This window comes from Gobius niger, assembly GCF_951799975.1.
Source record: "Gobius niger genome assembly, chromosome: 19".
In the NCBI taxonomy this organism is placed as follows: Eukaryota; Metazoa; Chordata; class Actinopteri; order Gobiiformes; family Gobiidae; genus Gobius; species Gobius niger.
The window spans coordinates 25,484,189-25,555,338 of NC_136870.1; the positions used below are offsets into that span (position 1 = coordinate 25,484,189).

General features: G+C 41.5%; 4 protein-coding genes across 4 annotated transcripts in view; 2 read left to right on the forward strand and 2 right to left on the reverse strand.

Moving 5' to 3' along the window:
* The first annotated feature begins 12,093 nt into the window (after nt 1-12,093).
* Nucleotides 12,094-19,506, forward strand: LOC306978560 (protein NLRC3-like). The gene is made up of 6 exons (XM_079577188.1): nt 12,094-12,166; nt 12,668-12,820; nt 12,935-12,946; nt 15,569-15,685; nt 17,670-17,791; nt 17,920-19,506. The coding sequence occupies exons 2-6, from the start codon at nt 12,768-12,770 to the stop codon at nt 19,380-19,382; spliced, it is 1,767 nt and encodes a 588-aa protein (XP_079433314.1). The 5' UTR covers nt 12,094-12,166; nt 12,668-12,767; the 3' UTR covers nt 19,383-19,506.
* Nucleotides 19,507-22,505: 2,999 nt separating this feature from the next.
* On the reverse strand, nt 22,506-38,854 carry oat (ornithine aminotransferase). The gene is made up of 10 exons (XM_079577557.1): nt 38,748-38,854; nt 31,072-31,269; nt 29,503-29,727; nt 29,328-29,423; nt 26,806-26,933; nt 26,617-26,739; nt 24,648-24,776; nt 24,393-24,506; nt 24,165-24,309; nt 22,506-22,750 (listed from the first exon to the last, which is right to left on the reverse strand). The coding sequence occupies exons 2-10, from the start codon at nt 31,259-31,261 to the stop codon at nt 22,590-22,592; spliced, it is 1,311 nt and encodes a 436-aa protein (XP_079433683.1). The 5' UTR covers nt 31,262-31,269; nt 38,748-38,854; the 3' UTR covers nt 22,506-22,589.
* A 6,260-nt stretch (nt 38,855-45,114) lies between these two features.
* lhpp (phospholysine phosphohistidine inorganic pyrophosphate phosphatase) lies at nt 45,115-55,281 on the forward strand. The gene is made up of 8 exons (XM_079577277.1): nt 45,115-45,265; nt 46,658-46,747; nt 46,834-46,931; nt 46,994-47,147; nt 50,361-50,424; nt 50,546-50,638; nt 52,684-52,775; nt 55,146-55,281. Exons 1-8 carry the CDS (start codon nt 45,135-45,137, stop codon nt 55,240-55,242), a joined length of 819 nt encoding a protein of 272 aa, XP_079433403.1. The 5' UTR covers nt 45,115-45,134; the 3' UTR covers nt 55,243-55,281.
* A 12,558-nt stretch (nt 55,282-67,839) lies between these two features.
* Nucleotides 67,840-71,150, reverse strand: part of fam53b (family with sequence similarity 53 member B) — a 12,774-nt gene continuing 9,463 nt past the window's right edge. Inside the window, exon 5 of the mRNA XM_079577267.1 lies at nt 67,840-68,224. Coding sequence (XP_079433393.1) covers nt 67,964-68,224 — 261 coding nt within the window. The 3' untranslated portion in view covers nt 67,840-67,963. The remainder of the gene's footprint in view (nt 68,225-71,150) is intronic.

Genomic DNA, 71,150 nt, shown 5'->3' on the forward strand with positions numbered 1-71,150 from the left:
GTCAAACTATTGAAGCATCAGCCTTGGGTCACTCACCCTGAGGTCAAACTAGTAAAGCATCAGCCTTAGGTCACTCACCCTGAGGTCAAACTAGTGAAGCATCAGCCTTAGGTCACTCACCCTGAGGTCAAACTAGTAAAGCATCAGCCTTAGGTCACTCACCCTGAGGTCAAACTAGTGAAGCATCAGCCTTCAGGTCACTCACCCTGAGGTCAAACTAGTAAAGCATCAGCCTTAGGTCACTCATCCTGAGGTCAAACTAGTAAAGCATCAGCCTTCAGGTCACTCACCCTGAGGTAAAACTAGTAAAGCATCAGCCTTAGGTCTCTCACCCTGAGGTCAAACTAGTAAAGCATCAGCCTTCAGGTCACTCACCCTGAGGTCAAACTAGTAAAGCATCAGCCTTCAGGTCACTCACCCTGAGGTCAAACTAGTGAAGCATCAGCCTTAGGTCACTCACCCTGAGGTCAAACTAGTAAAGCATCAGCCTTAGGTCACTCACCCTGAGGTCAAACTAGTAAAGCATCAGCCTCAGGTCACTCACCCTGAGGTCAAACTAGTAAAGCATCAGCCTTCAGGTCTCTCACCCTGAGGTCAAACTAGTAAAGCATCAGCCTTCAGGTCACTCACCCTGAGGTCAAACTAGTAAAGCATCAGCCTTCAGGTCTCTCACCCTGAGGTCAAACTAGTAAAGCATCAGCCTTCAGGTCACTCACCCTGAGGTCAAACTAGTAAAGCATCAGCCTTAGGTCACTCACCCTGAGGTCAAACTAGTAAAGCATCAGCCTTGGGTCACTCACCCTGAGGTCAAACTAGTAAAGCATCAGCCTTCAGGTCTCTAACCCTGAGGTCAAACTAGTAAAGCATCAGCCTTGGGTCACTCACCCTGAGGTCAAACTAGTAAAGCATCAGCCTTCAGGTCACTCACCCTGAGGTCAAACTAGTGAAGCATCAGCCTTAGGTCACTCACCCTGAGGTCAAACTAGTAAAGCATCAGCCTTCAGGTCACTCACCCTGAGGTCAAACTAGTGAAGCATCAGCCTTCAGGTCACTCACCCTGAGGTCAAACTAGTGAAGCATCAGCCTTAGGTCACTCACCCTGAGGTCAAACTAGTAAAGCATCAGCCTTCAGGTCACTCACCCTGAGGTCAAACTAGTGAAGCATCAGCCTTAGGTCACTCACCCTGAGGTCAAACTAGTAAAGCATCAGCCTTCAGGTCACTCACCCTGAGGTCAAACTAGTAAAGCATCAGCCTTCAGGTCTCTCACCCTGAGGTCAAACTAGTAAAGCATCAGCCTTAGGTCACTCATCCTGAGGTCAAACTAGTAAAGCATCAGCCGTCAGGTCACTCACCCTGAGGTCAAACTAGTAAAGCATCAGCCTTAGGTCACTCACCCTGAGGTCAAACTAGTAAAGCATCAGCCTTAGGTCACTCATTCTGAGGTCAAACTAGTAAAGCATCAGCCTTAGGTCACTCACCCTGAGGTCAAACTAGTGAAGCATCAGCCTTCAGGTCACTCACCCTGAGGTCAAACTATTGAAGCATCAGCCTTGGGTCACTCACCCTGAGGTCAAACTAGTAAAGCATCAGCCTTAGGTCACTCACCCTGAGGTCAAACTAGTGAAGCATCAGCCTTCAGGTCACTCACCCTGAGGTCAAACTATTGAAGCATCAGCCTTGGGTCACTCACCCTGAGGTCAAACTAGTAAAGCATCAGCCTTAGGTCACTCACCCTGAGGTCAAACTAGTGAAGCATCAGCCTTAGGTCACTCACCCTGAGGTCAAACTAGTAAAGCATCAGCCTTAGGTCACTCACCCTGAGGTCAAACTAGTGAAGCATCAGCCTTCAGGTCACTCACCCTGAGGTCAAACTAGTAAAGCATCAGCCTTAGGTCACTCATCCTGAGGTCAAACTAGTAAAGCATCAGCCTTCAGGTCACTCACCCTGAGGTAAAACTAGTAAAGCATCAGCCTTAGGTCTCTCACCCTGAGGTCAAACTAGTAAAGCATCAGCCTTCAGGTCACTCACCCTGAGGTCAAACTAGTAAAGCATCAGCCTTCAGGTCACTCACCCTGAGGTCAAACTAGTGAAGCATCAGCCTTAGGTCACTCACCCTGAGGTCAAACTAGTAAAGCATCAGCCTTAGGTCACTCACCCTGAGGTCAAACTAGTAAAGCATCAGCCTCAGGTCACTCACCCTGAGGTCAAACTAGTAAAGCATCAGCCTTCAGGTCTCTCACCCTGAGGTCAAACTAGTAAAGCATCAGCCTTCAGGTCACTCACCCTGAGGTCAAACTAGTAAAGCATCAGCCTTCAGGTCTCTCACCCTGAGGTCAAACTAGTAAAGCATCAGCCTTCAGGTCACTCACCCTGAGGTCAAACTAGTAAAGCATCAGCCTTAGGTCACTCACCCTGAGGTCAAACTAGTAAAGCATCAGCCTTGGGTCACTCACCCTGAGGTCAAACTAGTAAAGCATCAGCCTTCAGGTCTCTAACCCTGAGGTCAAACTAGTAAAGCATCAGCCTTGGGTCACTCACCCTGAGGTCAAACTAGTAAAGCATCAGCCTTCAGGTCACTCACCCTGAGGTCAAACTAGTGAAGCATCAGCCTTAGGTCACTCACCCTGAGGTCAAACTAGTAAAGCATCAGCCTTCAGGTCACTCACCCTGAGGTCAAACTAGTGAAGCATCAGCCTTCAGGTCACTCACCCTGAGGTCAAACTAGTGAAGCATCAGCCTTAGGTCACTCACCCTGAGGTCAAACTAGTAAAGCATCAGCCTTCAGGTCACTCACCCTGAGGTCAAACTAGTGAAGCATCAGCCTTAGGTCACTCACCCTGAGGTCAAACTAGTAAAGCATCAGCCTTCAGGTCACTCACCCTGAGGTCAAACTAGTAAAGCATCAGCCTTCAGGTCTCTCACCCTGAGGTCAAACTAGTAAAGCATCAGCCTTAGGTCACTCATCCTGAGGTCAAACTAGTAAAGCATCAGCCGTCAGGTCACTCACCCTGAGGTCAAACTAGTAAAGCATCAGCCTTAGGTCACTCACCCTGAGGTCAAACTAGTAAAGCATCAGCCTTAGGTCACTCATTCTGAGGTCAAACTAGTAAAGCATCAGCCTTCAGGTCACTCACCCTGAGGTCAAACTAGTGAAGCATCAGCCTTCAGGTCCCTCACCCTGAGGTCAAACTAGTAAAGCATCAGCCTTCAGGTCACTCACCCTGAGGTCAAACTAGTGAAGCATCAGCCTTCAGGTCACTCACCCTGAGGTCAAACTAGTAAAGCATCAGCCTTAGGTCACTCAGCTTGAGGTCAAACTAGTAAAGCATCAGCCTTCAGGTCACTCACCCTGAGGTCAAACTAGTAAAGCATCAGCCTTGGGTCACTCACCCTGAGGTCAAACTAGTAAAGCATCAGCCTTCAGGTCACTCACCCTGAGGTCAAACTAGTGAAGCATCAGCCTGGGGTCACTCACCCTGAGGTCAAACTAGTAAAGCATCAGCCTTAGGTCACTCACCCTGAGGTCAAACTAGTAAAGCATCAGCCTTAGGCCACTCACCCTGAGGTCAAACTAGTGAAGCATCAGCCTTAGGTCACTCATCCTTAGGTCAAACTAGTGAAGCATCAGCCTTCAGGTCACTCACCCTGAGGTGAAACTAGTGAAGCATCAGCCTTCAGGTCACTCACCCTGAGGTCAAACTAGTGAAGCATCTGCCTTAGGTCACTCACCCTGAGGTCAAACTAGTGAAGCATCAGCCTTAGGTCACTCATCCTGAGGTCAAACTAGTAAAGCATCAGCCTTAGGTCACTCACCCTGAGGTCAAACTAGTGAAGCATCAGCCTTAGGTCACTCACCCTGAGGTCAAACTAGTGAAGCATCAGCCTTCAGGTCACTCACCCTGAGGTCAAACTAGTGAAGCATCAGCCTTGGGTCACTCACCCTGAGGTCAAACTAGTAAAGCATCAGCCTTCAGGTCACTCACCCTGAGGTCAAACTAGTGAAGCATCAGCCTTGGGTCACTCACCCTGAGGTCAAACTAGTAAAGCATTAGCCTTGGGTCACTCACCCTGAGGTCAAACTAGTAAAGCATCAGCCTTAGGTCTCTCACCCTGAGGTCAAACTAGTAAAGCATCAGCCTTAGGTCACTCATCCTGAGGTCAAACTAGTAAAGCATCAGCCTTAGGTCACTCACCCTGAGGTCAAACTAGTGAAGCATCAGCCTTGGGTCACTCACCCTGAGGTCAAACTAGTGAAGCATCAGCCTTGGGTCACTCACCCTGAGGTCAAACTAGTAAAGCATCAGCCTTCAGGTCACTCACCCTGAGGTCAAACTAGTGAAGCATCAGCCTTGGGTCACTCACCCTGAGGTCAAACTAGTGAAGCATCAGCCTTAGGTCACTCATCCTGAGGTCAAACTAGTGAAGCATCAGCCTTAGGCCACTCACCTTGAGGTCAAACTAGTGAAGCATCAGCCTTAGGTCACTCATCCTGAGGTCAAACTAGTGAAGCATCAGCCTTCAGGTCACTCACCCTGAGGTGAAACTAGTGAAGCATCAGCCTTCAGGTCACTCACCCTGAGGTCAAACTAGTAAAGCATCAGCCTTAGGTCACTCACCCTGAGGTCAAACTAGTGAAGCATCAGCCTTAGGTCACTCATCCTGAGGTCAAACTAGTAAAGCATCAGCCTTAGGTCTCTCACCCTGAGGTCAAACTAGTGAAGCATCAGCCTTAGGTCACTCACCCTGAGGTCAAACTAGTGAAGCATCAGCCTTCAGGTCACTCACCCTGAGGTCAAACTAGTGAAGCATCAGCCTTGGGTCACTCACCCTGAGGTCAAACTAGTAAAGCATCAGCCTTCAGGTCACTCACCCTGAGGTCAAACTAGTGAAGCATCAGCCTTGGGTCACTCACCCTGAGGTCAAACTAGTAAAGCATCAGCCTTGGGTCACTCACCCTGAGGTCAAACTAGTAAAGCATCAGCCTTAGGTCACTCACCCTGAGGTCAAACTAGTGAAGCATCAGCCTTGGGTCACTCACCCTGAGGTCAAACTAGTAAAGCATCAGCCTTCAGGTCACTCACCCTGAGGTCAAACTAGTAAAGCATCAGCCTTAGGTCACTCACCCTGAGGTCAAACTAGTAAAGCATCAGCCTTCAGGTCACTCACCCTGAGGTCAAACTAGTGAAGCATCAGCCTTGGGTCACTCACCCTGAGGTCAAACTAGTAAAGCATCAGCCTTGGGTCACTCACCCTGAGGTCAAACTAGTAAAGCATCAGCCTTAGGTCACTCACCCTGAGGTCAAACTAGTGAAGCATCAGCCTTCAGGTCACTCACCCTGAGGTCAAACTAGTAAAGCATCAGCCTTGGGTCACTCACCCTGAGGTCAAACTAGTAAAGCATCAGCCTTAGGTCACTCACCCTGAGGTCAAACTAGTAAAGCATCAGCCTTCAGGTCTCTCACCCTGAGGTCAAACTAGTAAAGCATCAGCCTTAGGTCACTCACCCTGAGGTCAAACTAGTAAAGCATCAGCCTTCAGGTCACTCACCCTGAGGTCAAACTAGTAAAGCATCAGCCTTCAGGTCACTCACCCTGAGGTCAAACTAGTAAAGCATCAGCCTTAGGTCACTAACCCTGAGGTCAAACCAGGTGCAGTGTTAATTTCGTCGACTAAAATATTTAGTCATAATTTTACTTAAAGTATTTTTTTTTTTCTGACTAAAATTGGACTAAAACTAAATAAAAAGTATTTTCTGAGACTAAAACTGTGACTGAAATCCAGATATCACTAAATATGACTAATTAAAAATAAAAATTGACTAAAATCATCCAAACGTCTCATTGAATAAATTCATCTTAAATTTAATCATGTAAAACTGAAAATAATTATTTGACTAAATCTCAACTAAAACTAAATGACATTTTCTCAAAATATTAAAACTCAAACTAAATTAAAATATGTCGTCGAAATTAACACTGCTGAGGTCAAATTAATGACTCATTAGACCTCAGGTCACTCACACTGAGGTCAAACTAGTGAAGCATCAGCCTTCAGGTCACTCACACTGAGGTCAAACCAGGTCTACAGTTTGGTCATGAGGATCGATGTAATGTGTGCATCAAATCTGGAATCACTGCAGAAAAACATTTGTTGTTTTGCAAAGTCAATAAAAGATGAACTGGAGAAATGTTGAGTCTCAGTAATTTTTCAATCATTTATTTTCATGTTATTTTAAATTATTTACTTTGGTGATGTAACATTAAACATGGCAACTACAGTGTGGAACGTAAGACATTAACACATCTCCACAAACTGAAACCACATGAGATGGAACTGCAGATAATAATGTTACTATATCTTATTTTTCGGTAGCCGATACATTTGCATTTGATTATACTGTATCTATGCAAACAAGCTATATTAAAACAAATGTTAATTGGGCTAGATGCAAGTTAGCCATTTTATTCTCAATGCTGCCACCTCAGGTCTTATGTGTAACTGCAGCTTCTATATTAAGCTCGTGCATGACGACACTTCAGACCCGAAGTAACACCTTTCTGAGCGACAGTGCAGGATTTTAGAGGCAGTTGTGGTGAATATGAGCTCATTCTACACATTAGGACATGGAGGAACATGTGGGGGAGGAACATACATTATTTGAACATTTAACCTTTAACTCTTGCAAAAGCCTTGTTTTAGTTGAACAAAATCAACAATTGTAGCCTTATAGTGCAAAATGTAAAAAAAAAAACTGTATCTACAGCACCTACAGTGACTTTACCTCATTCATGTGTTAACTCAAAGAAAATGCAACACATAATTTTGAAATGTTTGTGTCAGTTCAGCATAAAGTCAATTTTTAACACGAACCTTTGGTGACATCAACAACCTTTGCAATAAAAGTTGGAAAACTGGCAAAGTTGATGCTACTGTGATAAAAACCAAGACACCACAACAGTGTTTCCTTAATATAAATATAAATATATATAAATGTCTGTGTCGATAGAATAATATTAACCATTTTGCCTTTAAAATAACTTATATTTGAGCAGCATCAGCTTCGTGGTTGTATAAGCTACGCAGCGGCGGAGTGATCTGCTAGAAAATAGTCCCTCAAAATGCGATCATTCATGTGATGCAGGTCAGTTATATTCCAGACTCTATGGAAACAGACATTTATATGGTTAGTCTGGTGTTAAGTGATTTGCCTCAGGTGCTCTGTGGAGCGGGTCAGACTGTTTTTAATGCAGGCCAGCTGATACCATAGAAATGTGCTAGCCTAGCACTAGCCTAGCACCACGCAGCTCTTCAAATATAAGAACTGCATGAATAACAAAAAAAGTATATCTCCAGAAATCAACAACACTCTGGATAACTAGGAAATGAGGCCCTAGGTCAAAAATCCTGAAATATCCCTTTAACTTTGCGAAAGTAGTGAAACAGCGCCCCCAATTTGCCGCTGGTGGCCAAAAGGTGTACTGCATCCATATTTAACATTGAGAATCAATGGAAGAGAGTTGGATGCGCAAAAGTAGGTCACCCTCTGGCGGGCCCACAGAATTGTTTCGGCGGGGGGGGGGGGGGGGGGGGGGGGGGGTGGTCTCACTTTGGGCACCCCTGCTCTAACCTCTCAAGCCGAAAATCACCAGAAAATATGACAAACAAACTTCATGATGAATCAGCTTTGACGCAGTATCACCACTAGATGTCAGTCAGTGCCCAACGACAAAAAAATGACAAAAAAATATTTAAAAAATGACAAAAAAGTTACAAAAAAAAGATGGAAAAAAATTTGATGACGTGAGGAAAAAGATCCATTTTGAGAGTTTTGTAGGTCTTAGCTTTCAAATGAGATGTTACACTGGCCTACAGTTTTTGGGTAAAGCTGAACTGGAGAAAATGCTCTCGGTTCAGGCGGGAATGAAGAGGTTTACCCCCCACCTGAACCGAGCACATTTTCTCCAGTTTGGCTTTACCCCAGTCCAAAAGCTTCTGGAAAAAAGCTGTGAAAATAGCAACAAAACTGAGACGAAAACAATGATGGAAATGTGACAAAAAAGTGACGAAAAATTGATGAAAAAGGGGCAAAAATGTCACAAAAATGTCACAAGAAATTGACAAAAATGGAAGAAAAAATGACAAAAATGTGACAAAAAAATGACAAAAATCGGACAAAAAATGACAAAAAAATGACAAAAAAATAACAAAATGTGACAAAAAAATGACAAAAAAAATGATTTAAAAAATGACAAAAAATTGGACCAAAAAATGACGAAAAAGTGACGAAAAATTGATGAAAAAGTGGCAAAAAATATCACAAAAATGTCACATGAAATTGACAAAAAATGGAAGAAAAAATGACAAAAATGTGATAAAAATGTGCCAATAAATGACAAAAAAGTTACAAAAATGAGTTGAATACCCAACAAAAAAATGATGGAAAAAAAATCTGATGACGTGAGGAAAAAGATCCTCTCGGTTATTATTTGCATAATAATAATAATAATAATAATAAATAAATAATACTGTTTCTCAAAATCATCTTGGGGGCCAGAGGTTCTGTGCTGGAGGGCCGGATTTGGCCCCCGGGCCTGACGTTGCCTACCCCTGCTTTACTGAGTAGATCCTCTTACAGAAGCAGTGCTCCGTTTGTGATGGTATGTATTGACCCAACATATGACTTTTATTATCTATTTAATACATTTGCGCAGCCCGACAGAGCCTCGGACGTGACGTCACGGCGATGCCCCTCAAAGCGAAACCGAATGCTCCCGTTCTGATGGAAGGGTAAGTGCGCAATGTGATGAAAGTTCTTTTAGTTGCTCAAAACCAAGATACACGAGGTTATTTAGAGTTAAACCACGGGAAACGTAATAGTTTAGTGCAAAAATACGGGAGTCACTTTTTTACTTTGACTTTTTTACAAATATATAGCATAATAGTGGCATACGTAACTCTAGTCGTAGCTAAATGTAACTGCGTCATTCACTACAACATGGCATTCCCTTGTTTTCTCCTCAATTTTAGCCATAATTAATGAGCAAAAATCTCATTTCGTGTTTCTATTTAGCCTTGACGATGACAAAATAGTTGTGATGTTTAAAAGTTTGCGCAGCTGAGGTGACGTTTTGTTGCACTGCAGCCATTTTAGACTTTAGCCCGACGTCCCACCTAGTTATATAATGTCACACTTTTTCAACAAAGTAACATTTATACAGAGAATGACAAATTGTGTGCCAGTGTTTCCAAGTTTCCTGAGTTATTATATTAATTGTGCTAAAATGTAGTCCTCAATAAAAGACAAAAAAATGACACAAAAAAAAAGACAAAAAAATTGACCAAAAAAAATGACAAAAAAAATGACAAAAAATGCACACAAAAAAAGACAAAAAAGGACAAAAAAATCGACCAAAAAAAATGACAAAAATGGAAATGAAATTAAAATGATTTAAAAAATGACAAAAAATTACCAAAAAATTATTAAAAAATGACAAAAATATGACCAAAAATTACCAAAAAAATGACAAAAAATGACAAAATAATGACAAAAAAATGATTAAAAAAATGATTAAAAAAATGACAAAATGAGTTGAAATTTAGTCCTTAAATGAAATAAAAACATTACAGTTGTTTAACGTGGGCGGTAAATCTACATTTCTTGATGTTTTATACCATAAATTCATTTAAAAAACAAAATAAAGTATGGTTCAAAGCACGTTCAACTGCCTGTTGATGTTTTTCAGTGTTTACTTTGTCCGTTTTACACCATTATTGTTATAACTAATTTGTCGAATATCCAAATCGTACTTGCTTCCTCGACTTTATTAATCTAATGTTTTTTTATGGCCTTAAAACAACTTTGATTTTGCTTAAAATGTACAATGACTAAACTGGGCCACCACCCAAAAGTAAAGACGCCCCCTGCAGGCCAAACTTTGACATGAGCTACACTTTATAGACATGCTTCAAAGTTTTTACGAGACAAGCCATTTTCCATTGGACGACATTATTGACATTATGTGTATATGACGTCATAATAATAGTTTTCTCCTCAGTTGTTAGTCTGTGTGAGGCAGGATGGATGGTGACAAGCCAGATAAAGAGGAGGCCTCGCGGACTCGTGAAAGCAGCTCGGACTCAGAATCAGAGCGTTCTTCAACACGGTGAGTGGACTTATGATGATCCACAATATGATATCACTCCCTCTATTACTAACACGACTGCTTCTACACGACTCTGGCCCAGAGTATGAACGTTCGAGCAGCCTGTTGTCCCACATCATGATTCCATGATAGGAAAAAAATACATAATTGACTTGAATTAAGAGATTAAATCTAAAGTTTGAGTAGATTTGGTCTGGTCTTAGACGAGACCTCAATGGAACAAACACATCTTTTTTTAAATCTGATCTTAGATTAGTTGAAACCGACTCAAATTCAACATAAAATACATTCGATAAATGTTTTTAACATGTTATTATGTAAGTGATCACTTCATACACATGTATGTAAGTCTTTAGTTTTTTCTAGAGGGTCACATGATGCCTCCCACGTGAACCCTCTAAGTCTGGGGTGCCCAAACTTTTTGTCTCCAAGGACCAAAATGAAAAAGTGCCTAAGAGTCATGGGCCAGTCAGTGTGAGACTGACTTGGTTTACATTTGCATTTAATTCTATCTATGCAAATAACATGCTACAAAAGTCAAGTTTTAGTAGAACAAAATCAATTATTGTAGCAACATAGTGCAATAACACCACCTGTACCTGCACTACCTACAGTGACTTTACATCATTCATTTCTTTAAGTCAAAGAAAATGCCACATTAGACCAATTTGAAAGTGTCAGTTCAGCATAAATTCTTTTATAAGTTATATATGTCAAGGAACTTTGCAATAAAATTTGGAAAAAGTTGGGAAGTTGATGCTGCGACGCTCTATGACGGACAAATACCAAGACACCAGAACAGTGTTTCCTTAACTTTGCGAAAGGAGTGAAACAGCGCCCCCAATTTGACGCTGGTGGCCAAAAAGTGTACTGCATCTATATTTACCATGGAGAATGAATGGGCCAACCTAACTGTTCCGGCGGGCCAATTTGGCCCGCGGGCTCCACTTTGGGCACCCCTGCTCTAAGTATTTAGCACGCCTGTGTTCATTCACAAAATTGCCCTGATGAAGACACGTTTGTTGCCGTTTTTAAGAGCCTTTGTCCATTTGACAATAAACGACTTTTAATTTTTGATGCTACGGAGTGGCTCTAATATTGTTTGACTGATTGCCACATTAAAGGAGCTAGATGCAAGTTTGCCATTTTATACTCACTACTGCCACCTCAGGTCTTACATGTAACTGCAGCTTCTATATTAAGCTCGTGCATGACGGCACTTCAGACCCGAAGTAACACCTTTCTGAGTGACAGTGCAGGATTTTAGAGGCAGTTGTGGTGAACAGGTCTGAGCTCATTCTACACATTAGGACATGGCTGGAACATGTAGGAGGAGGAAAATACTTAATTTAAACTTAATTTTTAAACTCTATATAGTCCCTTTAACATCACAAGTCAGTCACCCTTATGCTTTTCTATATTGCCGGCTTCTCGGAGGAGCACCCATTTTATATAAGTCTTTCCACACTTTTGGAACCCGCAACAATTTTCTTTCATAAAGAAAATTTATTCAAGACATTTTTATCTTAAGATTTTGGATTGGATTTTTCCAGTGTACACGCCCAGATACAATCGTAGAACAACAGCAGTCACTCTTAAAAAAAAAAATTAAATATTAAATATGTTGATTTATTTTTATTTTTATCACAATTAGTCGTCCCTGTTATAGAGGATAACATTAAATCGCTATTTATCATACTATGACAGAGATAATACGACTGTACAGCCTGACCCGGTATGATATATAGCAATTTAATGTTTTCCTCTAACAGTTACAGCCAATGCCTTTTAGTTATTCTATTAATTATACATAAGATGCACAGACATGACATGCAAAGAAAATCACCACTGCCGTCGCTGATACAGTGAGATGTTCCATTCTAGAGTTTAAGCGATTTTGTTTTAACAATGTCCTGTCTGTGGCCCAGGGGCCGCTCCAGGGGCCGGTCCAGAAGAAGCCCAAGGTCGACATCTTCTCCTGGATCACAGCCTGACTTGCAGTAAGTTCTGGACCTTAACAAAACACAAAACAAACAATAGGTTTGGGTCAGGGCAGTGTTGTGTTTGGCAGCCCTTTTAGTTTCAGTCTTAGTCTTAGTCTTTTGGATGAAAATGCTGTTAGGTTTAGTCACATTTTAGTCATTTCAAAATGTGATAGTTTTAGTCACGTTTTAGTCAGACGAAAATTAAAAAGGTTTTTGTCAAGTTTTCGTCTGTTTCATTATAAGAAGTTATAATTAATTTCGAAAAGTCTCTGGATAAACTCAAAGAAAATGAAATAATAAATGATAAATGAGGATTATAATTGGTGACAATGGGGTCGTGGAAATTTGGTTATGGTTCACGGAAAAGTCATGTAAAACCTTAAGAAGAAATCTGAACGAACCTTGAAATTGGAGGTTTAGTTTCTGTTTAGTTTTCGTTATTTTAGTTCATTTTATAGTTTTAAGTTCATCAACTCCGACCACTTTTGTGAAGAACATACTGAATGTTGTTTTCAGCCATGAGTCTACGCACAAGTCCAAGGATCAGTCCAGGGGCCGGTCCAGGGACAGACGTAGACTTGGCACTGGCAGCATTTCACCCAGAAGAGCCCGGTCCATGAGCCGCCCTCCATCCATGGAGCGCATACCCGAGTTTTCCTTTGAACCGCGGTGAGTGAAGAACCTTCTGTTTACGCAAACAAACATTTAACGTTTTGCCTAGTTCCAGATTTGCTTTCGATTAATCTCTTGACGGTAGGATTTTTTTCATTTTTTTTTTTTCAGATTCAGAAGTTTGTCTCTGGACAGGTATGGTCTTCAGTCCAGGGATGGGTCCAGGATTCGATACAGAAGGAACAGCTCTGTGCCTCACTCTCCATCCCCAAGGTATCGTTATCCATCATTCTTCAAATCACCGTGAGTGATGAAGTAAAATATGAAAAGCACCGCCAACCTCAACCACCAGCTTTAGCAGCCATTAGCTCATTCAAGCATAAGATCCCCAAAATATCGTTTGTCAAATTGTGAAGCGCTTTCGGCTTTTCGCATCGTAAATGTGCTACAGAAATAAAACTGACATGGATATTGACAAAAGGTGACCAGATGTCCCGCTTTACCCACCTGGAAGTTTTGATTAAGAGCCCTGTGTCTCCAAAATCACTATGATACAGAGGCTGTTATTGTCTGTGGGAGGGCACTAACCCCCGGCTCACATTAACTACGGTCAGGGTTCGGTCCTGATCCACTCAGTGAGTCCGGCTGACACTGTGGCTCCGCCGGAACGGCACTCGCGAGAACAGAAGTGCATGTGGGTTCACCCTCTTGGTGCGAGTACACGTGATAAGTCACGCGTGTATACTATAGGTAGTTTTTGTAAACAAAAGCCGTATTTGCCAGTACAAAGACTCCGCCCAGTGAAGTGGATGCTTTAACACACTGGTGTTGGAGAAATGTTTACATTACGATGTTACCCGCGTGTACAGGTGGTAAATGAGTCCAGATAAGTAGTGAGCAGACCGATTTTATTTTGAAATACACCGGATTAGGGCTGTCACGGTATGAAAATTTTACCTCACGGTTATTGTGACCAAAATGATCACGGTTTTCGGTATTATCGCAGTATTTTTTTTAATGTGTGTTAATATGTTCAGAAAGCATTGATAGTCCTACACAAACTGAAATAGTTTCAAAAAAGTTTAACAGTGTTTATTACATAAAAAAAAATACAGACAAAGCCTTTTCACATCAAAGTAAAGGAACTATAACAATGTGTTGTTGATGTTTCGAGGTTATTACATGTACTATTTATAGCGTCAGAAACAAAGATAAACCGTCTAAATCAGGAAAATTGTCCTCAGTTTGTTTCCTTCCGTTGAGCTTTCGCTTTGCAGATTTGGGAAATGCCTCAGACAGTGATCATTATTAAATTCATAAAACTGCGGCGAGAGTGAATCTGGGAGCCCCGTAACGCATTGTGCCATCGTGCGGAGGTATCCGGACACGGCTTATGCTGGCGGTGGCGCTGCAGCCGCACTATGGGGCGACTCGTTACATTCTCCCTCAACCCAAAGTCCCACATCAGCATTTCAGCTAAAACGCCAACGTTAGCTTCCTGCTATAGAGCTGTGATGATGATGATGAGACACTTTTTCCTGCACGTTCCACTAACAGGAAAACTGTCTCTATCAACTGTCCTTCAGCTTCTTAAAATACACAAAACATGTCCAGACTTCAGGCTCGGTCTCTGAGGCTGATCCTGCGCTGTCGTGTCGGACATGATTCCAGCTTCCAGAAAGTTTAGTTTTGGTTGTAGCTACAGAGGCGCCTGCGGCGACTTCAGCAGATGAGACGGCGCCTCATGAGGCTCACTTTGCCTAAACCACGGGCGCCGTAATCCACCACGGTAAAATATTATTTAAAAAACAAGACGGTAATTATTATTGTCAACATTTTTACCGGGGTTTACCGCTACACCGGTAACCGTGACATCCCTACACCGGATCTTTTTTTCTCACGAGACCCGACTTCCTGTTTGGCTCGTGTATTCCCGTCAGCTTGATCCGCTGGGGCTCCGGCCTCCGGCAAAAATAGACTTCTTGTGGATTCTTTCCGTTGCCGCCAGACGGCCTCGGTAACCGGACCCGGACTTCGCGGAGCAGTGCGAGTGTGCAACATTAGTTTTAATGACTCTCTAAGATCGCGGAGGCCGCACCGGACCTTAACCGGATTTAATGTGAGCTGGGCGTAAAACATCCACATCTGCATGGCAACACCCCGTCCCACGCCCTGATGGTTAAGCAAGTTCATTTGGATGCAAAGAAAGAGAGTATTCCGTCTATTTCTGTAGAGAATACAGCCAGGGCCGGCTCAGGTCTGCAATGGACACAGAGACTGCTGAATTGACAGGATTGAGGAGGTGAATAAAGATGAATACAATCAAGCAGGATTAGAAATAGACTGTTTCTGTTTTTGATCATGTTTAGAACTACAGAGCCAGTCAGAGTTGAACAATAACAAAATTCCTCTAGATTAAAGCTGTGACTAGGACAACGTCACTTATGTTAGTTCATTTTGAAGTTATAAGTTCATCAACTCCGACCACTTGTTTTTTGTGAAGAACATGCTGTATGTTGTTTTCAGCCATGAGTCTACGCACAAGTCCAAGGATCAGTCCAGGGGCCGGTCCAGGGACAGACGTAGACCTGGCACTGGCGGCATTTCACCCAGAAGAGCCCGGTCCATGAGCAACCCTCCATCCATGGAGCTCATGCCCAACTTTGAACCGCGGTGAGTGAAGAACCTTCGTTTATTAACTTGGATTTGGCGATTGCAGCTAACGGAACAAATGCAAGAGGTTTTCGGTTTGCTATCAATTAACCTCTTGACGGTAGGATTTTTTTTTTTCTGATTCAGAAGTAGGTCTCTGGACAGGTATGGTGATCGGTCCAGGGATGGGTCCAGGATTCGAACGAGAAGAAACCGCTCTGTGCCTCGTTCTCCATCACCAAGGTATCATTATTTCTCTGAACCACGTCGGTGAGTGATGAAGTAAAATATGAAAAGCACCGCCAACCTCAACCACCAGCTTTAGCAGCCATTAGCTCATTCAAGCATAAGATCCCCAAGATATCGTTTGTCAAATTGTGAAGCGCTTTCGGCTTTTCGCATCGTAAATGTGCTACAGAAATAAAACTGACATGGATATTGACAAACGGTGACCAGATGTCCCGCTTTACCCACCTGGAAGTTTTGATTAAGAGCCCTGTGTCTCCAAAATCGATCATCCACATCCGAGTACAGCCAGTTCTCACAGATCTGCACAAACCTGCATACTACCCTACATTTTTACACACACCATTTTGTGTGCATAGAAGATCAATTGAGACTGTTGACTCTGTTGTCAAAATCAAAATGTTATTATACAGCAATTGCAGAGGACTAAACAAAGAATGATAGGCTGTGGTGCTTGTATTCGTATGTGGCTATTAGCATCTAAAGCACGAGGAGCTAATGCCAGAAAACACTTTTGACTCTCAGCAGACATCTCACAGAGTCTTTATAAAGCTTCATAAAACCTGTCGTCCATGATTTAAATAAATTCCATCTCTGTCATGTTGTTCTTAAAGGAACAGGCCACCGTTTTTACATACTAAGATATGTTCTTACCTTAGCTTTGACGAGTTCTTTAGGACCTGTCTGATCTTCCCCCGTGCCTTCAGTCACGTAAACACAGTGCAGACGGCGTTAGCATTTAGCCTCTCCCTCTCTCCTCTATAGCTCCAAAACAGGTCAAGATAGAAGCTACCAAGCTCTTCCACGTTTTCCCTATTTAAATATGGTTACGTGTTCCAGTCGAAATCCGGTTACGTGTTTTTTCGAAATCCGCGCAGTAATCTTCACTTTACTGTGCGGATGCCAAACTACTCCTGGTATTATTACGCCTTACAATATAGTCCCCCCTTTTATCCGCTTAGAAAATCCACATTGTTTAATTTTGTGTAATTATACTTTGTAGTGGAACACTTCACGTAACCATATTTAAATAGGGAAAACGTGGAAGAGCTTGGTAGCTTCTATCTTGACCTGTTTTGGAGCTATAGAGGAGAGAGGGAGAGGCTAAATGCTAACGCCGTCTGCGCTGTGTTTACGTGACTGAAGGCACGGGTGAAGATCAGACAGGTCCTAAAGAACTCGTCAAAGCTCAGGTAAGAACATATCTCAGTATGTAAAAACGGTGGCCTGTTCCTTTAATATAATTTTTTGTGTGAAATTTTAAGGGAAGTCCTGCTTCCCTTTTAGTCGATGAGGAGCGGGCACTGCCTGGCACTTGGGCTGTGTCTGAAACCATCAGATTGTCGCTTCTAAGCACTAACACGAGCAAGTAACTCCTTAACCTTTCATGGGTCGACTGTTAGATCTGTGCAGTTGGTGAACTAGAGCTTCAGCAGCATTTTGAACAATCCGTCCGTCCTTAAACAGGGGAAAGGGAAGTGACATCACCAACAGCTGTTTTTCTTCTTCTTTAAAGTTATTGGTGGAGTGCAGGCCAAACAAAAGTGCATGTCGCCCCCTAGTGTCCAAACAAAGACATTTAAGGAGAACAAAAAAATTATCCTTACATTTCCCTTTAGTGTTATTTTAATTCAACAGCTGTTTCTTAAAGCTACAGCAGCAAATGATCCATGTGGCTTAAGTTTCTACTAAATGAAAACAAAAGCATTTAATCCGAGTTTACTCTTTAACACTGACATGTGACTGAGCTGTGGAGACGACAATATGGATTTTATGGATGATGAAGAGGTCCCTATGCTAAAGTGGCTATGATAGTTAGCATCGAGGCTCCTTTTCCTAACTCCTTCCTAACTGACAGCCCAATTCGGAAGCATCTTGTCATGGTGGACGCTGACGCACATCCGGTTTGGCGTAAGAGCTCTTACCAATCTGCTCGTTTCGGACGCAGCCTTAGACCATTTCACCCGTGTTTCGCTGAGTGTGTCATTGAATGTGTTTGTGTGCACAGAGAGAGTCCTGGGCCACGCTGTGCTGTGTGTGGGAAAGACTGTTTGAGGCGTCTGGACAAGCCTGGAGGGGCGCTCCACTGCCCCCAGTGTGAACAAACTCAGCAGATCTCTTCCAGTTTGAGTAAGACTACTCTTTCTGCCAGGCAAAAAATGTGGCAAATTTAAACATTTTGGGTGTTTTTGTAGTCATGGTTATTACGCTTTGTCAGTAATAAGACACTCTAAAACCAAAAATGCTTCTTTCTTTAGGTGGATATAAACGGAGCCTGGAGGAGAGAAGTGAGCGTGTGTCTGAAGGACTTGAAAAAGGAACAAAAACTCTGAAGTTGTTGTACACAGTGCTGTCAAACACACACGACCTCCGTGAAGATGATGAGACCCAACAAGAGGAGAATCACGTCCATGACTTGTTTAAACCTTCACCATTTTATCAGCGCTCCTTATATCACAAGCCCGTCAAAGTGGTGCTGACTCGCAGTGAGGCTGGAATGGGGAAGACCGTCTCAGTTCAGAAGTTCACTCAGGACTGGGCCCAGGGCTCAGAGAATCAGGACCTGGACCTGGTGCTTCCGCTGTCCTTCAGAGAGCTAAACATGGCCAGATGGGGGCGCTACAGTCTGCTGGAGCTCATACAAGAGTTACATCCATCTCTGAACGAGCTGACAACGAAGGAGCTGGCACAAAGGAAAGTCCTGTTCATCTTTGATGGTCTGGACGAGAGCCGCCTACCTCTGGACTTCAGTTGTGAGGTCATCTCTGAGGTCACTCAGAGGGCAGAAGTCGCCACGTTGTTAGTGAACCTCATTAAAGGTCACCTACTTCCTAATGCTCTTATATGGATCACCTCCCGTCCAACAGCGGCCAATCAGATCCCCGTGCAGTACGTGGACAGGTTCACAAAGATCTGCGGTTTTGCCTCTGACCAACACAAGGAGCAGTTCTTCAAGAGGAGGTTTGTGGATGAGGATCAGTGTGAGAGGGTCCTGTCCTTCATCCAAAGGTCTCCCACCCTTTGGGGCATGTGCCAGAGTCCACTCTTCTGCTGGACCATGGCCACAGTCCTGGAACAGTGGCTTCAGAGTGAGCAAGACGAACCGCCGAGTCTCACCGAGCTGTTCAGCCACTTCCTGCTGGTGCAGCTGCACATGAAGAAACGCAAGTATGAATATAGGAGTGATTTCCAGCTGACCGTGGCTGAGCATGAGCTCCTCCTGAAGCTGGGACGACTGGCCTTCCAGCTTCTGCACAGAGGAAGCACCCATTTCAACCAACAAGATCTGGAGATGCAGGAGTTAGACCCGACTGAGGCTCTGGTCTACTCGGGACTCTGCACAGAGGTTTTCAAACAACACAGTCTTATCTTCAACCAGTCACCCTACAGCTTTGTTCATCCAAGTGTGCAGGTGTTTCTGGCAGCGGTTCACATGATGCACCACTCTTCCAACAAGCCAGAAGAGGAACTGAAGAAGTTTAAACTCCTGCAAGATCACAACACACCACTGCTGCTCGAGCGCTTCCTCCAAGAGCTCAGTCTGAAGAAGAACCACAGGCTGCTGGGAGCTTTGTTGGATCCAACGCCAACTGACCCAGAGACCAAGCAAAGAGTCCTCGTCTGCCCGAAGGAGGTGAGCTCCAAAAACATACCAGCCTGGAGCATCACTACCCACTGTCTAACCAAAATGACTGTCTTGGACCTTGGCCTCTGCTCCTGAGAAGGGGTTTGCCCAAATCATCACCAAGAAGAGGGAGTCCCACAATTTTTTTGACAGATTTAATTGCTCAAAGCAGTTTAACATTAGACTTTCTTTGATCAAAATTCCAGTCCAAAGCAGTGCCAGTGCTAGCCTGGTTTTACCAGACCCGCGTACTTACGTTTCGGACAAGGGTCTGGAACTTCTCAATTGAGCTCCGTTATCAGATGGGAGGGTGAACTCCTTTGAAACGACTGGATCTGATTTTTGCTAGAGTTTGGTTGTGATGTATGTAATGCGCCCGAGTGAGTGAAGCAGCTTTTATAACTCTATCATAACGCTGTCATAACGCTGTCATAACGCTGTCATAACGCTGTCATAACGCTGTCATAACGCTGTCATAACGCTGTCATAGCCATAGCTCTGAAATTCAACCGATGTAACGCGGCCACTGAGATCAAACCCAGACGTAAATGTAGGGAAATAATAATTGACCGGAGTTTACAGAGGCTAAGGCCTGTCCACGTACACTGTGAAAAAGGAGCCAAGTCATAACTGTCTAGATCAGTGGTTCTCAACCTTTTGGAGCCGTGACCCCCATTAAAACGTAAAGGGGTTCGTGACCCCCCGCCCGGGTCACACCGTGAGAAATAGGAACATTAGCCTACATCATTCTTAAAAAACAAAGAAAAAAAGCAAATGGCTGAAATAAAATTCATGAAACTACGAACAAATAATGGCACTCTGGTACAATAGCAAACACGTGCTACAATAAAACATTAGATTATTTGCTAATGAAAATATGTATATTTTATCTAAGTGATCTGGCGACCCCACAAATTTGTCTCGCGACCCCCATGGGGGTCGGGACCCCCAGGTTGAGAACCACTGGTCTAGATCTCTACGAGCATGCGAAGAATGCAAATATATCCAGTTCTTATGTTTAAATTTTGCCTTTTTGTTCCACTTATTTGCAATATTTTTAATCCCAAAAAAAAAAAAAAACTTTTTCATTTTTTGCAAAAGCGTTCTTATAAGTGATTTGACTGTTAATACCATGTTATGTTTTAGCAACAGTAAATGAATGACAAATGACTGTATTCAAATTATGAATAGATCTAATGTAGCACATATTTGTACACTGACTTTTTTATGTTGATTAACAAATCAAAGATCAAACTGTTTGTATTCTGGTTTTGAAACAGTAATAAAGAATATACAACACTCAAGATGTGATTTTGGCCACTAGATGTCGCCGTAGACCCATATAAATCACAAACGAGCCAGAACTTTAATCCAGCTACAATAATTTATTCGAACAGTGGATTGTAACAAGTGCCTTCAGGAAAGAATTTAATTTCTTACATTTGAACTGAAGAAAAATAAAACACTGTACAGATGCCAACACTTCAAACTGAAATATTAATTACATCAACAGTAACAGCGGGTTTAAAACAAGCCTCAAACTTTTTACTTCCTTTAAAGAATTACTGTATGTACATTTGTGGGGATTTAATTGCAAACCCTGTGGTGTTTAGGGGATGTAACAAATTGAAAACTGGCGACACATTCATCCATTATTATAGATCATCTTTTAAGGCACAAAAAATTCAGAATAAATAAATAGATTTTGAAACTGCAGGTGGCTTTAAAGTGAACAAACTGCAGCTTCAGGGGCAAAAATATTAAAGTGTCCAAAGACGTAGCAGTCGTTCGCTTGTAGTGGGAACAAAGAGATTACTCAAGTTTCCTGTACTTGGTCCTAACAGTTCTCAGTACCTCCCTTTGTTTTACAGCAGCAGGTTGAGTAAAACTGTAACTGTAAGGATTCTCTGGTGGGATTTGACTTAATCGTCGTTAAAATACTGATCTCTGGACCTGGTTTGGAAGATTTGAGCCAAAGCCACGAAAACGACTCTGCACATGAGCGTTCTGTCAGTACTGGATGAAGACGACGACACTTTCAGCGCCAGAAGAAGTGCATGTTTGGTTCTGAATAAAGAATAAAGGGGGAACTTTTGCAGTGATGTCATTATTAAAAGGTGAGGTGAACAGGGAAGCTTCAATTTAAAACGTGTGCGTATAAAATCTGTCATTATTTGTGAATGTTGGAACTTCTGGGATCTCTCACCCTCAACAAAACGTCATAAGTTTTCATTTTTGAACTCTGACATGAAAACTAAGATGTTAAAGGAACAGGCCACTATTTTTCCACACTGATATGTTCTTACCTGAGCTTAGACGAGTTGATGTGTACCTGTCTGGTCTTTGGTCGTTTGCATTTGGCCTCTCCCAGTGTATTCCTACGGCTCCAAACAGGGGTGAAGTTGGAAGCTACCAAAGCACAAAGACAGCCGTGTATCAGCTCGTCTAAGCTCAGGTAAGAACATCTCTCAGTCTGTTCCTTTAAGGCGAGACGCTGCAGGCGAAGAGGGAAAAAATAAATAAAAGTAGAGTCAATATTTATGAATGAAAACCCGCTTGAAACACGGCCTTTCTACGCGGCGCAGCGGCTACTTCCGGGTCGCCCCCCGCCTCGCAGACAAAACATCATAAAATAAACATCATGCGGGTGAGTTTTGTCATTTTTATATCTGACACGAAAACTAAGATGTAAAGGGAGGAAAATAGATAAAAATCTCCACTTCGACCACTGCCTGAAAAATCAATACTTTCACCTGAAGTGTCTCGCCTTAAGGGAGAAAACTGGCTAAAACTCTCCACTTTAACCACTGCGTTAAGATCAATGTTTTCATCTGCAGCTTAAATAACGTATTATGTTTTCCACACAAGAGTTGAATCCCTGTGACTGCTCTCCCTCAAACAAAACCTGGGACAAAGTAAAAAAAAAAAAATGAGGAATAGAGTCGACAGATGGACCTAATCCTAAACAAAGTGAATTTCTTTTTTAAAAGTGCTTCAACGATCGAGTCATATCGGGATTGTCGTCCGTGTGAGATGTGGATTTCAGCACATTCTGCAGTGAAGGTATAGGCTAAAATAGTGAGATTAACTTAACATTTTGGAAGTAAAACGGATTAAAATATTACAGCTCATTGGAAAAACAGTCTTTTTGTAAGTACAATATTAATTTGATGTTTCGTTCTTCCCTTCTCATACGAAGAGCGTTTTCCTTTACACAGCAGTTTGTTCTATACAAAAATAGCTTCATTCCCCTAAAATTAAGTTAAATTAAATACGGAGGTGGCGGATCTGCTGGTGCTGAGTCTAAAAGGACATGATGGTCCTCTGGATGACGTCCACGCAGTCTCTGAGCTCGGACTCTGAGATGACGAGGGGCGGGGCGAAGCGGATGATGTCGCCGTGAGTGGGTTTGGCCAGGAGCCCGTTGTCACGGAGACGCAGACACACCTGCCACGCGTCGTAATCTGAAACGGAGACGGGAGAGGATTTAAGAGGAGGTCTGGGAGAAAACACAAGGTTTGAGACTCAGAGACCATGATACAGTAAGTGAACAGTCAGCTGCAGGAGGAGGCCGTCCCACTGCAGGGCTTTGGGTGCATGATGGGGATGTGAAGATTAACCGGTTTTACAATTACGATTATAAAAAGACGCGGTAGGTTAACTGAGCGTTTTAGAAGCTCTTGCGCAGACCTACGAGCCGCTGTACGACACAAACAGCTCGTAAACTCACCGATAGTTGACCGAGGCACGACGACGCTCTCCTCCAGAGTTACAGCATCCACAAAATGAGGGACCTCTTTAGGTATTAGATGGTCAAGCCTCGCGTCGGAAAGGTCCAATATTAAACAACATCTTCGAGATAATCCTTCTCTGCGTCTGTTTAAGTCAGGGTAACGAACTGCATACCGTAAATTCTCCGGGTTCGCGGCTGGCGGAGGCAAATTAAAGCCGGGGCTTTTATTAGAAACTATAGCAGTAGAAATATTCCCCATGTTTGGAATTTGTCTCATACTGGTGTAAATGAAAACTCACGTGCAGGAAGTAACAAACTGAACCCGGGCCGAGGGGGACGCTGCGGAGGAGCTGATCCGAGCGTAACTTTAACACAGATTTAGCCACTTTTCAAACCTCCTGTGACGATATTTGGAAACAGGGCAACAAATGTTGTGTGACCCTCCAGGGTTTTAATAAAGTCTCCATCGCGTCTTCAAAGCACGTCCAGCTGCTCCGTGTGCAGGTCAGTCCCACGCCTCAAAATAACTCCTCCCATCAGCGCGAGCGTCTCGTCTTCTCTCGGGTCAGTCTCATGATCGATCACAAACACAAACGCTCCGTCTAAACTCGCCTTTACACAAGATAACAACAAATAATCCGGTCTGCGGTAAAAACGAAACAGAAACCTGCAGTGACATTGATGTCAAAGCTCCGCTAACAGCAACGAAACACTTCCTGTTGTCCCGACAAATTAAAAGGCGTCAATGTTCCAGCCGCTGGGAGAGGGTTTGAAATGTTCATTAATAAATGAACCTAATATTTTAGGTGCAAATGGACACAAATCTCGTTTTTCTTCGTTTTCCTGGTCGTCCGTTTTGCTCAAATAGAAATAAAGGCCCGTCTCTGAGTGTGGCCTGGTTCCAATAAAGGCCTGGTCCGAGATGTCCTTGAGTAAATAAAGGCCCCGGCCTATATTAGAGCATTTACAGTAATTCCCAATAAAGTTTGTCCAAATGTTCAGAAAGAGGCTCAGGAGGCAAACATAATAAAAACGAAAAGAAAGTGACGACACGCACAAACACACACACGTTTCCTTTGTCTGTTCATCAAAACATCTGACAAATAATTAAGCCACAGAGGTAATAGCAACACGTCTTCATTTACCTTTGGTCTCCTTGATGACGATGGCGTTGAGCAGACCTTTCCCCCTCACTGTCGTCACGATGTCTTTGGGCAGTTTGCTCAGCTCCGTCCTGAGGATCTGTCCCATCCGCTCTGCGTTCTCCGCCAGACGTTCCTCCTCCAGAACCTACACGGGTCAAAACATCCACAAGCTTTAAACCAAACGTCTGTGCCCGGTCACTGAGGCCTGGTGTAGTGAGTGTGCCTCACCTCCAGGGCGGCGATGGCCACTCGACAGGCCACAGGGTTCCCTCCGTACGTGGATCCGTGCTCTCCGGGTTTGATGGTCAGCATGATCTCATCGTCACACAGCACGGCAGACACCTACAGCACAAACGAGAAACATTTACACGGTTTATACTGGCTGAAGAGAAGATCCAAGAGCTACAGATGTGATTTGAGATCCCAGAACCTGAATGTTCCCGGACGTCTGTGGGAAATGCTTGTGTTTGAGCCGTTTCTCACCGGGTAAACTCCTCCGGACAGAGCCTTTCCCAGAGTGATGATGTCGGGCCGGACGTTCTCGTGGTCCACAGCCAAACGCCGGCCGGTGCGGGCCAGGCCGGTCTGCACCTCGTCCGCGATCCACAGCACCTGAGTGAACACAAGACAGACATGAAGACCACAGTGAGGGACGATCCTGGTTCAGGCCTGGTTATGACCTGCTCCACGCCCAAAGGGGAATCTAAACTGCCCTTATCTGGGGCCACTTTTGACCGTGAGGCCTGGAGCGGTTTCTTGTTGGACCGGTTTGGGGGGGAAACACGTTATGCCCGGACAGGGAGAATGCACAGTCAAGGAATGTCCACAAGCTTTAAAGCATATTTTACATTTGTCATATTTAACCTCTTGCCTTAACCGAGCACGTTTTCTCCAGTTCGGCGTAACTACTGGCAAATCTAAAAGTTTCTCAGCTGGAGAGCTTACAGCCAATAGACCAGGGGCAACGTCAGGCCCAGGTGCCAAATCTAGCCCTCCAGCACAGAACCTCTGGCCCTCAAGATGATTTTGAGAAACATTATTACACAAATCAGAGAGAACTTTTAACATTATTAGAGTTAAATGGGAGAAAAAAGGGTAGAAATACTGTCAATACACCCAATGAGGTCATATATGATGCACAACACTGGCATTTGAAAGAACTGCACTCTCGTTTTAAGGAAGAAATGACATAAATCTACATGAATGAACAGATTAAATCTAAGGTTTGAGTAGATTTGGTCTGGTCTTCGATGAGATAGAACCTTCAGTAGTCGTTATTCTCTCAATTCAGATAATTTTGTGTCCTTTTCAAGTGAAAAACAATTATTTGTCTGATTTCAACTTTTATTCTTGTTCCATTACCGTGAACATTTGTATCTTGGATTAGTTCAAATTAGACTTGAATTCAACGTAGAACTTTAATTCAAGCAATTTTCAGTCATTTGTCTCCTTTAAGATGGTCATGTTTCCAGTGTTGTGCTTTACTTTGGGCTAATAATCAACGGCTTCAGCCCTCGGTCTCTTTACAGTAAAGAAAATCGGCCTCCGCCAAGAAAACTTGGCTACCCCTGCAAAAGACCATGGTAATGCCTCATTTGAAAGCTAAGGCTTACAAACCTGATCTATGCTCTTCCCTTGTTTTCGTTGTCACATATTTGTTCCGTTTACGTCACGTGTTTGACATATGTAAGTCACATTTTTTGTGGCTTCATCACCAGCTCAAGATGGCTGTGGCTAAAGAGAGCTCACAGCTGGAACCCTTCCGCAGGGGAAGCCTAGTCAGTCTTTGCTGCCCCACACCCCGCATGCTGACGATGCGGAAGGGTTCCAAAAAATGTGGCTGCTTCAAGGATACCATCTTAAAGTGACGACCCGCAATCATTTTCAGAGTTGTAGCTCGTGGCAAAGCATCTTTGATGTTTACTTCACCTTACAATTACATTACACTAAAAACCGAAATGCGGTCAAAACTCAACGAAAACATGGCAAGAAAGCAAAAAAAAACAGACTTAAAATTGACAAAAACTAAGAAGAAGAAGCTTGGATGAGTTTTGTAGGTTTACACTGGCCTATTCATTTAAACCAGGGGTGCCCAAAGTGATAATTACATTGGCCCGCCAGAGAGTGACCTACTTTTGCATCGGGTCTGGTTAGTACCAACTCTCTCCCATTCATTCTCAATGGTAAATAAGGATGCAGTACACTTTTTGGCCACCAGCGTCAAATTGGGGGCGCTGTTTCACTCCTTTCGCAAAGTTAAGGAAACACAGTAACTGATTTTATCTTGACTATGTCAACGGTTAGGAGAAAAGGGGCGGGCACAATTCAGACCAGGCTGTAAACTTTTAGATTAGGGTAACGAGTTGAAGTGGGAGTTAAGGGGTTATAAACTTCACCCCTCAGTGCCACCCGCTGGTCACTTTCACAGTGGTCCGTCCCGTTCTAGACTCACGTTGTGTTTGGTGCAGAGCTGTCTGACTTTGGTGAGGTATCCCGCGTCTGGAACCACGACTCCAGCCTCGCCCTGGATCGGCTCCATCATGTAGGCCGCGACGTTCGGGTCCTGCAGGGCTTTCTGACACAAAAGGGAAGTCGAGGTTAGACTCGGCGTTACAGATGAAGAAAGTGATGATCTTTGTACCTCGAGAGCCGCGATGTCGTTGTAGGGGATGAGCTCGAAGCCGGGCATGAACGGCCCGAAGCCCTCGTAGCTGCTCGGGTCCGTGGAGCTGGAGATGGCGGCCATCGTCCTGCCCCAGAAGTTTCCATCTGAAGGAGAATAATTAACTGTTACAATGTGCAGGTGTCAACCCCTTAACTCCCACCTGAACCGAGCACATTTTCTCCAGTTTGGCTTTACCCCAGTCCAAAAGCTTCTGGAAAAAAGATGTGGAAATAGCAACAAAACTATGATGGAAATGTGACAAAAAAGTGAGAAAACATTGAGAAAAAAGTGACGAAAAATTGATGAAAAAGTGGCAAAAATGTCACAAATATGTCAACAGAAATTGACAAAAAATGACAAAAATGTGGCCAAAAAATGACCAAAAAATGACAAAAATGTGACAAATAAAACACACAAAAATGACAGAAAATTGATAAAAAATTGACGAAAAAATGACAAAAAATATTACAAAAATGTGATTAAAATTTGACCAAAAAAATGGAAAAAAAATATAAACATGTGAGGAAAAAAATGACAAAAAAGTTACAAAAATGAGTTGAATACCCACAAAAAAAAAGATGGAAAAAAATCTGATGACGTGAGGAAAAAGATCCTCTCGGTTCAGGCGGGAGTTAAGAGGTTAAAGACAATGAAACTGCAGCTCACAACTTTGACCAGCAACCGGCGCCATTTTCATTTCCAAATAATACACTTCTAATGCTGCAAACACTAAAAGTCTGTTCATATTTAATTTAATTAGCAAGAATTCCATCACTTGTTCCATAAAACTAGTCGAGCAAGGTCATTATAGTTCAGGATATTTAGATATGCCAGTTGGATTCTGAGTTTATGGTTTTTAATGACATTTAACTGCAGAAATGTTGCTAACGCGTACATCCAGAGAAAGACACTACAGCTGTGTTTCAACTTCCTGAAACTTTTGGATGTTGTGGCTTTCTTTGGCGACATTTGTAGCCGATACTCGATATTTTTTCCAGTATCGGCTCAGATTTCCAATACCAGTTTGGTGCGTCCCTAATTTATAGAGACTAGATGAAAGTTGGACGTTTTATGCTCGCTACTGCCACCTCAGGTCATATGTGTAACTGCAGTCTCTATATTAAGCTTGTTCCATTGGTTCCATTGGCAAGAATAGGTTTTATCTGCTCAAAGGACAGACCAAATCTAATTCAAGTAGATTTAAGTAATTTCTTCCTTTAGATGAGAATTCTTTTAGGATTATGGCCTAAAAGGGTACTCTAAGACATTTTAAGGAATTCACAGGATTTTTCACATTCTGGAGGGCCAGAGTTTGATGGAGGGCCGGTTTTGCCTACTCCTGCATTAGGACATATACATAATCCTGAATGTCTCCAAACTCAGACAAAAGTAGGGATGCACAGATACCGATACCAGTATCGGACCGATACCACATGCTTGTACTCATACTCGTACTCATTCATGAGGTCCCGATACCAGAAACCGATACCATTTGACGTGCGGCCAGCACACCTACGAGGCGACTCTCAGCTGAGGAGAGAAGAAGCAACAAACAATAATACAATAATCCACATAGAGCTGACTTTATTACAGACTGCGCTCTCTAAACCAGAGTCTGAGCTGGATCTAACCAGAGCTTAATGTTGTAAACACTGCAGACGCTGCAGCACTAACAACATACAGGCTAACGTTGCTAACTCGCGGCTAGCAGTTTTATGCCCAGGGGTTTATTCATCTGAAAAACTAACCCAAAAAAGTCCTCAGAAAATCCAAACTAAAGACATACAGCATGTTTATATTGAGGGAAAATGAGCTGCAGCAGAACAATGAAAACGCTGTAGCTTCTCACTAAGTTACTACAAACACACGAGAAAATCTACAGGAGCTGAAGTAAAGACGAAAAGAGACCATTTAAGTAACATCTCAACACTATTGTTAAATAAAAATACATAAATAAATAAAGCTCAGGCATTGGGAGCTTTAGGACATGGGCTTTTCTGTCTATGATGGACAGAGACATAAAAATAATATTAAAAAAATATATATATTGAATGAAAATAAATAAATAAATAAATGGCATCAGCCCAATTCTAATATAACTGCTCTCAAATGTGTCGCCTACTTTACTTAAGGAAATGTACATGAGTAAATTAACTAATTACAAACCAATCTGAAAAAAGTATGAACGTTGAAGAAAATGCCTTGTACTCTTATCGGTATTCGGTATCGGCGAGTACTTAAATCAAAGTACTCGTACTCGTATTGGTTTTAGAAAAAGTGGTATCGGTGCATCCCTAGAAAAAAGGATTGGGAAGAAGCAAAACCTCCCACCCCCTTTAAGTTATAAATAAATAAATGTGCAAGGAGCCAATAGTGACAAACTGCACCACAGCGACCCTTAAAGTGAGAAAAGAATAAAGTCGTGAGGCTGAACTGTCTTTTTTTTTTCTTTGAGCATCTGACTATCACCCGTTAGCTCGACTGTATGTGGTACTGACTTGCAAAGATGATCTTGGCCTGGTTCTTGGGGACTCCTTTGACGGTGTAAGCCCATTTGCGAGCCAGTTTACAGGCCGTTTCTCCGGCTTCAACACCTGGAACAAATGATTTAAGAAAAGGCATCACAACGACAGCAGTCCCGACATGAATAACGGCTCTGACGGCAGCACTGACCGGTGTTCATGGGCAGCACTTTGTCGTATCCGAACAGCCGCGTGACGTACTCCTCGTAGGCTCCCAGCACGTCGTTGTAGAAGGCTCTGGAGGTCAGGGCGAGTCTGGAGCTCTGGGCCGTGAGGGCGGAGATGATCTTGGGGTGACAGTGGCCCTGGTTCACGGCGCTGTACGCGCTCAGGAAGTCGTAGTATCGGTTTCCCTCCACGTCCCAAACGTAGATACCTGCACGGGGAGAGAAACGAGGAGGACATAAGTGCAAAGTTAATTATAATATATGAGAGATCAGAGAGATACTGTACAATATAAAGGCCCATAAAAACATTAAAGTGCCTTGTTTAGAGTCATCACGGCTCGTGGAAAGAAACTGTTAGAGGTGATCAGTAGAACATTTGAAAGACGCATCTTAACCTCATAACTCCCGCCTGAACCGAGAGGATCTTTTTCCTCACGTCTGATTTTTTTTTCCATCATTTTTTTGTTGGGTATTCAACTCATTCGTCTTTTTTTTTTTTTGTCATTTTTGTCACACTTTTGCCATTTTTTTTGGTCAATTTTTAGAATTTTTTTGTCAATTTTTTATCACATTTTTGTAATTTTCTTGTCACATTTTATTTGGTCATTTTTTTGAATTTTTTTGTCAATTTTTTATCACATTTTTGTAATTTTCTTGTCACATTTTATTTGGTCATTTTTTTGAATTTTTTTGTCACATTTTGTTTGGTCATTTTTTGTCACATTTTTTAGTCACTTTTTGGTCACATTTTTGTAATTTTTCTGTCACACTTTTTCCATTTTTTTTTGTCAATTTTTGTAATTTTTTGATCAAATTTTTATCAAATTTTTGTAATTTTTCTGTCACATTTTTTGTCACATTTTTTGTCACATTTTTTGTCATTTTTTTGATCACATTTTGGTAAATTTTTTGTCACATTTTATTTGTCACATTTCTGTAATTTTTCTGTCACATTTTTGTCCATTTTTTGGTCACATTTTATTTGTCACATTTTTGTAATTTTTCTGTCACATTTTTGTCAATTTTTTTTGTCACCGTTTTATTGTCATTTTTTGTCATATTTTTTTTTATCTACAAGATCTGGCGACCCCAAAAAAATTGTCTCGCGACCCCAAGTTGAGAACCACTGGCTTAGACCAAAAGGTTTCCAAAAATATACAGTTTTCATACTCCACAAAAATCGAAACATGTGAACCGGACTAACGGTTGTATCTTTGCCTTTGCCGATTTTCATCAATGTTTCTCATAAAAACAGAACTTATTTTAATTGTCTTGAAAAAATATGTTGCTCATAAATGTAGAAACAGGATCATTTATCAAGACAGGTGCTAAAGAGCGAGTGCAAGATGAAGAATAAAACATGCTATTTTGTGGTCATATTGCACCTAATTTACCATTTGATTACACCTGTGTCACAGTAATAGGGTCTCAAATCTGAAGTGTAAATGGTAAAATAAGTTGTCAAAGGAAACAGACACACGATGTACATAACCATACTGTACCTAAGGGCCACAGGCATCAGTAGTAAGTAAATCCGTCAGCGTGGTACTCACCCTCTCCTCGCTCCAGCGCCACGGGCAGCGGGTGGTAGTTGTGCGCGCCGTACTTCTCCTCGCGGGCGTAGATGTCCTCGGAGGTGAGAGCGCCGCCCTGCTGTCTGAAGGCGGGGGTGGAGGAGGTGAGTTTGGAGCCGGAGTGAAGGCAGCGGCGCAGGCTGAGGCCGAGCTGAGCGATGCCCTTCATGACCAGATCTGCGAACGCAACGGGACGAGTCAGACACAAGCAATGATGATGATGATGAGGGGCTCGAACGGCACGATAGCTCACAAAACAGCTCGTCTCACAACATTTATATCACATGAATAAACCGATCACAAAAGCCTCACAAACTCAGCCTAAAACTACATAACCATAAATGTGCAAAAGTTTAAGTTCTGTGATTATTTTCCTATGTAGTTCAACGTTTGCCATGTTTTGGGCATGCTATAAAAGAAAAAAAAAAGAAAATAAATTACTCTACTTCAAATGTGCCTTTTCTTAAACTGAATGGAGGATCTAACGTGTTGAAACGCTTTACTGAAATACTGCAATATCATCATTATTAGGACAGTCATAAATAATTAATATAATGGACACAGGCTGTGGCTCGGCTACTTTTTAAGTATCGATATTGGGCAAAAAGTATGGATACTAATTTGCTTATGTAAAAGGAGGCGGGGCAGCAATTATCAACACAAAATGATGATTTATTTCTTTGTTCTGAGTCAAAACAGTCACAACAGCAAAGGATTGAACTGAGCCGGGCAGATCATTCTGGTTTAGGTTCTGTTTGTCATTTAAGTATTAATTTTAAATGTTGTTTATGTATTTAATTTCACATTAAAATTGTTTAATTAACCAGTTAAAGTAATATAATTTGAATTGACCAATTAATTATATAAAACAACCAGTTTTATAAATGTTTATTGATTGAAATACATTCACCCATATGAAATGACCAGTATCGGTATCGACAAAAAAGACCCCAAAAGTATCGGTATCGTATTGATTCCAAAAAAATGTGGTATCGCCCATCCCTATACTCGATCTCTTTTATGGCGCGTGCATTTAAACAGCCTGGTTCTGGATTGAAGACTTTAACAGGATGTTTCTCAGTCGTCCTTGGACCGATTTTAACCATTTAAAAACTCAGAAATGTTAAAATCTCAACTGTTTCGATCTTTCCATGTGAAACGCAATAATCTATATATAAAATGTCCAGTTATTGCTCGTCATTTATTTCACTTCTGTTCATCACAGAGCTGCCAAAATCACACATATGGCGATGGTGTTAGAAAATAATCAAGCAAATAACCTGGTTTAGTGTTATTTAGTGTAGCACTTTAAATGGTTTAAATGGTTAAAAACAGATAAAACATTAAGGCTCTGAAGGCCAAGTGAAGTTTGGAAAAAGCCAGATTCTTGCATAAAACATGACTAATAGAAATGTAAATGATCATTTAAAGGTACACTGTCTAGCATTTTGCCAAAGCGCAGAGCAGCCACGTCGGTTTTCAGTTTCGCTGAACCAAATGTTCCTTTCACACGAGACAAAGACGTGGCGGTCGGTTTAATCCCTGCGAGCGAAACCTGCTGCGGCTCCAGTGGTTTGGGACAAAAGTGACTCTGCAGCCACAGGAATGTACAACACAAATCAAAGCTCACAAAAAGAATATTGTATCGTGATAGTAGGTGATGCAATAATCCTATCGCAAGAAGCAACAATATCACAAAATCACTCAAGTCTTCCATCTTTTTGCAAACTCAGCCCAAAAAAATATGTTTGTAATAGAACAGGCCAATCACAGTCTGGTCTTTTTGCATAACTGAGGGCACACAGTTCTTCCAAAGATGTTGTTAGCATTAGGCCCCTCCCAGTATATTCCTATAGCTCCAAACGGGGTAAAGGTAGAAGCGACCGAGCTCTTCCAAAGTTTAGATTTCCTCGTATTGATCAATCTCAGTGTTCTACTTTTAAACAGCCGCCCTTCTCGTTGAACAGGCCCGTTCGACGTGTTTGTGCAAAGAGGAAGTACAGTCTTCATTTGTGTCTGACACATTTGTGCAGACAGTGATTGCTTCAGAGGTTTTACTCCACGGTGCAAACACAAACACTGGAGGACGTCCAAGAGCAACAGCTGAGTTACATAACACTGGATCAAAAGGAATGTTCTTATTATTACTCAATAATGAGTCACTGTTACGTCTGAGCCTGTGTTGATGATTTATGACGGGTGTATCATAGGTCAGTAAACAAGGTCAGTCAATGCAATTTGCAGCCCTGTTTAATTGAAAAAAGACAAAATTCTGGACAGTTTAAGATCTGCAAACACAGGAATGAGGCGCATTATAAAAATGGGACTCAACGGGTAATTTTAGAGCAAAACTGCAGCTGGATGTATCATTTTTATACGACCAGACCAAAAAAAACAAGACACAATCGCGCTACTATCTCTGCTGTCAAAACGCGATATCTGCAATAGTAAATCTCTTCGGGACGTTCTCAGTGACAATGATTTGGGCTGTGAGGTTAATCACAGGTTTTGACTACGGCAATAACCAAAGCAAGAGGCTGAGGTTTGTTTTTTCCTTCCGTCTCTGGCATTTCGAGTGAAATATGTCACCGATTAGAATGGTGGAGCCTCTGATCTCAGGTTCAGCTGCAGCAGATAAAAAGGTCTGAGTCTCCATAAAGCAGATTCTAAAGTTTTAGATAGATGATTTGTGATTCCATCCCAGACCCAGACTTATTCAAACCTCTTGGGGACAGCCACGTGACTAAAACGTTTTATTAAAAGGATCCCCGTTAGTGCAGTCAGACTTGGATCACTATTCTGGAGTTAGTTTCTGAGGTATAAAAAGGTCTCCAATAAAATCGTTTATCGCAATATTTTCCTGCCTCGATATTTCGAACTTCTGCCACGTCCTCCTAGTTCTAGCTCCCCTCTACGTACTCATCCTTCCTAGTCTTAGACATCTTCCTAGTCCCAATCCTTGTCCTCCTCGTCCTTGTCCTCCTCATCCTAGACCTCCTCATCCTAGTTCTAGTCCTACTCTTCCTAGTTCTAGTTCTAGTCCTCCTCCTAGTTCTAGTTCTAGTCCTAGTCCTCCTAGTTCTAGTTCTAGTCCTAGTCCTCCTAGTTCTAGTCCTACTCCTCCTAGCTCTAGTCCTACTCCTCCTAGCTCTAGTCCTACTCCTCCTAGCTCTAGTCCTACTCCTCCTAGTTCTAGTTCTAGTCCTCCTAGTTCTAGTTCTAGTCCTCCTAGTTCTAGTTCTAGTCCTAGTCCTCCTAGTTCTAGTTCTAGTCCTACTCCTCCTAGTTCTAGTCCTCCTAGTTCTAGTTCTAGTCCTAGTCCTCCTAGCTCTAGTCCTACTCCTCCTAGTTCTAGTCCTCCTAGTTCTAGTTCTAGTCCTACTCCTCCTAGCTCTAGTCCTACTCCTCCTAGTTCTAGTTCTAGTCCTCCTAGTTCTAGTTCTAGTCCTAGTCCTCCTAGTTCTAGTTCTAGTCCTACTCCTCCTAGTTCTAGTCCTCCTAGTTCTAGTTCTAGTCCTAGTCCTCCTAGTTCTAGTTCTAGTCCTCCTAGTTCTAGTTCTAGTCCTAGTCCTCCTAGTTCTAGTTCTAGTCCTACTCCTCCTAGTTCTAGTCCTCCTAGTTCTAGTTCTAGTCCTAGTCCTCCTAGTTCTAGTTCTAGTCCTACTCCTCCTAGCTCTAGTCCTACTCCTCCTAGCTCTAGTCCTACTCCTCCTAGTTCTAGTCCTACTCCTCCTAGTTCTAGTTCTAGTCCTAGTCCTCCTAGTCCTAGTCCTCCTAGTTCTAGTCCTAGTCCTCCTAGTTCTAGTCCTAGTCCTCCTAGTTCTAGTCCTAGTCCTCCTAGTTCTAGTCCTCCTAGTTCTAGTCCTAGTCCTCCTAGTCCTAGTCCTCCTAGCTCCAGTCCTACTCCTCCCAGCCCCAGCTCTACTCCTCCCAGCCCCAGCTCTACTCCTCCCAGCCCCAGCTCTACTCCTCCCAGCCCCAGCTCTACTCCTCCCAGCCCCAGCTCTACTCCTCCCAGCCCCAGCTCTACTCCTCCTAGCCCCAGCTCTACTCCTCCTAGCCCCAGTCCTCCTTCAAATCCTAATCCTCCTAGTACCCCTCGTCCTAGCCCTACTAGTTCTAGTCCTGTTCATCCTAGTCCTAGTCTTCCTCCTCCTTATAGAGTGTTGCTGAACCTAGACCTGACCAACCACAGCGACCCAAGATCAGAACAGTGAGTTATTTTGGGCTGTGTATTATTATAATGGGAGGGTTAGGACTTTAGGCAGATGTGTCATAAAAGCATTCTTAAAAGGTCATTTAATCCTCCTTTTTTACTGCGCAAGTGAAAAAGGCAAATGGAAAAACACAATTCTGGGCAAATACGACCCACGGGGTAATCAGTAACTTTTCTGCCCCGAGCCGAGGTAAGCAATGTAAACAGACGACACCTGGTTCTAACAAGTCAGAGGAGCTGCTGCTGTCCCCTGGCTCTGATAGGCTCGACCCCACACACCCACAACCATCACAAGCCACGGCTAAAATAAGACTCAAGGAAGTGCATTTCAACTCCTCCTGTAGTGTCCAAGGAGAGACACATCATGACATAAATATAGGGCAATGCAATTTTTTCCTATGCTTTCTAAGGTGAAGAGGCATAAACGTGTGGCAACAATAAAACAGTAGGAGCTTATTATGAGCTACAACAATATCGAATACATTGATTGTTTTCAGATAGGCTTTTAGACATCTTCTTTAACAGGTAAACCTTCAGCTGAACTGAGCACAAACGCAACAAAAAGGTGTAAAAAGTGACACATAAAAAGGCACAAAAGAGCAAGAAAAACTGCAATAAAAGTGGGAGAAAATGTGACAATAACGCAATAAGAAAGTTACGCAAAAAAAAGCCACAAGAGCAACAAACAGACAAAAGAGCAACAAAAGTAGGGATGAAAGCCATGAAAAAAAGTGACCAAAATGTCTTTAATGATCTTGATTTATATAGCATCTTTCACAGACATACCGTATTTTCCGGACTATAAGTCACACTTTTTTTTCGTAGTTTGGCAGGGGGTGCGTCTTATACTCCAGAGAGACTATATTTTTTAAATTCAAATACATAATTAGAGGGTACTGCAGACTAATTGAGCAGCAGAAAGAAAGCTAGGAGTGAGTGGGGAGGTTACTCCAAGAAGAAAAAAGAACAAAGCTGGTCACGGGCTAAAAGCTCGATGGCCACATTTAGAGGAACGACTTTGCAAATGAGAGATTGAAAAACATGCTGGTGGGAGAGGTTTGTCAACGGGGCAGTGGTCTGTTCCTTATACTTTAGTTATCTGAACTGTTTATGTGACGCTAACATAACAGACACCTATTTAGTTCGTTGTGTAATGTGTCACGTTAGCAAACCGTTCACCTATTCAGACTGTTGTTTTTATCTCATTAGGCATATTTTGGCTGGTGTGTCTTATACTCTGGAGCGACTTATAGGAAAATACGGTAGTCACGAAGCGCTTTACATGAGACAGTTGTACATTCACTCCATACTCGGTGGTGGTAAACTACCTTTGTAGCTTCAGTTTCCCCTGGGGGAGACTGACAGAAGCGCTGTCGCGACTGCACAGGTCTGCGCCAACGGACCCTCTGACACCACCATGCATTCACTCACACACATTCATCCTGGCCTATTGTACATGTTTTTAGTGATGGGGGAAACCGGAGTGCCCGGAGGAAACGTACGCAGACACGGGGAGAACATGTAAACTCCACACAGAAAGGCCCCGTCCTGGTGGGAATCGAACCCTGGACCTTCTAAACGAGAGCGTTGACAGCTAAGGCTGAACGATATGAATAGAATAGAATAGAATAGAAAAACTTTATTGTCCACCATGCACAATGATGGCAGAAATTTGTCTTTGGCTTGCTCATACATTCCGCTCATACATTCCACTCATACATTCCAATACATTTAAAATCAGTTCATTATAAAATCGGTTCACTGCAGACACAGCAGCAGCAGGTTCACTACATTACGAAAAGGAACAGACTGACTCAACGACATTAGTACTTACAACTTATTTAGCTCCTTGATGGCAAAGGGAACAAAGGAATTATGGACAAAATTTCATATCTCGATATTCATGCCAGATATCCCGCTATCCCGATACCATATAACTATGGATTAGCATTTTTCAGAAAAAATAAAATCATAATACAAAAGAGTGCAGTTTTATTGATGAAAATCCTTATTGTTTATATCTTGCTTCAATTTTTATATTTTGAATGTTCATATCTCGTTTTCAACACTATAACGATATCTTCCAGCCCTGCCAAAGTGACAACACGTCAACAGTGCAGATCTTTGTAGGTCTTAGCTTTCAAAGAGACTAAACTCCAGTCGAAAAGATTCTAGATTTGGGTAAAGCTGAACCAGAGAAAATGCTCTTGCTTAAAAATGGGCCGATACCTGATCTTCTTCTCACTTCGTTTCCATCATTGGTTGTAAATCATTTCTCCACACTGAGACATGTTCTTACCTGAGCTTAGACGAGTTGATGCGTACCCGTCTGTCTCGTCTAAGCTCAGGTAAGAACAAATCTCAGTGTGGAAAAATGATTTACAACTGTGGTCTGTTCCTTTAAAATGTCAGTTGCGTCCAGACTTGTTCCCAACATTGCAAACGTTCTACTATCCCAAATACTAAAGTTTATCAGCAGGTTTCACAACTTTCAGGGTCACTGCCACAGTAATGCTAACAAAAAGTAGCTTGATTCTTACAGAGTGGGAAAAATGCTTTAGGATAATTAGATGTGTACAGAGTATATTCTTTATCAAATCTACTTGTCAGCCCATTTGCAGGAAAAACACCAGGTGCAGGGCCTTTAATCTTTGAATAAACTGGCATACATTTGTTTCATGGTGATTTCAAGCTCAAGAAATCAGGCATATAGGGCTTGTAGTGGCTAGCTTAAACGCATTTTCAAACTATTATCCTTGAAACTTGAAATATATCGGTCAGTCCAATAATCAAGCGTCTTATTTTGAGGATTAGGCTAATTTGTTGCCAGGTAAAAGCTGCAAACTGGCACACAAAAAATCCTGAAAATCGAGAAAAGTGAGTTGTGTCTAAAGCGACTCCTCCCTAGTTATCATTTATTTTGATTGATGTCACTCTTAATCTGCGGATTTTGTGATGTAGTTGCATAAATCTAGTGGGTCAATCGACCTGGACGCAAACACAAATGACAAAGTTAAATATTTGTGATTTTTCCTTCATAATGTCAGGCTCGTGCATCATATTTCTGCATCTAGCGGCTGAACAAATCTTTGACATATTGCCCTCATTCCTTTTTTAATCACGATTTCGAGGATTAAAAAAGAACTTGTGAGGTGGTACAACGCTGCCGCAGGGGTGACACTCGTGGACCACGTTTACACCCAATTTCTGACTCATTCTGACTCAGTTTTATGGACCTGGAGGATGAAACATGCTAACCGCACGCGCCTTCATCACCGCGCAGAGCTAACATGCTAACAGGCTAACAGTAGCATCCCTCAACGGCTTATTCCAATCGCGAATAAAATGCAGTTTAACCGAGTTATCCCGCAAAAACACGGTATTCACTGCGTGGGATTTAAAAAGGGAAGGGAAATAAGCAAAGCAGAGCTGGCCGTACCTGTGTAGAGGGTTTAAGTCGCTGATAAAGTCCGGAATAAGCCGGTGGATTCGGATGAGATGAGAAGCACAGAGCTGGACTGGAGGGTTTATATTTGGACGGGGGTGTGTACGCAGTGACGCACAGACGCAGGTCGGCCCCGCCCACAGACATGCTGCAACCAGGCTCCTGGGTTACATACAGTCATTTACACCACGAGTTACACATAGGAGTCAAGTTCCTCGGGTTTAGGTGGACTCACTCAGGGGTGAAAGGATTGCTCCTCACTGGCCATGAGGGAAGCTGAAGATCACACAAAATTAGACACACACACATACAAAAAATATATATATTTTGCAAATGTAGGTATTAACATCTTAACTCCCGCCTGAACCGAGAGCATTTTCTCCAGTTCAGCTTTACCCAAATCCTGTAGGCCAGTGTAACACCTCATTTGAAAGCTGAGATCTACAAAAATAAATTGATCTTTTTCCTCACATCATCAGATTTTTTTTCATCACTTTTTTTGTTGGGCAATCATCTCATTTTTGTCAAATGTTCGTGACTTTTTTGTCACTTTTTCGTCCAAATTTTCTTTTTTTCTTTTTTTTTGTCACTTTTTTGTCACTTTTTCGTCAAATTATTCGCATTTCGTGTCAAATTCGTATTGCTTTTTTGTCCATTTTTTGTCACTTTTTCGTCCATTTTTTCTCAATTTTTCGTCAAGTTTTTTCTCACTTTTTTTTTCTGTCATTTTTTTGTACATTTTTTGTACATTTTTTGTAAATTTTTCGTCAATTTTTCGTCCATTTTTTTGATTTTTTTTGTCCATTCTTTGGTCACTTTTTTGTCACTTTTTCGTCAAATTATTCTAATTTTTTGTCAAATTCGTATCACTTTTTTGTCACTTTTTCGTCCATTTTTTCTCATTTTTTCGTCACATTTTTCTCACTTTTTTGTCAAATCTTTATCAATTTCTGTCATTTTTTTGGTACATTTTTTGTCACTTTTTCGTCAATTTTTTCACATTTTCATCATTGTTTTTGTCTCAGTTTTGTTGCTATTTTCACACCTTTTTTCCAGAAGCTTTTGGATCGGGGTAAAGCTGGAGAAAATGTGCTCGGTTCAGGTGGGAGTTAAGAGGTTAAATGTCACGATAAATCCACTAGAGTGAGTTAAAGTCTGAGAAAGTCTGTTGTTAAAGAGACAATATGGAGTTTAAAAATGCTAAAATTGTGTATTTTCCTCCCCCAACATGTTCCAGTCTTAATGTGTAGAATGAGCTCAGACCTGTTCACCACAACTGCCTCTAAAATCATGGACTGTCACTCAAAAAGGTGCTATTCGGATCCGAAGTGCCGTCATGCACGAGCTTAAAGGGATATTTTGGGATTTTTGACATAGGGCTTCATTAGTTATCCAGAGTGTTGCTGATTTCTGGAGATATATATATTTTGAATTCATGCAGTTCTTGTATTTGAAGAGTTTCGTGGCGCTCGACTAATGCAAGGCTAGGACACAGACATTTATATGGTTAGTCTGGTGTTATAAGTGATTTGCCTCAGGTGCTCTGTGGAGCGGGTCAGACTGTTTTTAATGCAGGCTAGCTGATACCATAGACATGCACTAGCCTTGCATTAGCCTAGCGCCACGTAACTCTTCAAATATAAGAACTGCATGAATTACAAAAAAAATATCTCCAGAAATCAACACCACTCTGGATAACTAGGAAATGAGGCCCTATGTCAAAAATCCTGAAATATCCCTTTAATATAGAAGCTGCAGTTACGCATAAGGCCTGAGGTGGCAGTAGTGAGTATAAAATGACCAACTTGCGTCTAGTCCCTTAAACATAAACAAGGATGAAAAAACAAAAACGTCAGAATTAAGCAACAAAAAATGTGACCAAAAAAAATTGTTTTGTAGGTCTTGGCTTTCAAATCAGGCATTACACTGGCCTGCAAGCTGCAAACTCTCCACTCAAGAAGCTTAGACGGTCTGCCTGTGATGGCTCTGCCCAGGAATTGAACCCCAGACCTTCTTGCTGTGAGGTGATGTTCTACACACATTTAGGTGAGTATCATGAAGTATTAAGAGGAAACTATATTCAGGTTTTCTCTTTGAAATATCATCTTCTGAACCAGGGGTGGGCTGGTTTGCGTTGAGGAGGGCCAGTTTTCATCATCGCCAAAACACCAAGGGCCGAACCTCAACATTGTAGACTAAAGTAAAGAACTTTTTTCTGCAAATGCCAAAGTTTTACATCAGTGGTTCCCAAGTTAGGACCCAATGCTACCCTTGGATGACAGGCCCAAATAACCCAAATAAAACCTTAATTTGTCATATATTGTACAAAATATTGTGTTTTCCCACAAGTTTTTATTGAACAAGCAGTAGATATGCCTTTAAAGGGACTATAAGGAGTTTAAAAATGTTAAAATTAAGTATTTTCCTCCCCCTACATGTTCCAGCCATGTCCTAATGTGTAGAATGAGCTCAGATCTGCCTCTAAAATCCTGTACGGTCACTCAAAAATGTGTCACTTCGGCCCGAATTGCCGTCATGCACGAGCTTAATATAGAAGGTACAGTTACACATATGGCCTGAGGTGGCAGTAGTGAGTATAAAATGGCGAACTTGCTTCCAGCCCCTTTAAATCTGAAATTCATGCAGTTTCAGATGGAACATATTGAAAAAATGTTTCCTAGACTTGCGACCCACTGACCCACTTTTGGGTCCTGACCCACCAGTTGAGATTCATTGTTTAACTGTAGGACCGAGTGGGATCTTCTGCAGGGCATTTTTTGAATACTGACACTATTTCTTGCATTTTTAGAGTACTGTAAAAGGAATTTGATCTCTTATTTGCACAATAATGTTTCTCAAAATCATCTTGGGGGCCAGAGGTTCTGTGCTGGAGGGCCGGATTTGGCCCCCGGTCCTGACGTTGCCAACTCCTGATGTAAACTGTTCAAAATGTGCTCCATCAACACCAGGATAGGCAGTTCTAACTCCCCAAAGCTTTGTCATGGGGAGAGTCACGTGTGTTTCCATGTCTCGGTAAGATTAGGTTTAACCTTGTTGTTGGTGCAGCTCAGTCTGTAACCGAACACTGGCTCGAACTTAATCATTCATCAGGCGTCACCCGACTTTAGGACAAATTAAACTTAGTCCTTTCAATGGAACATCTACTTTTCAGTCAAATCAATAGATGTTTTCCACAAAAGTCGATGTTCTTCTTGTGTTTGCAAAGTCGTGAATGCCCTCAGACGTCTCTCCCATGAAAACAGTGAGTTTATGTTTCTGTGTGATATGAAGTTTGGTCCTGCTGTGGTTTATTTACAAAAGCTTAAAACAAAGACAGTCATCATAACAATAGGGTCTCATGCCAAATGTTTTTACTAAGCTTTTTTCCTGTGCAGGGGGAGGCAACGTCAGGCCCGGGGGCCAAATCCGGCCCTCCAGCACAGAACCTCTGGCCCCCAAGATGATTTTGAGAAATATTATTATTTATTATTTATTATTATTGTTATGCAAATAAGAGATCAAATACCTATTAATCGCTTAACTCCCGCCTGAACCGAGAGGATCTTTTTCCTCACGTCATCAGGTTTTTTTTCCATCATTTTTTTGTTGGGTGTTTTGTAACTTTTTTGTCATTTTTTGTCAGATTTTTGTCATTTTTTCCGTCATTTTTTTTGTATTTTTTTTGTCATTTTTTGTCTAATTTTTGTCATTTTTTTGTCAAATTTATGTCAATTTTTTGTCAAATATTTGTTATTTTTCCTTCCATTTTTTGTCAATTTCTTATAACATTTTTGTGACATTTTTGCCACTTTTTCATCCATTTTTCGTCACTTTTTTGTCACATTTCCATCATTGTTTTCGTCTCAGTTTTGTTGCTATTTTCACAGCTTTTTTCCAGAAGCTTTTGGACTGGGGTAAAGCCAAACTGGAGAAAATGTGCTCGGTTCAGGTGGGAGGTAAGTGGTTAAATCCCACTTGGTCATATTATATAATGTAAAACGGGGATTCTAGACCCAAAAGTGGGTCGCGGAACCATTTTCAGTGGGTCGCGAGTCTTAAGGGAACTTTTCTTCAATATTTTCCGTCTGAAACTGCATGGGAACACCAACAGAGTTTATTCAAATGTTTGTTTTTGGGTTGGTATGATCACAATTGAAAAAACCTGTGTGGAAAATACAATATTTTATACGATATATGACAAATAACAGTTTTGTTTGGGGTGCAGATTGTCATCCTGGGGTAATGTTGGGTCCCGAAGCCACTTAAGAACCACTGATGTAAAACATTGGCATTTGCAGAAAAAAGTTCTTTACTTTCGGCTACAATGGTGTTTTGGCAAAGATGAAAATCGTCCCTCCACGATGCAAACTTGCCGACCCCTGTCCTAAAGGTTGATGATTCTCAAAGTGTTTCTCAAACTCACTCCAAGTTCCTTCTCATACAATATTTGACCCTCCAACTACCACTCTAGATCAAGATAAACTTAGGAACAAACCTGGTGTAAAACGGACCTAAATTTGACAAAATACCTGTTTCTGTTCCACATGGTTTTACTGGATACTTTTGTAAGTCTTTGCCGTGTTTTTGTGGGTTCAGTGGATTTTTTTTTTACTGCAGAGAGTCCACAATGATCCAGAAGAAGCAGCAGCTTATGAGCTAAAGACGCATTTGAGACCAACACATTTCTTCTGAAAAACTGAGTCGGGGCAAAGCTCTCGATATACACCCTCACCTATGGTCATGAGATTTGGGTAATGACCGTAAGGACAAGATCGCCAATACAAGCGGCCGAAATGAGTTTCCTTCGCAGGGTGGCTGGGCGCACCCTCCGAGATCGGGTGAGGAGCTCAGTTACCCGGGAGGAGCTCGGAGTACAGTCGCTGCTCCTTCTCTCCTCCTCTGTTTCGGATGCCTCCTGGTGACCTCTCGAAGGAGGTGTTCCAGGCATGTCCTATTGGGAGTAGGCCTCGTAGAAGGCCCAGGACACACTCAGAGACATCCCTCTATGTCTCATGCTGGCCTGGTGTTGCCTCTGGGTCAGAACAGCTGGAGGAGGTGTGTGTGGATCATAGACTGTATATATAAATGGACAGCTTCTCCTGACTCCTCCCCGTTTATCATAATGACCACGCTCGTGGGGGAATTCATGGTGGATTTACAGACTCCTCCTCCCCGGCTCTGACGAAGCATGTTCCTAAGAAGGGCATAAGGGCGGGATCTTCACCGTAGACTCTGCCCTTGCATGAAATGTAGCTCGCGCTGCTCCAATGCTAACAGTCCGACTCTCATTAAGTACGAGATTTCTAAAATTCTTGCCTGGTTTCTTAAATTGTGACTAACCCAGCGTTATCTAAGGAGGAATATCGAGCCTAGTCTAGTGTTGAAAAAATTGAAACCAGGCGTTAAATTTGTTTTTAAGGCATCTAAACCCCAATGCTTTTCAATGGGGACTAGTGGCGATATGGAGGTACTACAGCAATGGCGGAGCAATGGCAGCCCCCAGTGTCGTGGTCATAAAGCAGAGCAGCCGGCGGCCATTGGTGTGGATCGGGAAGTCTGGGCATCTCTGCTGAGACTGCTGCCCCCCGACCCGGCCCCGGATAAAACGGAAGAAAATGGATGGATGGATGGATGGATGGATGGATGGATGGATGGATGGATGGATGGATGGACGGATGGGCACTGAAGAGGCACCAAGAGCCCCCCCTCACCTGCAACACAGTGGAGGCGTCACAAGAGGCACTACAGGAAACAAAGAAGGGACAAACAAGACGGTATCCAGGCAGCCTTGAATCCCTCCTATTGTTCTGGCTAATGGACGTTCACTGGAGAATAAAACAGATTAACTGCTAAGCTCTTCCCAGAAGATGGCGAAAGACTGTTGTGGAGCGGAGGGAGCTGCGCAGGAGGAAGTGGAAGGTGGTGGAGCTGACCAGTGCAGGACACCACGCTCTGAAACACGGACAAACCCAGGAGGCGGAGCACCTACTTAAGCTACTACCTACTTAAACTGGCTGAAAACTGTGTAATATAGATATAATGCATTACTAAAGCGATTAAATAATCTCTAACTAAAACAAATAAAGTCTAAAATTCCAGTTGAACCTGAACCACTTAAAGCAATCTTCCTGGATAATGATTTTATTCCTCTTTCATCTGTTCTGCTGTTTACATTTTCAACCCAAGCATTAAATTCTGTTGCTAAATTAGCTTTATTGAGCTTTCAACCTCGCCTGCAAAACCAACTTTCTAACTGATCCAAAGAAAGTGTTAAAAAGTCCTGTTTGTTTAGATAAAACAATGGAGAAAAGTCTGGCTTCAAAATCCCGGTTGTCAAAAGTCCAAAGCGTGAGGCGTCGCGCATGCGCAGTGGTCGCCGTCATGGCCGCCGCAGAGTGGCCGGGTTCTGCTAACACTTTAAAAGGTGTAATTTTGGACATGTGCGGGGTTTTGTACGACAGCGGAGAGGGGGACGGAGTGGCCATACCCGGGTCGATAGAGGCGGTGCAAAGGTACGTCCGAAACTAAAGAGAAATTAATAAAACGAGCCGATATTAGCATGTTCAGCGGCGATAGCTGTTAGCATTAGCCTACCTGTCAAAAGGAACGGTGCAGGCTCCCAGAACTCCAGATAAAAGTGTAAAGATGAAATAAAGTCACATTTCTATTAATGCAACTGGTGGGGAGGGGGTTTATCTATAACAAGGGGAAGCAAATCTTATTGCACTTTGTAAATTGTTTAAACTACCTGTTGTTGTTGTTGTTGTTGTTGTTCTTAATAAAAAATGTAATGATAAAAAATGTGACGAAAAAGTGATAAAAATGTGACAAAAATGTGATGAAAAAGTGACTAAAATGTAATGAAAAAGTGACGAAAATTTTACTAAAAAGTTACAAAAATGTGACTAAAATGTGATGAAAAAGTGACAAAAATGTGATGAAAAAGTGACAAAAATTTGACTAAAAAGTGACAAAATGTGACTAAAATGTGACTAAAAAGTGACAAAATGTGACTAAACTGTGACTAAACTGTGACTAAAATGTGACAAAAAAGTGACAAAAATGTGATGAAAAAGTGACAAAAATTTGACTAAAAAGTGACAAAATGTGACTAAAATGTGACTAAACTGTGACTAAAATGTGACAAAAAAGTGATGAAAAAGTGACAAAAATTTGACTAAAATGTGACAAAAAAGTGACAAAAATGTGATGAAAAAGTGACAAAAATGTGATGAAAAAGTGACAAAAATTTGACTAAAAAGTGACAAAATGTGACTAAAATGTGACTAAAATGTGATGAAAAAGTGACAAAAATGTGATAAAAATTTGATAATAATGTGACAAAAAAGTGACAAAAATGGGATGAAAAAATGACAAAAAAGTGACAAAAATGTAATAAAAATATGATGAAGAAGTGACAAAAAAGTGACAGAAATGTGACGAGAAAGTGATAAAAAAAATTGACAAATATGTGACTAAAATGTGACAAAAAAGTAGTCTAACAGATATTAGGTCTTGGTTTTATTTGTTCACGTTAACAGCTTTATTATTTGCTCTCCTATACTATAATGTCCAGGCTGCAAGTTTTTGAAAGTGACTCACTCCCCAATTCTTTTGTCTAAAAATGCAATATATTTTAGGTATCTTAGTATCTATATAAAATATATATATATATAAAATATATGTGTCTATATAAAACATGAAGGATCTTTTTTAGTCAAAGTATACAATCATTACGATTTTTAAACATTTTGATTGTAATAGTGCAGCCCTATTGTATTTTCTATATGGATTTATACTTCCATTTCTATATATATAAAAAACAAATACACTCTGAGTCTTACCAATGTGGGAGAATATTTGTGTATCTATGACTTTACCCTGTTTTTTCTGTCTGTTTCCAGGTTAAAACAGTCTGACCTCCAGCTGCGTTTCTGCACCAACGAGACCCAGGCGTCCAGGGACCGCTTTGTGGCTAAACTGCAGAGATTAGGGTTCGTACGGGTCAGAAGTTCTGCTTGTAGTTCGGGCTTGACCAATAGCATTCATACGTTTAATATAAAGATAAATATTTCCACAGGTTCGACATCTCTGTGTCTGAGGTGTTTTCTCCGGCTCCTGCTGCCGTGTCTGTGCTGAAGGAGAGAGGACTGCGGCCCCACCTGCTGGTTTACGACGGTACTGCACACACGTCCCCTCCATCACCGCACTCATCTTTGAACATTTTTCTCCTTTTTAAGGTTTGTTGCCGGAGTTTGACGGCGTGGACCAGACAAACCCAAACTGTGTGGTCATGGGAGACGCCGCGGAGAAGTTCTCGTATCAGAACATGAACGATGCCTTCAGGGTCCTCGTCGGGCTGGACAAACCGGTGCTCATCTCTCTGGGACAGGGGTGAGAGCGGCGTCCTCGCAAAACTATGCACAAACTCTCCTGAGATACTGAGGATTCAACATGTAGATAAAGCTGTGGCGATATATCGTAACTACTGTTTGGAAGATATGGACATTTAGAAGATCTAGTTTATTTCCAGTGTCAAGAAATGTGGGGGAGTGGAAATAAATGTAAAAAAATAATAATAATATAATAATAAATTGGCAAAAATATGCGGAAAAAGGCAAAATGTGAAAGAAGAGAAAATTGGGGAAAATTATGAAAAAATGGCAAAATATGGTGGGACAAATTGGGGAGGAAATATGGGAAAAAATAATTAAAGCTTGTAGAGAAAAAGAGGAAAAAATTGAGAATTAAATAAGGAGGAATGTGAAAATATGGGGGAAAAATAAGGAAAACATTGGAAGAAAAGCATAAAGAGAAAATTGGCGGGGAAAATGTCCAAATTGGCGGGGGAAAATAAGGAAAAATTACAAAATGTGGGCACCAAATAAGGGAAATATGGGGGGGAAAATAATGACAAAATGGGGGGGAAAAAAAGGAAAAAATTTCACAATATGAGGGGAAAAATTGAGGGGAAAATAAGGAAAAATGACAAAACATGGAGAAAAATAAGGGACATATGGGGGAAAAAATAAAGACAAAAATGGGGAAAAATATGGAAAAAAATGTCAAAATATGGTGGGATAAATTGGGGAGAAAATATGGGTGAAAAATAATGAAAGTTTAAAGAGAAAAAGGGGGAAAAAATTGAGAATAGATAAGGAGAAATGTCAAAATATGGGGGGGATAAGGAAAACATTGGAAGAAAAGCATAAAGAGAAAATGGGGGAAAAATGGGAATAAATAAGGAAAATTTAAAGAGAAAATTGAGGGGGGGAAAATATCAAAATTCGAGGGGGAAAAATAAGGACAAATGACTAAACGTGGGGAACAACAAATAAGGGAAATATGGGGGAAAAAAGGTACAATATGGTGGGATAAATTGGGGAAAAAAATAAGGAAAAAATGTCACAATATGAGGGGAAAAATTGAGGGGAAAATAAGGAAAAATGACAAAACATGGGGAAAAATAGGGGACATATGGGGAAAAAATAAAGACAAAAATGGGGAAAAATATGGAAAAAAAATGTCAAGATATGGTGGGATGAATTGGGGACAAAATATGGGGGAAAAATAATGAAAGTTTAAAGAGAAAAAGGGGGAAAAAAATTGAGAATAAATGAGGAAAAATGTCAAAATATGGGGGGGGAATAAGGAAAACATCGGAAGAAAAGCGTAAAGAGAAAATGGGGGGAAAATGGGAATAAATAAGGAAAATTTAAAGAGAAAATTGGGGGGAAATGTCAAAATTCGAGGGGAAAATTTGAGGGGGAAATAAGGAAAAATGACAAAACGTGGGGAACAAATAAGGGAAATATGGGGAAAAAAAGGTACAATATGGTGGGATAAATTGGGGAAAAAATAATGACAAAATGGGGAAAAAAATAAGGAAAAAATGTCACAATATGAGGGGGAAAATTGAGGGGAAAATAAGGAAAAATGACAAAACATGGGGAAAAATAAGGGAAATGTGGGGAAAAAATAAAGACAAAAATAGGGAAAAATATGGAGAAAAAAAATTCAAAATATGGTGGGATGAATTGGGGAGAAAATATGGGGGAAAAATAATGAAAGTTTAAAGATAAAAAGGGGGGGAAAAATTGAGAATAGATAAGGAGAAATGTCAAAATATGGGGGGGGGGAATAAGGAAAACACTGGAAGAAAAGCCTAAAGAGAAAATGGGGGAAAAATGGGAATAAATAAGGAAAATTTAAAGAGAAAATTGGCGGGGAAAATGTCAAAATTCGAGGGGAAAATTTGAGGGGGAAACAAGGAAAAATGACAAAACGTGGGGAACAACAAATAAGGGAAATATGGGGGAAAAAAGGTACAATATGGTGGGATAAATTGGGGAAAGAATGACAAAATGGGGGGAAAAATAAGGAAAAAATGTCACAATATGAGGGGAAAAATAAGGAAAAATGACAAAAGATGGGAAAAAATAAAGACAAAAATGGGGAAAGATATGGGAAAAAATGTCAAAATATGGTGGGATAAATTGGGAAAAAAATAAAGAGAAAATTGGGGGAAAATAAGGAAAACATTTCAGAATATGAGGGGGAAAATTGAGGGGGAAAATAAGGAAAAAATACAAAACGTGGGGAAAAAAAATAAGTAAAATATGGGGGGAAAATAAAGAAAACATTTTTGGAAAAATATGGAAACAATGGCTATAAATATGGTGGGAAAAAATAAAGACAAAAATCTGGAAAAAAATTGGGGAGCACATGTTAAGTGTTTTCCTGCCTTTGTGTAGTCTGTTCAGGACGATGATCTTTTCCAGCAACAAAGAGATGTAAAAGCAGTTATTTAAAGGAATAGGCCACCGTTTTTACATGCTAAGATATGTTCTTACCTCACTTTAGACGTGTTAATATTTCCCCGTCTGGTCTTTGTCCGTGCGCTCTGTCACGCAAACGGAGCACATACGCAGCCTCTCCCACATGTCACATAGCTCCAAAAAAGCTCACGATAGAAGCTCCCAAGCTCTTCCACGTGTTCCCTATTTAAATAAAGTTACGTGAAGGGTTTTCATGCGAAGTATATTTACCCAGAAATGTAGCATGTCGATTTTATAAGCAAATAAAGAGGGGGACTATATTGTGAGGCGTAATGATACGAGGAGTAAAACGTTCGCGCACTAACTCCTAAAGGTTATTGACGGAAGTGAGCGGGGGACGTCTTTAGGAGTTACTACGCGGACGCTGTGCTCCTCGTATCATTACGCCTCACAATATAGTCCCCCTTTTTATTTGCTTATAAAATCGACATGCTACATTTCTGGGTAAATATACTTCGCATGAAAACACTTCACGTAACTTTATTTAAATAGGGAACACGTGGAAGAGCTTGGTAGCTTCTATCGTGAGCTTTTTCGGAGCTATGTGACATGTGGGAGAGGCTGCGTATGTGCTCCGTTTGCCTGACAGAGCGCACGGACAAAGACCAGACGGGGATATATTAACACGACTAAAGTGAGCTAAGAACATATCTTAGTATGTAAAAACGGTGGCCTATTCCTTTAAAGCACATCTTTGTATTTGTCTGATGGTTCATTTTTGTCAATAACGCCCGGCCCTAAATCTAAAGCTCTTTTGTGTGTATTTCAGGAGGTACTACAAGGAGACGGACGGGCTGAAGCTGGACGTGGGAGTTTACATGAAGGCTCTGGAGGTAACGCAGCTCGGTTACAAAAGGCAAAAGAAAATATGGTCCTGGGGAGGCAAAATAACTAAAACACACACACAAAATAGATCAAAACTTGCTCTAAAAATCAGTTATGTTTCCTCTGCAGTACGCCTGTGACGTCAAAGCTGAAGTGATCGGAAAACCGTCTCCAATGTTCTTCCAGAGCGTCCTGAGCGACATGGGGCTGCAGCCGCATGAGGTGCTTCATTCTCGACTCCTATCGGGGTTTTTTCTTATCAGGAGTTTAGTTTTAACCTCCTTAAAGGGATATTTCAGGATTCTTGACATTGGGCCTCACTTCCGAGTTATCCAGAGTGTTGTTGATTTCTGGAGATACTGTATATATATATTTAAATTCATGCAATCCTTATATTTGAAGAGTTTAGTAATGCTAGGCTAGTGCTAGGCTAGTGCATGTCTATGGTAACTAGTAGCCTGCATTAAAAACCTCTTCAAAATCATGGGCTCGTCCTCCAAACGTTGCCATATCTGATTTGTAGAAAGCTCCTTTGTGAATTGAGGAAAAAATGTCACAATATGAGGGGAAAAATTGAGGGGAAAATAATGAAAAATGACAAAACGTGGGGAAAAATAAGGGAAATATGGGGAAAAAATGGGGAAAAATATGGAAAAAAATGTCAAAATATGGTGGGATAAATTGGGGAAAAAATAAAGAGAAAATGGGGAAAAAATTGGGGGAAAAAATAGGAAAAAATGTCACAATATGAGGGGAAAGACTGAGAGGAAAATAAGGAAAAATGACAAAACGTGGGGAAAAATAAGGGAAATATGGGGAAAAATAAAGAAAAAAATTTGGAAAAATATGGAAAACATTTCAGAATATGAGGGGGAAAATACGGAAAAATTACAAAACGTGGGGAAAAAATAAGTAAAATGTGGGGGGAACATAAAGAAAAAAATTGTTCTTGATTTCTGGTGATATATATATTTGAATTAGTGCAGTCCTTATATCTGAAGGGTTTAGTGGTGCTAGGCTAGTGCAAGGCTAGTGCATGTCTATGGTAACTAGTAGCCTGCATTAAAAACCTCTTCAAAATCATGGGCTCGTCCTCCAAACGTTGCCATATCGGATTTGTAGAAAGCTCCTTTGTGAATTGTAGTAATGGCGGCCGCAGGTAAACAAACTACTGTAGATCCGGTAACCGAGCAGATCACTCCGCCCCTAACTAGCTACAACCAGGAAGCTGATGCTGCTCAGATATAAGTTCTTTTAAACACAGACATTTCTATGGTTAGTCTGGTGTTGTAAGTGATTTGCCTCAGGTGCTCTGTGCTTGGTAAATGGTAAATGGTAAATGGTCTCAACTTATATAGCGCTTTTCCACCTACATTAGGCACTCAAAGCGCTTGGGTCAGACTGTTTTTAATGCAGGCTACTAGTTTCCATAGACATGCACTAGCCTAGCATTAGCCTAGCACAGGGGTCGGCAAGTTTTTTTGGCGGAGGGATGATTTTCTTTATTGTAAATACACCGAGGGCCGAAGCCGATGATTATTCGCCCAAAGTAAAGCACAACACTGGACACTACATCTTAAATTAGATAAATGACTTAAAATTGCTTGAATTAAAGTTCTTCTATCTTGAATTTGAGTAGGTTTGAACTAATCCAAGATACTAACACTATAGGGCCAACGGAACAAGAATAAAACCCACTTGAAATCAGACAAATCATTGTTTTTCACTTGAAATGACACAAAATTGTCTGAATTAAGAGAATAACTATTACTTAAGGTTTATCTCGTCTAAAACCAGAACAAATCTACTCAAACCTTAGATTTAATCTGTTCATTCAAGTAGATTTATGTAATTTCTTCCTTAAAACGATTATTCTTTTTCCCGTGCACTTCCTTCAAATTCCATCGGGTGTATTGACAGTATTTCTACCTTTTTTTTTCTCCCATTTAACTCTAATAATGTTTAAAATACTCTCTGATTAGTAATAATGTTCCTCAAAATCATCTTGAGGGCCAGAGGTGCTGTGCTGGAGGGCCGGATTTGGCCCCCGGGCCTGACGTTGCCTACCCCTGGCCTAGCACCACTAAACTCTTCTCTAAGGACTGCATGAATTAAAAATATATATATATATCTCCAGAAACTAACTAGGAAATGAGGCCATATGTCAAAAATCCTGAAATATCCCTTTAACTCCACTGCACTTGGTTAAGGTGGGGGTTAAGAGGTTAGAAAAGCAAAGTCACTTGAGATTTCATTCCCGTTTCCAGGCGTTGATGATCGGCGACGACCTGGTGAACGATGTGGGCGGAGCTCAGGGCTGCGGGATGAAGGGCGTGCAAGTCCGCACCGGGAAGTACAGGTCAGTGTTGGCACCGTGGGGCACCGTCTGCTCCCACCCAGTGTTCACAAACTCATCTAAACTGCAATGTGTTGTTCAGGTTTGGTCCACTAGAGGGCACTGCAACACCATCTTATCTCTGTCAGATTCACAAACTCTGGAGCTCCTTTTTTCAGGTGAAACCAGAAGCGAGTGGAAAATCCTGTCGCCCGTCCATATATAACGAAATGTAAACTCCGCGTCCACAAAAGCAGGAAGTTTATTTGAGCTTCAGACTTTTTAAGAAACGGCTCAGTCTGGAGGAGAAACAGACACAGAAAAGATGTGAAGTTTGTTTAATTTGGGCTCAGATGAATGACTTTCCTTGCTCGGCTATTTTTACTGTATAAGTTTATAAAAAATCTGGAAAATGTGTATCTAGAAGTGGGTTGCAAGTCTAAAAACACGACTTTCCTAAACCGACATTCTGCTTCATATACTCTTTCTAATGAGAGGTGGGATAAACGGCAAAGTTTTCCATCCTGACTTAGTTTTATCAGACTTGTTGTTAACAAAAATGAAAATCTCAATATTTTGGGGGGTTTTCACGATGGCGATGAAGCGATATTGTTGCAAATCATCAGAAACATGTGAAACATCACTTTGTGGCTCATAAAGACATAACAACGCCGCCCAAGTTTCGACTTCCTGTTTCGATCCAGCACGTCAAAATAAAAGCAGCATCTTATTAATTTGTGCCTAACTATTAACAGACAAAACACTAAATCTAATTATATTCTTGTAATGTTGCAAGTATTGTTGCTTTTATTTTGACGTGCTGGACTGTCGTTTACTTCTAGGCTGTAACAGTGCCGTGGGAAGATCTTTTGGTTGGTGGGTGCTGAGATCGGGTGAGGAGCTCAGTTACTCAGAGGAGCTCGGACTAGAGTCACTGCTCCTTCACGTCGAAAGGAGCAGCTGAGGTGGCTCGGGCATCGGATTTCTGTTTCGGAGCCTCCTGGTCGTTTCCCTCGGGAGGTGTTCCAGGCATGTCCTAGTGGGACAAGGCCTCGTGGAAGACCCAGGACACGCTGGTAGGCCTCTTGCTGCGTCCGAAACCATCAGATTGGTAAGAGCTCTTACGCCAAACCGGATGTGCGTCAGCGTCCGCCATGGAAAGATGCTTCCGAAATGGTAAGTCAGTTAGGAAGTAGTTAGGGAAAGGAGCCTTGATGCTAACTATCATAGCCACTTTAGCATAGGGACCTCTGATGCTAACTAACCAGTGATTAGGAGCTATGTGCCATCCCACAAGCCACTGCGCCAAACCCCCCCACCCCCCTCGGCCCCACCCTCGAGTGATTCACTCCACCAATAACTTTAAAGAAGAAGAAAAACAGCTGTTGGTGATGTCACTTCCCTTTCCCCTGTTTAAGGACGGACGGATTGTTCAAAATTCTCCCGAAGCTCTAGTTCACTAACTGCACAGATCTAACAGTCGAGCCATGAAAGGTTAAGGATTAGTTACTAGTGTTAGAGCTTAGAGGATATGATTTGATGGTTTCAGACGCAGACTGTGTCTCCGAGCTGGCCTGGTGTCGCCTCGGGGTCAGAACAGCTGGAGGAGGTGTGTGTGGATCGGGAAGTCTGGGCGTCTCTGCTGAGACGCTGCCCCTGTGACCCGGCCCCGGATAAAGCGGAAGAAAATGGATGGATGGTGCTGAGGGACAAAATTTAAACTTTTTCTGTGCATATTTCCTATTTATTAATATGGCCTGCAATTCACAAACAATCCTCCAGGAGGTGCTGCAGCACCCTCAGCACCCTGGGTTCCCACAGTCTTGGGCTGTAAACAACAGCCTACAGGCGACAGTGGTGCAGTTGGTAGAGCGGGTCGTCTCATGATCGGAAGTCGGGGGTTTGAATCCCGCCTCCTGAAGGTGCACACTGTCGTCGTCCTTGGGCAAGACACTTCACCCTCCTTGCCTCCAGTGTCTGCGTACACTGGTGAATGAATGAGAGAGTGAATGGGTGACTGGTTCCTTGCTGTAAAGCGCTTTGAGTGCCAAACATAGATGGAAAAACGCTATATAAGTTGAGACCATTTACCATAAACTCCAGTCCAGAAGCTTTAAGATTTGGGTAAAGCCGAACTGGAGAAAATGCCCTTGGTTTAAGCTAAAAACTGTGAAACAAAGTCAATTCCTCAACATTTCTGAGCAGAACACTCACGTAAGTCATATATGATGTACAATTGTTAAAAGTGATGCTTTACTCGAGGCAACAATGAGGAGTTTGGCCGTCGGTCTTTAAACAACGAGGAGAATCGTCGCTCATGCAGACTCGCCCCCCCCTGATCTACACCGTGACGTTTCCTCTGCCCTTCACTCTGTTCCTCTGTTGTTCCTCCAGAGCCAGCGACGAGAGCCACCCCACAGTGAGCGCAGACGGGACGGTGGACGACCTGAAGGAGGCGGTGGAGCTGCTGCTGAGACACCGACGACTCTGAAGACTGAAAACTAACCTTTACCCTCGCCGTCCGACCTCCCATCCTGCGTTCAGGAGCCGCTCTCTTCACCAGTGCCAGATTTTAATGTTTTAATTGCTTTAATTTAAGTTTAAAGGACTGTAGCTCCTCTGCAGGTCACACTGATGTAGATAGATGTATGATACTTTAAATAATTATGCTTTTAGAGCAGCGGCCCAAATCTGACCCTCTGCGACCCACTTTAGGGCCCCGTCCCGCCTGATCTGTTGCTGCTGCTTGTTTTAAATTAAAAAAAAACATGAACCACAAATGTCGCTGTTCTCGTAGTTCTTCCAGAGACTCTACAGGGGAAAAACAGTTACTCCATATTTTCCAAGTACTTTTTTTACTTTTACTTCAGTATTTATGTGGGTTCAAAGTAGCTGTGTTCTTACTTGAACTATTTAGGCGACTCTACCCATGTCTGGTTATTAGTGGGGGGTTGAAGTGGTAAAAATTACGCCTTGTTTTTCCATAAATCAGACAGGAATTCGATTTTTTTTTTTTATCCCTAAAAAAAACATACATGGGGAGTGTATTGCCGGGGTCCATTAACAAAAGCTCCTAGATTCCTTTTATTTTTATTTAAGCGCCCCCCCTAGTGGCTGGAGTTAGCATTCTGGTAATTTCTTTAAAAAAATCATAACTGCAAAGGAATGGGTTAGAGCAGGGGTGGGCAACGTCAGGCCCGGGTGCCAAATCCGGCCCTCCAGCACAGAACCCCTGGCCCCCAATATGATTTTGAGAAATATTATTATGCAAATAAGGGCCTTAATACCTGTTAAAGTTCTCTAAAAATGCGAGAAATAGTGTTTTTTTTTTTTAGTGTCTATTTTAAATGTGATCCTCTTGGTCATATATAATGTAAAACAGTGATTCTCAACTGGTGGGTCGGGACTCAAAAGTGGGCGCGAGCCTAAAGGGAACTTTTTTCAATATTTTCCATCTGAAACTACACGTTAAAACTAATGTTATTGGGTTGTTTTTATCATAATTTCAGTCTTCAAAGCAAATCTACGGCTTGTTAAATAAAAACCATGTGTGGTATATACAATATTTGATACGATATATAACAAATTACGGTTTTATTTGGGTCGCAGCTTGTCATTAGGGTAATGGTGGGTCTCGGGGCCGGACCACTTTAAAACCACTGATGTAAAACATTGGCATTAGTAGAAAATGGTTCTTAACTTTAGGCTACAATGGTGAGGTAGGGCCCTCCGTGTTTGGCATTGATGAACATACTCTCATTCATCCTGGCCTTTTGTACATGTTTTTAATGGTAGGGGAAGCCAGAGTACCCGGAAGGAATCGAACCCAGGACCTTCTAGTTGTGAAGCACAGCGTGGGGTGGATACATGTCAGTATTTGTGAATGGACTGATTTGGTCTGACATTCTAGCCTCCGTGTCCCTGATGAAGCCGGTCTGAGCCGCTGGTTCTCTGACTCACTAAGTCACGCGCTGTGGGGGTTAATTGTGGTTAATTGTGGTTAATTGCGGCGGCTCTGGGACGGGGGCAGCGAGGCGGAGGTAACGCCGCTGACCCCGCCGCTCCGCTTGTTCGGCGACCACGTCCTATTGTTCCCGTGGCCCAGTTTTTTAAAGTCCTCATGCCCGAGTCCAGCTGGCACCGAGGGGTTTCTGCAGAGCCCACGTCAGGGAGAGTCTGAGGAGGAGCTTTAAACCTCTGAACTCCCGCCTGAACCGAGAGGATCTTTTTCCTCACGTCATCAGATTTTTTTCCCATCATTTTTTTGTTGGGGATTCAACTCATTTTTGACACATTTTTGGGTCAAATTTTTGTCCTTTTTTTTGTTATTTTTTTATCACATTTTTTGTCAAATTTTTGTCTTTTTTTGGTAATTTTTCGTCTTTTTTTTGGTCTTTTTTTGTCTTTTTTTAAATCAAATTTGTGTCATTTTTTAGTCAATTTTTTTTGTCATTTTTCGTAAATTTTTTATCTAATTTTTTCACATTTTTTGTAATTTTTTTGTCAAATTTTTCTCATTTTTTTGTCACATTTTTGTCATTTTTTTCTCATTTTTTTGTCACATTTTTGTCAAATATTTGTCAAATTTTTTGTCATTTTTCGTCAAATTTGTATCTAATTTTTTCACATTTTTAAAAAAAATTTTGGTCAAATTTTTGTCATTATTTTGTCACATTTTTGTCATTTTTTTGTCCAATTTTTGTCAAATTGTTATCAATTTTTATCATTTTTTTCACATTTTTGTCATTTTTGGTCAAATTTTTGTCCTTTTTTTGTCATATTTTTGTCATTTTTCGTCAATTTTTTATCAAATTTTTTCACATTTTTGTCACATTTTTTGTCATTTTTTGTCACATTTTTGTCATTTTTTTGTCAAATTTTTGTCACATTTTTGTCACATTTTTGCCACTTTTTCATCAATTTTTCGTCACTTTTTTGTCAATGTTTTCTCACTTTTTGTCACATTTCCATTTTGTTGCTATTTTCACACCTTTTTTCCAGAAGCTTTTGGATTTGGGTAAAGCCAAACTGGAGAAAATGTGCTCGGTTCAGGTGAGAGTTAAGGGGTTAATGACATCGCTCGACTGTTTTTACTGCACAAAATCATCAAAAATACAAAGAAGTAAAAACACATTCAGCTGCAGTTTTTGCTCAAGAAACAGAATTTATTCAAAGTTCACTGGACTCCGGCCCCAGATCGTCCTTTCCAGATAAAGCCTCGTCGTCTCACACACAGAGGAGCCTCTGTTTCCGTCCCAACGTCACGAAGTCCACACGGCCTCGACCCCGGAGAAATGTCCCTCTGAGGCCGCGACCCGCTGCGTCACCGAGCGAGGAGGACGACCACGGTTTTGTTTCCACTCCTGCGTCACGTGCACAATTATTCAAATCAGAAGCACAGTCTGAGGGCCATGATTTAATGTCAACGAATTCACATATCAACTTTCACCAGGAAACAATAAAATACCTAATCTTTACTGTAACATGGTTAAGGCCTGACACTTCTTTCATTTATATATATTTTTGTAAACATTGTATATACAGAACACTGTGGCTTGTGGATCATGTGATTGTTAATTCTGTGACACCATCCCTCATGTGTAGAGATGTGTTAACACTTATGCAGGTGTTTCTCTAACATGTCTGATGAAGAACATGTGGCCCGAAACGTCATATACCTAACTTAATGGTGTAAGAAACTATTTAAAAATTGGGCTTTCACTGCTGTGTGGACCCTTACCCTTACTCTCACAATGGAAATAGTTCAGTTGAAGACTTGTCACTCAACCACAGCTTTACTCGTGTCAGGCACTGGGTTAGAGCACTCAGTTTGTGGACCTCAGAGGTTTTAAAGGAACAGCACAACTGGAGGTCATCAGCAAATAAATGATATGAAACGTCACCGAACTGCTGAAATAAACCGACCGAGAAAAACAACGACAAGAAGAGGAGCGGCCCCATGACAGAGCCCTGGGGAACCCTACACAGCAGAAAACCATCTGACAGGCCAGATCTTGTGGCGGTGCACGGGGCGGCGCAGGCTCTTGGTGAATTATTTTCCGAGTGGCGGCGCTATATGTGCCATTCGCCTCCGCCACCTGTGAGGGGGCGTCACAAGAGGAGGCGACTGCACTGATGGAAACACGGCTGACATTCACTTCCTTGTTTACATTGCGCTGTCTTTCGTTCTTTCTTAAGCCTTAGGCTCTCACAGGTCAAACTCAAAACTTTATTTACCCCATCGTGAGCTAAACCATGTTCACGTCTCCAGAGAAAAAGAGCTACAGCGTCCGCTGTGGCGCGGATCGGCCGCGCTTGGCGTGAACGCGAAGCAAAACAAAAGCACATCGATCTGGTTGGAGGAAAATGTGTGTCTCCACCCACTTAAATGTGCTAAGTCTGGAGTGGCAAGATCACAAAGTGCTCAGTCCTACTGAGCGCAAAATGTCACGCTATCGTCTCTGTTTTGATGCACAAGATCGGGGCCCATTATGTGGTTGGCAAACACACTGAAACTGCTCCCACTCAGGTATGAAGCTCTGTTGAAAATGAAAACAACCCGATACATCAAAGTCTTTCCAAACTTTTGACGGTTCTATAGTTTGAAGAAGCCTCATGTTGCCTGACCAAACTGATAGAAACCAATTGCCTTTTTCTATCAGTGGATTTCTTCTTCCATAATGGCACGGACGTATTCCAAGATGACAACGCCAGGATTCATGGGGCATTCAGACAAACAAACATTACTTATTGAAGGTTTTTGAGTGTAGAGAGATATTCTACACCTGCTGCACGTAGTTTTCTCGTGGGTTTCCTTTGGGGTTTTTACTAAATCCACAGATGGATAAAAATACCTCGCAGGTGTTTTTCTGAACCTCAGATGCACCAGATTCAAACGACAAACCTGAAACGATATAAAAAGCTCTCGTTGGACCCGCTCGATGTTTGTATCGTGAGTCTGATGGAAACGTGACCTCGCTCTGATGGAAACGTGACCTCGCTCTGACAGAAACGTGACCTCGCTCTGATGGAAACGTGACCTCGCTCTGATGGAAACGTGACCTCGCTCTGAAGTGGATGTCGGAGTTTGTCGCGTTCCCAAAGGTCGCCTCCGGTCAGCGGGTCGCGCTCCCGGACAAAACGCCTCAGAGGAAACTAAAGCTTCACTTGTGCCTTTCAGAAGCTGTTTAACACAAACGAGACGTCACTCCGCGTTAACCCCGGCGAGTGCATCTGACCCGCCCTGACCCGCTCTGACCCGCTCTGGCCTGGCTGGACCCAGAGCTGCAGAGATGGAGGAGATAGTCCGGGCAAGGGAGACGGTTTCTGAACTTCTGAACTGCCTGAGCAAAGAAAGTCGCCATAAAAAAGGTCTTTACACACTTTAGTCTTTTGTTGGACGTCTTTAGCTTTGATTCCAGAACAGTCATTGTAACGTTGGTCCAATGAGCTTCTGCAATGTCTGAAGATCCAAAGTTGTATTCATTTTTCTCTAAGATCTTCTATCGATGATGGGGGAGAGTGACCACTGCCGTCTCCAGCACATCCCAAAGATCCTCCATGGGGTTAAGATCTGGAGTCTGTAGAGGTGAATCTCAGGTCGTGATAGTGTTGCTGAGCTGAGACCTGACCAAGTTACCGACAGCAGTGACCCCAGATCAGACCCCAGGCAGTGTGTGTACGGTGTAAGGTATAAGACAGGGATGCACCGTGTCGGGTATTGGACTCATTAATGAGGTCCTGATTCCAGAAACCGATAACATTTGAGGTGCAGCTCAGCTCCTCTCCGAGCAAAGAGCAACAAACTGGAGAATTCTTCAGTGGAATTACAATAGAGCGACTTTATCACAGACGACACTCCCGAAATCAGAGTCTGTGCTGGATTTAACCAGAGCTTAAGGGACTTAAGTTTATGTAAATGTTCAAATTAAGTATTTCCTCCCCCTACATGTTCCTCCATGTCCTAATGTGTAGAATGAGCTCAGACCTGTTCACCACAACTGCCTCTAAAATCTTGCACTGTCACTCAGAAAGGTGTTACTTCGGGTCTGAAGTGTCGTCATGCACGAGCTTAATATAGAAGCTGCAGTTACACGTATGACCTGAGGTGGCAGTAGTGAGTATAAAATGACTAACTTGCATCTAGCCCCTTTAAAGGAACAGGCCACCGTTTTTACATACTGAGATATGTTCTTACCTTAGCTTTGACGAGTTCTTTAGGACCTGTCTGATCTTCACCCATGCCTTCAGTCACGTAAACACAGCGCAGACGGCGTTAGCATTTAGCCTCTCCCTCTCTCCTCTATAGCTCCAAAACAGGTCAAGATAGAAGCTACCAAGCTCTTCCACGTTTTCCCTATTTAAATATGGTTACGTGAAGTGTTCCACTACAAAGTATAATTACACAAAATTAAACAATGTGGATTTTCTAAGCGGATAAAAGGGGGGACTATATTGTAAGGTGTAGTAATACCAGGAGTAGTTCGAAATCCAGTAATCTTCACTTTACTGTGCGGATGCCAAATTACTCCTAGTATTATTACGCCTTACAATATAGTTCCCCTTTTATCCACTTAGAAAATCCACATTGTTTAATTTTGTGTAATTATACTATACTATCTTGACCTGTTTTGGAGCTATAGAGGAGAGAGGGAGAGGCTAAATGCTAACGCCGTCTGCGCTGTGTTTACGTGACTGAAGGCACGGGGGAAGATCAGACAGGTCCTAAAGAACTCGTCAAAGCTCAGGTAAGAACATATCTCAGTATGTAAAAACGGAGGCCTGTTCCTTTAAAGGAATAGGCCACCGTTTTTACATACTAAAATATGTTCTTACCTCACTTTAGCCGAGTTAATATATCCCCGTCTGGTCTTTGTCCGCTCGCTCTGTCAGGCAAACGGAGCACATACGCAGCCTCTCCCACATGTCACATAGCTCCAAAAAAGCTCACGATAGAAGCTACCAAGCTCTTCCACGTGTTCCCTATTTAAATAAAGTTACGTGAAGTGTTTTCATGCGAAGTATATTTACACAGAAATGTAGCATGTCGATTTTATAAGCAAATAAAAAGGGGGACTATATTGTGAGGCGTAATGATACGAGGAGTAAAACGTCCGCGCAGTAACTCCTAAAGACTTCCCCGCTCACTTCCGTCAATAACCTTTAGGAGTTACTGCGCGGACGTTTTACTCCTCGTATCATTACGCCTCACAATATAGTCCCCCTTTTTATTTGCTTATAAAATCGACATGCTACATTTCTGTGTAAATATACTTCGCATGAAAACACTTCACGTAACTTTATTTAAATAGGGAACACGTGGAAGAGCTTGGTAGCTTCTATCGTGAGCTTTTTCGGAGCTATGTGACATGTGGGAGAGGCTGCGTATGTGCTCCGTTTGCCTGGCAGAGCGCACGGACAAAGACCAGACGGGTTATATATTAACACGTCTAAAGTGAGGTAAGAACATATTTTAGTATGTAAAAACGGTGGCCTATTCCTTTAAGGTTCACACAGGACTCGGGACCTTTTTGGTCCGATGGCCGGTCTATAAAAACAAGAACAGTCTGAACCACATTGTCAAAGTGAGCAGTCAGATTTCTGGTGTGCGTTTTGAAGACCTCGCCTCGCTCTTTAAGAAAAGAGTCGTCCAAAAGACTCGGGTCAACAAAATCATGTCTTGCAGTCGCACTTTACTCTGATGCCTCCGGGAGGCGATATGTCGCCCCCCAACAGAAAAGAAATCGCTATTCAAAGTCCTTCATTCCGACAACATCTAGGACGACAGTGTTTATCTTTTCCCCTCATTTTTACTGGTCCCCTTGGTCCTGATGCACTTACAGTTCATGACGTCTGTATCAAATATGGCTGTATGTGTCTCCATTTATTGTTTTTTATGACCAGAGAGCAGTGGACAGAATGGCCCATTGGGATGAATAAAGTTATTTTGATTTGATTTTTCAATGAATGGGGCTGAATGGGACCCGCTCACCTTTAATATATTATATCTGTGCCAGGGCTTAATTTGTCTGTAAAAGCCAAATGCACAGGGATTGAGTCAGGACTTTCCTTCAGAAACCGTGACGCAGAGGAAATGACCCCCACTTTGGCCACTTTTATCCAGGATGTTTTACAAATAATTCATGAAACCACTTCTGTGAATCACGGAAACATCGAACTGTCCCCGGACTTCGCTGTGACTAAACTCCGGATCATTTCCATCGCTCTCCGGAGGAATGCGCCGCAGAGAGGTCGGTCCACACCTCCGTCTGACCCCGGGACGACCTCAGGGGGGGTCAGGTTTCATCACCACATCACGGGCGGATCGGGTCTCGGCGTTTTAATGAGTCGCAGGAGCGTAAAGGGAGGGGCACCATGTGGAGTCAGAGAGTGGAGTCGCTCAAGGGGAAGGAGGAGAGGAGGAAACTAAAAGGAAACAAAGTTAGTTTAAAACGGATTCAAACTGGCGTAAAATCGGAATTTCTTGGATTACGTTGCTCAACTATTTTTACCGCACAAGTTTGTTTAGGCTCATTATGTCACATTCGCTTTTGAAAATCGGAATTTCCGCTCATTCCTGTTTAGTATAATAGGGCTGGGACAAAATATCGTATCGTATCAATACTGTAGCAACAAATATCGATACTTTATCAAGCACTTTTCAATCTTAACACTAGAATGCCAAATTCAACCTTCATTCTTCGCCTCATCATCTCCAGCTCTTCACCAGTCATCCAATCACAGCCCAGCTCAAGCCGCACCTTCGCAACAGCCAATCACAGCAGCTGCTTTTTCCCGTTTCAGCCATTCATCACCCAGAATCCCCTTCTGAAGCTTCCTCGTCCATCGCTCGGCTGTTTCCCTGTGGTGCTGTGCCCCTCCTCCGCCTGGCCTCCGCCTGGCCTCTCCTCGTCGTTGTCAACTGGCCACTCACTCATGATTCATGTCCTAAAACTTCCCAACAACACTCGGTTTCTGTGAGTCTTTTCAAGTTGAAATGGCATTTGGTTCATAATCTTTCCACACATGACTTAATACACATTTCAAGGTAAACATGTGAGTTACTTATAATAGTTACTGAATCACAGAACATATCGGATCGGCCTCTGAATATCGTGTTCGTGTCAGATCGTGACTAAAGTAGATCGGCCCATCCATCCATCCATCCATCCATCCATCCATCCATCCATCCACCTATCCATCCATCCATCCATCCATCCATCTCCATCCATCCATCCATCCATCCATCCATCCATCCATCCATCCATCCACCTATCCATCCATCCATCCATCCATCCATCTCCATCCATCCATCCATCCATCCATCCATCCATCCATCCATCCATCTCTATCATCCATCCAACCATCCAAACTCTGATGGCGGCCATTTTAGGGATAGGTTTGCCTGAGTCCTCCTAGGAACGCCCCCACCTCCTGGAGACGCCTCCGAGCTTTCGTCACCAGCCGAGTAACCGACCACTGCTCCTCAGCAGAACCCCCTCCCCACTGATGCCACAGACAGCGTGTGGAGGGGGCGTGTCCGAAAGGCTCAGAGGTTCTTAAAGAGACAGAGGCCTATTTCAAGACATTCACTACAGCCATTTTGAGAGAGACATTTTATACAAGGCAGTTATTCTAATTTACTGCATTTACAGACCAACAGAAGGTTTGGTCATCATTGTAGTGTGATATAGACTGGTGCTATGTGACTGAAAAAGGCAGAATACCCCCTCTTTAAATAAACGAGTAAGTGCTTTATTTGTCCTTGTACAACAAAATTGTGTTCAGGTGTTGGGTGAGTCCTGAGCAGCAGGTTTTTGGAGGTTGGGGAAACCGGAGCACTGCCTTCAGTCTCCTCTGAAACGGTGCAGCGCCTCCTGGGTTTGTCTCAGAGCGTGGTGTCCTGCACTGGTCAGCTCCCCCTTCCTCCTGCTCCACAACAGTCTTTCACCATCTGCTGGGAAGAGCTTAATCCGTCTTATTCTCCAGTGAACGAACATTAGCCAGAACGATGAAACACTGCAGATGCTTCGTGTTTGTAAAAGTCAGACACGCTCGTTTATTTCATGTAAAAAATACGCTCAACACATCGTCAAAGTAGCAAAACAGGAAGAATCTTAACGTTAGTCGCTTCACAAAGTGTCTCTTAAACGAAAAGTGAGTCTGAGAACTCCCGGAGTGCGCTTTGAATTCAGTCAGAATTCGCCCGTGAGTTTTTAAATACAAAACATCAGCAGAAACTGGAGGGATTTCTGCACCGGCGGCCCTTTCGCTGTCATTTAAAACCCAATTATAATCATTTCACTTAATCGTATCTCGGTGGTCAAACTACTTCATTACTTGAGTACAGATACTGCTGGTCCAATGTTAAAGTAGCTCTGTGTAGTCATTACTGAAGTGAAAGTACTTAAAGGGATATTTCAGGATTTTTGACATAGGGCCTCATTTCCTAGTTATCCAGAGCGTTGCTGATTTCTGGAGATATTTTTTTTTGTAATTCTCAGCAGAAAATTCACGCAGTTCTTATGTTTGAAGAGTTTCGTGGCGCTAGGCTAATGCAAGGCTAGCGCATTTCTATGGTATCAGCTAGCCTGCATTAAAAACAGTCTTACGCACTAACCATATAAACGTCTGTGTCCATAGAATCATTTTTGGAATATAACTGACCTGCATCACAGGAATGATCGCGTTTTGAGGGACTATTTTCTAGCAGATCACTCCGCCGCCGCATAGCTTATACAACCACGAAGCTGATGCTGCTCAAATATAAGGTATTTTAAATGCAAAATGGTTAATATTACTCAATGGACACAGATATTTATATGGTTAGTCTGGTGTTTGCCTCAGGTGCTCTGTGGAGCGGGTCACACTGTTTGTAATGCAGGCTAGCTGATACCATAGACATGCACTAGCCTTGCATTAGCCTAGCGCTACGAAACTCTCAAACACAAGAACTGCGTGAATTACAAAAAAAATATCTCCAAGTACCAGCAACACTCTGGATAACTAAAATACTAGCTAAATAACAAAAATCCTGAAATATCCCTTTAAGTATTTGCTGTAGGATATATCTAAGTCTTAGGAAAATAACTTTGCAGCTTCAAAAACACAAAAAAATGCGCCTGAATTCACCCAAAACGACGCGGACAAACTTTCTTCTTTGTTGCGAGTCTGTGGTGTTTGACTTTACATCTGCACAGCGCCACCTACTGCCCTGGAGGCTGCATGATTAGGCTTTGAAGGCGAGACGCTGCAGGTGAATAGGGGTAAAAAGTAAATGTAGAGATATCGATTTTCAACTTTTACTGTGGATTACGGACAAGAATGTGGATATATATTCATAAAACTAGCGACAAATCTCAATATTGACCACCTTAAGTTCAGCACTGAAGTAAATGTCTGACCACCTCTGCTGATATAACGGGTTGGGAAACACTATTAGAGCGAGTATCCATCAACCCCAGTGTCTTTGCTCCCTTTACACATTCTCCTGAACAGGGCTGGGCACCGTTACCTTTTTTTCCCCATACCAGTACTTTAACAATGCTTGGTTTTTCATACCAATAACTGAACTATACTTTATCCGATACAAAAATATTGATCATCTAGAACCAGAAAACAGAACAATAATGTGTGGAAGATCTGTAGATTTTAAATAACGGGTTAATTTCCAATTCTAAGAAATAAGTGACAAATGGGGAATAGTGTGGGGCAAAGAAAAGGGCAAAGAAAATGGGGATTTGAAATAACTTTAACATAATAATTTGAACATAATAATTAAGGACGAAATGTCAGTGTCAAGAAATGCGGGAAAAATGGGGAAACATTTTTAAGAAGTTGAGGTAAAAAAAAAAAAAAAAGAAGGAAAATAGGGAAATTTGGGAGAAATTGTGACAAAAACAGGGAAAAGTTATGTAAAAGAAATGTATAAAAATGGGACAAAAATTTGGAAATAATTGGCAAAAGTAGGAAAAAATTAAGGGAAATAGGGAAAATTGTAGTAATGACAAAATGAGAAAATATGAGGGGAAAACAAGTAAAAATTGGGCAAAAATAAGAAATAATTGTGTGAAAAAAAAATTGAAAAATATAGGAGAAAAATTGGGAAAATATGAAAAAATGTAATAATAACAAAATAAGCAAATATGAAAAAAAAAAAAAACATAAAAAGTAAAAAAAAAAAAAAAGTTTTTATCTGAAAGTCACTTCCTTTAATTCTGTCCCTGGACCAAAAATGGGGCAAAAATTTGGAAATAATTGGCAAAAATAGCTAAAAATTAGGGGAAATAGGGAAAATTGTAGTAACGACAAAATGAGAAAATATGAGGGGGAAACAAGACAAAATTGGGCAAAAATAAATAATTGTGTCGAAAAAAATTGGAAAAATATAGGGGAAAAATATGAAAAATTGTAGTAATAACAAAATAGGCAAATATGAATAAAAAAGAAAAAAAAGAAAAAATCATAAAAAGTAAAAAAAAAGAAAAAAGTTTTTACCTGAAAGTCATTTCCTTTAATTCTGTCCCTGGGCCAAAAATGGGAAATAATTGGGAAAAATAGGAAAAAATTTGGGGAAATAGGGAAAATTGTAGTAATGACAAAATGACAAAATATGAGGGGAAAAAAAGACAAAATTGGGCAAAAATAAGAAATAATTGTGTGAAAAAAATTGGAAAAATATAGGGGGGGAAACATGAAATATGAAAGATTGTAGCAATAACAAAATAAGCAAATATGAAAAAAATAAAAATAAAGCTTTTACCAGAAAGTCACTTCCTTTAATTCTGTCCCTGGACCAAAAATGTGGCAAAAATTGGGAAATAATTGGCAAAAATAGCTAAAAATTAGGGGAAATAGGGAAAATTGTAGTAATGACAAAATGAGAAATCATGAGGGGAAAAAAATGGGAAAAAAATGGGGAAAAATGAGAAATAATTGTGTGGAAAAAATGGGGGAAAATTAGAAAAATGGGAAATAAATGTGGGTAATTATGGAAAAATGTAGTAATAAAAAATAGGCAAATCACTTCCTTTAAATAGGCAGTCACTTCCTTTAATGTTGTCCCTGGAATCTAAAGATCGAACCAGTCGTACCTAACCTGGACCGGTATCTTTTCACGGTACCCAGCCCTCCTCCTGAATCACATTTGCGACACTACACGTTTATTAGCACAAAAAAAAAGTCCATATTTCGGATCCGCGAGACTCAAAAGTTCAGTTCCTCTCGATCTGCTCGATGTCCAGCTCGCCTCCCAGTTGGTACGAGCTGCAGCGTCCCGCCCAAAACGCCTCTCCCTCCTTCTGATTGGTCGAGAGCGGCGTCACGTCAGCGCAGTCTCCGATCGCCGGGGAGCGTTCGGTCGTGTAAAGTTTGTCCAAACGTCCGTGTTCGAGGCGGGGAGAGTCTTTGAGGTCGGGAGAGCCGTGTTCGGAGGGAAAGCCCGGGCAGCTCAGACTGTGGAAACTGCGCAGCTTCTGGAACAAAAACATGTACAAGAGGGTTTTAAGGACAGGGTTTCAATGAGTTGTGCCATAATTTAGGCATTCAAACAGGAATTAACCTCTTGACCCCGCCCTCACCTGTGTGAATTCGGCTTCACTCGAATCTAAAAGCTTCTTGACTGGAGGGTTTACAGCCTATAGGCCATTTGAAAGCTAAGACCAACAAAACTGATGTAAATAGATCTTTTTACTTGCATTGTTACAGTGTTGTCATCAAATTTTTGTCTCTTTTTTATTGCTTTTTCACTGTTTTTTCATCACATTTTAGTCACTTTTTCATCACATTTTAGTCACTTTTTCATCATATTTTTGTCACTTTTTCATACATTTTTGAAACAATTTTTATCCCTTTTTTTGCAGTTTTTTCATTAATTTTTTGTACATTTTTCATCACATTATAAAAACATTTTCATCACATTTTTGTCACTTTTTCATCACATTATAAAAACATTTTCATCACATTTTTGTCACTTTTTCATCACATTATAAAAACATTTTCATCACATTTTTGTCACTTTTTCATCACATTTTTGTTACTTTTTCATCATATTTTTGCATTTTTTTCATCAAATTTTGCAATTTTTTCATCATATTTTTGTCACTTTTTCGTCATATTTTTGTCACTTTTTCATCATATTTTTGTCACTTTTTCATCACATTTTTGTCACTTTTTCATCAAATTTTTGCCATTTTTTCATCATATTTTTGTCACTTTTTCATCATATTTTTGTCACTTTTTCATCATATTTTTGTCACTTTTTCATCATATTTTTGTCACTTTTTCATTTCATTTTTGAAACAATTTTTATCACTTTTTTTGCAGTTTTTTCATTAATTTTTTGTACATTTTTCATCACATTATAAAAACATTTTCATCACATTTTTGTCACTTTTTCATCACATTTTTGTTACTTTTTCATCATATTTTTGCCATTTTTTCGTCATATTTTTGTCACTTTTTCATCATATTTTTGTCACTTTTTCATCATATTTTTGTCACTTTTTCATCACATTTTTGCCATTTTTTCATCATATTTTTGTCACTTTTTCATCACATTTTTGTCACTTTTTCATCACATTTTTGCCATTTTTTCATCATATTTTTGTCATTTTTTCCATTTCATTTTTGTCATTTTTTCATCATATTTTTGTCACTTTTTCATTTCATTTTTGTCATTTTTTCATCATATTTTTGTCATTTTTTCATCATATTTTTGTCACTTTTTCATCACATTTTTGTCACTTTTTCATCACATTTTTGCCATTTTTTCATCATATTTTTGTCATTTTTTCCATTTCATTTTTGTCATTTTTTCATCATATTTTTGTCATTTTTTCATCATATTTTTGTCACTTTTTCATCACATTTTCGTCACTTTTTCATCACATTTTTGCCATGTTTTCATTTCAGTTTGTCATTTTTTCATCACATCCCAAAATAGTTGAGTAGTGTCATAATTCTCCAAGACTTTTAGATTTTTTTATGCCAGCTTAATGCTTTTTAATGACGTTTATGGCCGGGGCGATTTGTTTTTTTCATCCCAAAGTCTCAATAAAAAAACTAAAATGAATCTAAAATAGAACTAAATGAGGAAAGTCACGACTAAAACCAGTGATGTTTCAATATATTGTGGCTTCTCACGAGCTCCTCAATAACATATCGACATAAATTCCCAAAGCCACATTTATCGCTTCTGTTCTTAGACCCTGGTCCGGTTTTGTCACGTTGGAAAAATGACAGAGGAGCCTTTGACTGTTCGCCTCATCCCTGCAGCAGCTGGAGAATTACCCAGGATGCAGTGTGGCCCAGCTGTTGTTGGAACGTGGAAGGACTGGAGGAGGTTTGTGAGTGAACAGGAACCGGAGTTAGGGGAAAACGTGTTAGTAAGGCATCGTAAGTCATCGTAAGTCATCGTAAGTCATCGTAAGTCATCATAAGTCGTCTAGAACTGGTCACTTTTCCAACATAGTGAGGCGAGAGGAGCCGCTGTTCAACTTCACAGCAGGAGGTTTGGCTGAGCACGTTCATATCGTAAAAGTAGAACTTGAGAAGAAAAAAAAAGGAAATTCCAAGGCGCTCTTCTCCCATCAAAATGATTTATGCTAAAAATCTGTGCTTTAAACCTAGAGGCCGCCATTGCTGAAGTACCTCCATATCACAGCTAGTCTCATTGGAAAGCATTGCACTTTAGACACGTTAAAAACAACTTTAAAGCCGGGTTTCTAATTTTCCTAAACTTTCTACAGCTCGATATTCCTCCTGTGATAACGCTGGATTAGTTACAGTTAAAGAAACCAGGCTGGTTTTCTTGAAAAAAAATAAAGTAGAAATCTTAGCATTGGAGCTTTACAAACTACACGTCAAAAATGGGGCGGAGTCTACAGTGAAGATCCCGCCCTTATGCCCTTTTAAGGAAAAGGTTCAGTCGAAGCTGGGGAGGAGGAGTCTGTAAATCCACCATGATTTCTCCCTCGAACACAGTCATTAAGTCATTTTTAAAGGTGCATTATGCAACTTTTTATGTGAAAAAAAAAACCTTGTGTTGAGTTTATGAGTGGCCAGCATCACAGTCGTCTCTATGACGCTCCAGGATCTATGGTTCTGTAGGTTTTCTGGTGAGAGGCTCCGTCAGCAGAGGAAACCTTCCAAACAGTTGATCCTGGAGAGTCACAGAGACCACTGTGATGCTGGCCACTCATACAACTCAACACAAGGATTTTTTTTCACATAAAAAGTTGCAGAATTGACCTTTAACCTCTTACCTCCCGCCTTAACCGAGTGCATTTTCTCCTGTTAAGCTTTACAGCCTATAGGCCAGAGTGACGCCTCATTTGAAAGCTGAGACCTACAAAACTCATCTAAATGGATGTTTTTCTTCGAGTTGTTGCCGCCTTGATG

Excerpts from the sequence above, each read along its gene's own strand:
- oat (XM_079577557.1), bottom strand. The coding sequence starts at position 31,261 with ATGAAGGGCATCGCTCAGCTCGGCCTCAGCCTGCGCCGCTGCCTTCAC. Across the intron at positions 29,728-31,071 it reads GGCGCTGGAGCGAGGAGAGG|GTATCTACGTTTGGGACGTG; the intron begins GTGAGTACCACG and ends CTCCCCGTGCAG. Across the intron at positions 22,751-24,164 it reads CGTCATCAAGGAGACCAAAG|ATTACGACGCGTGGCAGGTG; the intron begins GTAAATGAAGAC and ends TCTCCGTTTCAG.
- lhpp (XM_079577277.1), top strand. The coding sequence starts at position 45,135 with ATGGCCGCCGCAGAGTGGCCGGGTTCTGCTAACACTTTAAAAGGTGTA. Across the intron at positions 45,266-46,657 it reads TCGATAGAGGCGGTGCAAAG|GTTAAAACAGTCTGACCTCC; the intron begins GTACGTCCGAAA and ends GTCTGTTTCCAG. Across the intron at positions 50,639-52,683 it reads TGGGGCTGCAGCCGCATGAG|GCGTTGATGATCGGCGACGA; the intron begins GTGCTTCATTCT and ends TCCCGTTTCCAG.
- LOC306978560 (XM_079577188.1), top strand. The coding sequence starts at position 12,768 with ATGAGCCGCCCTCCATCCATGGAGCGCATACCCGAGTTTTCCTTTGAA. Across the intron at positions 15,686-17,669 it reads TATTTCTCTGAACCACGTCG|AGAGAGTCCTGGGCCACGCT; the intron begins GTGAGTGATGAA and ends TTGTGTGCACAG. Across the intron at positions 17,792-17,919 it reads GCAGATCTCTTCCAGTTTGA|GTGGATATAAACGGAGCCTG; the intron begins GTAAGACTACTC and ends TTCTTTCTTTAG.